Below are 71,356 nucleotides of genomic sequence, written 5' to 3'. Positions count from 1 at the left end.
CCAAGAAAGCAGCGTCGAGAGCGCACTACTTTTACACGGACCCAGCTGGACATTTTGGAAGCCCTGTTCACCAAAACACGTTACCCAGACATATTCATGAGAGAAGAGGTGGCTCTGAAAATCAACCTGCCCGAGTCCAGAGTTCAGGTGAGACTATCTACCTCAAACTGAGACAAACATCTCTCTGACACCTCTTAGACTGCCTGACTTCTTTCTGAACACACCTGACCTAATGCCTGATGATGCAGATAATTGTCTTCAAGTAAAATAAAATACATTTATCCTGGCATCTAACACTCACTTGCTATAATACAAGTAAACCATACATCTGCAGCTAAATCTTTACAGTGTGTGCATCTTGAAGTTGAATCTATTCTAAATTGTTGAGTTTTAAGTGTAGAACATAACTACAAATCTGACAGTCTGTGTTTGTGTGGCCCATTAATGTTGCAGGCTTGAATATCTAGCATGAGATCTGTACAGCATATTAAATAAACAAGCGGAATGAGCCAAACTTTTATTTCCACCTTTAACCTCTTTTTTTCCTCAGGTTTGGTTCAAGAACCGTCGTGCTAAATGCCGCCAACAGCAACAGCAGACCAGCGGTCAGCCAAAGCCCCGTCCCCCTAAAAAGAAGTCCTCTCCACCCTCTGAACTGACCTCTGACCCTGGTGCCAGCTCCTCACTGGTGGCTGCCCCCGCCCCAGCCGTGCCCCCTAATGCCAGCACAGGCACAGCACCAGTTTCTGTGTGGAGTCCCACCTCTCTATCCCCCCTTCCTGACCCGTTGTGTGGCTCCAGCACACCCTGTGTGCAGCGCCCCGCTCCCTATCCTATGAGCTATGGTCAGCCCTCCACCTATGGCCAGGGCTACAGCTCCTCTCCTTACTTCAGTGGATTGGATTGCAGCCCATACCTTTCTCCCATGACCAGTCAGCTGTCTGCAAGCGGGGGCGCCCTCTCTCCCCTCACTGTGCCCTCCATGGGCGGCTCGCTCAGCCAGTCACCCTCCCTCTCCTCCCAAGGATACAGCGCTTCATCGCTGGGTTTCAGTTCCATAGACTGCCTGGACTACAAGGACCAGCAGGCCTGGAAGCTCAACTTCAGCACAGTTGACTGCCTCGACCATAAATTCCAGGTGCTGTAGAAGAGAAAGAGGGCAAGTGAAGAAAAAGGGAGGGAAGACGGGTGAAGAGTAAATGAAACAAAACTGTTGTTTGAAATGCCGGAGACATTTAGATGATGAACAGGACTGAATCAGCAGGATTCACGTGAACACAGAGGTGAAAAGGGGTGCCCATTTTGGAACAGGTGAAGACTGTTCCTCTGTAATCCAGATCTGCTCTGTGATTGGCGGAGAGTGAAGGGACTCCTCAAGTATACTGATGTGTCATCATTATTAACCATTTACCTCACACACACATGCAAACACTCACACACAGACATACATTAGAACATATTTCCCAACACTTGGAAAGGAAATATCACTAAAACCCAGGCACATACATATCACACAAAGACAAGCAAATACGATATATGGAGGGAAACTTCTCAGTTTCTCTGACTATATAATTAGCTCTTTATGGGACAAATTTCTTTCTACTTTTTTCATAAGTTTGGTTTGTCTGTACTGGGAGGCATTAGAAGTTCTTGTGTTGTGCTTTTAGCTCGCTGTTATTTATGTATTGTTAAGTTGTTAACTTATAACAAATAATGTTGTTTTCTGTTAGTTTTAATTAATCGTTACTAATTAAACTTTCTTTAATGGCATTGCATGCATGCTGTTGATATATATTTTCTATTTGGGTGACCTTTGTTTTGAAAATGTTTTGGTGTTTTCAACTGTTGTTATATTGCTTTGAAAGAATACATTCAGATGGGAGCTACATTAAAGTTTTTATTTTCTTTCCCCTAGGTTATCTGCACAATTAAATGTGACTTTGTTTCACAAGATTTGTCTAAAAAGAGCTGTCTAATCGTTGATTATGCAAGATGAAGTACTATCAATAAAAATCAAGATTTAAGGGGGTCTTGGGGGGGGGGGTCCCTTAAAACTGAACTTAAAGTCTGTTAAATTAAGCTACGTCTGTCCCTCATACTGAGCAAGCATGCATGGTTACAAATTTAGAGGTTACTTTACAAAGTTTGAAGTTTAAATATATAATGACTAAATTAATAATAAATAAAAGTACTAAAAATGAAAACACACTATGCATTCATGCATCTAATGGTATCAGAAAGGTAACTGGTAATTCAGGCTGTAATAAGCTTGATCTTAACCAACTAAATTGAAAGCAGATGAACATTTCAGTACTTTGGATCTAGAAATATGAAGTGCAAGATTCATATTCTTTCACCATCTTCTCTTTGAGTCACTGTGACACTCTGGGGTTGGATCACAGGCGGCCCACACAGAGGAGGTATCTGGGGTCCAGAAAGTTGTTGCGATGGTGTTGTCTGGTAATTATGTTGCTGTGATCATGTGGTGTGGCTGGCTCCGCCTATGTAGCCGGTTGTGTGGGTTTATTTTAGCCAATGACCCAGAGAGCACCTCAATCTCCTTATTGTCGACAGAACACTACCCTAAAGCAATTAAACTGGATTACTGAAGCTTCCTCTCTCTCTTTCCCTCCTCCACACCTCTCCGGCATCTCCTCCTGTTGATTCCAGTTCCCTCTCTGTCTGCTATGACTATTCTATGACTATTCCACCATTCTTTCCTCATCTGTATCATATTGGTCCCACACTCAGTTCTAGAGTTGCAGTCATTTTTTTACAATAACATGTCTAAAAATGTATTAATGTCTTAGCTTTAGCTAATACAACAAAATGTCAAATCAAATGCCTTTTAAAACCAGTATAGCACTAAGACACTGGTTAGTTAGGTTTCATGATGTTTTCACATTTTCACAGCAGACACAATTCAAACAAAAATAATTAGGATATTTTCTAGTTGCAAAAATTTAGTGCAAAATACCTATAGTTAATGTGATCAACTATACATATGTGAACTTCCAACATCCACAAAAAATGACTTAAGATGCTTAAAACTAAAGCTGGCTAGTAAAAGTAAAAACAATGTGAGAAACAATATACACTGATGGCCCCATGAACATGTAGCCTATATAATACAGAGGCCCCCAGAAGACCAACGATTTCAGTGTCACTGCATCAGATACAAAACACCAAACAAAGTGGTTTATTTAAAAAGAAATTATACTAAACCTTTTTTCTGTGAGCTCACTCCCTCTTTTTTCTTTATGTACATCACTCATGAGTATACCTGCATGAAGACAGTGAAAGATGTTCAGTAACATCTAAACATACTCGCAGGCCTTTCTCTCTCTCTTCTGTGCCATCTTTCATGCCCTCTCCCACTTGTTCTCTCTCTATCCACCCCTCCACCCGTACTGAGTGCTTCATAATCCCACTCTGACCTGAATAAAACCACATGTACTTTTTCCAGGACAAAGGGAGTGTGTGTGTGTGTACGCGCAAATGTTTATGTATAGGTCACAAGTGAGAATTTTTTTTTCTGAATTTGAAAAATGAATCATGTGACATTGTTTAACTTCATATAAACATTTCTGTATGTGTATAACACGTTTTAATAAACAATAAGTAAAATTGTTACTTTATTGCCCCTTTAACTTTATATCTGTTTATCTATAGCCATGTGTATGCATCTATCTATCTATCTATCTATCTATCTATCTATCTATCTATCTATCTATCTATCTATCTATCTATCTATCTATCTATCTATCTCTCTCTCTGTCTGTCTGTCTGTCTGTCTGTCTGTCTGTCTGTCTGTGTAGCCTTCCTTAGTCAACTCTCTTTTCCTCTCACCCTCCCCATTTCTCCAGATATTAATCTTTCTCTCTGTGACAGATTGTCTGTAGTTCATGCAAGAAGACAAAAGGAGAAGCTGCTGAGCCTTCAAATCTAACAAATCACACACAACACACTTAGGAACACGCACACACACATAACAAACCCTCACGTGGATACATATGATACCAAACAAATGCATTACTTACTCTACAATATAACAGACCCTCTCACACACGAAGACCTCAAACTATGCAACTGTAAATACATTTAATACAGTTTTTTATGTTAATGTAGTAACAGGTTAAATTACGTGCTTTAAAAAAACACCTGGTGATGAGTGACTAGTCAAAGAGAAAGAAAAAACTTAGAAGACAAACAAATAAGCTTAGCTATCGAACAGTAACGTGTTTTTCGACTCCCATCTTTTCGAAGGAGTGTACCTGTTGTTACCATAGACTGTATAAAAACATGGACATAGTGTCCGTGACGTCACCCGTAGACTCCTGAAGTGTGGTGTGCAGAGCGGGCCGTCGCCATCTTGGCAGCGCGTCACCGCGCGACTCTCCCGGACAATCAAAAATGGGCAAAAAGGCGGGAGCTACTTGCTGAAGCCACGCCTCCTAGCGCGACGGCAGTGTCAGCAACGTGTCATTTTAAACCTGTCACTCAAGTGGCCACGCCCTTAATTATGCAGAACTTTAAGTCTTAATATAATTTAAACGGATGAGTTATAAAAAAATTTACCCCCCTTACAGTTGTCATGAAGGGCAAAATTAGCTATTTAGACCAAAATCATTTTTTGCACCAGGCTGTAAACATGTTTTTTTATGCTGTAAAATTGGGCATTTTAACATGGGGAGTCTAGGGGACTGACTCCCTTTTGCAGCCAGCCTCAAGCGACCAGTGGATGAATTGCAGTTCTAGTCACTTCCTTATTGGCCTCAGGAGAGAGAGCGGGAGGTTGGGGCCTTCTTTTACTGTCTATTAGGGGTGTAACGATTCACTCGTTTTCTCGATGCATCGATTACAAACCCTGACGATTCATATGCATCGATCTTGAAACATGATTTTTGAATCGTGAATCACCGATCTTGGACAGTAATCGATTCAAAATGCTAAGAATCGAATGAATCGCGATTTCTATAGCGATTCAATGCTTTCAAAATGTATACACATTAAATTACTACACACACGAATTAATGGAGACCTTGAAGAGTGTTCGTGAATCGTGCCTCTTATCTGTCCTTCACGCGCTCCACTGTTTACCGACTGAGACTGTCACAGGATTGCGTTCGCGCTCCGTTCGTCTCTGACGCAACTGACGTGTGATCTATAGGATTTGTGGCCAGTACTAAAGTGAGGTAGCTTTACTTTTCTGTAGTTTGTCAATGGCTCTCTGCATCTTACCGACGGAGTTACCAGAGCCGTCGACAGCTGTATTTATTGCATGGACGGAGCAGAAATGTAAGTGTCTAAATCATACGCACAGATCCATTGAATGATAAATGTTTTTAAACAATGCGGATGAACCGAATATACGAAGGAAACTTTTAAAATTAACCACAGCATTAACAACGACCTTAAAATAAGAGCTCGAGATTTATCTGATAATCAGATGCATGAAAGTAGCGTTTGTTTAATTACCAAACGTTTTCTCTCAGAATCATTCGCTGATGGAGAGGAAAAGTTAAATAGAGATGAAGACGTTTTCACACTGAAAGAGAAGCGACCTCGCTCTCATAGACGTGCCAGGCTATATCTGCAGCTAAACTGAATAAAAGCAGAATGAACTGATGAAACTAAAAACAATTTATGAATGATGCAGTGCTAATTGACATTTATTACAGTACAGAAACTATAAAGTATATTTTCTACCTTATTCTGTGCAGAAAATTTAAATAATTGCAATAAAATGTAGCCTAGTATATAAAACAATCATAAAATTGCCATTAAGAAAAAATATCGATTACAAATGATTGATTATTGTCCAGCAGTGTATTTGATTTATTACAGCTAATTAAAAGTAATTAAAAAAGAAGATAATTCCTTGTGAAAAAAAAAAAAAAAAAATAATAATAATAATTATTATTATTATTATATAGGCTACATACATAAAATGATTGTATTTGACATTTCTGTCACTTCTGAAATTATGGCTACACCCCTGGTGTGGCAAAATGTTAGCTTATACATAATACTCTTTAAGCTCTTTTTTAAAAACTTGGCTTAAATACATTTTTATGTATGCCATGTCGCATCATTAAACTAGCATTCAACAATGGACAAAAGGTTTTTTGTTTTTTTTTCTAACCTATGGTTCTCTAACCATAAATGCTACTGTAATTTGCCCCCCTGACTAAGCATTTAAATAATTTAGTAGAAGCATTTAAATAATTCCGTGAATGCACTTAAAGAATGCAGAATAGAATCGTTATAATCGAATCGAATTTAATTGTGAATCGAATCGAATTGAATCGTTCTAAATGTGCAAAAATCGTTCTTGAATCGAATCGAAAACCTATGAATCGTAATCGAATCGAATCGCTGCCTTGCCAAAGATTCACAGCCCTACTGTCTATGGTTGGGGCTCGGTTGTTATTCTATGATCGGATGCTATGTCCATCGCTGGAAAGAAACAGCGCCCTCTGCTGATCGTTCTTACGGTGACACGATCACAGAAAACAGCGGAGGGACGTCTTTATCGTTAATGTCAAGTCAAGTCAAGTCACCTTAATTTATATAGCGCTTTAAACAAAATACATTTCATCGAAGCAACTGAACAACATTCATTCTACCCAAAAAATGTAAGTTCACATAGTGGTCTAGCCAATTATTTATACCAGCAGACACCTTATTATATATGGCTCACTATCACTGACATTTTTTTCTGTGTTTTAGTTGCTGTGAAAGTCAAATGTGTACATTTAATATGAGTGAAGATACAGCTGTATGTGCAGGTTGCTTTCTTTCTGGAAGTACATTTCCTTTTTTTTATTGATATAATTTTTTTAACCATATTCATTCTCTGGCATGCCTTCACAGTCAGTTTGATAGCTTAAAAACGTTTGTCTTTATGTGTTACCTTTCTACATCCTATGCTATGATTGAAACTTGGATAAAATGCACAGACTTGCATTGGACTTTTTATTTTTTTTATAACCAGTTTCAGTTCCTTATTCATCAATAACGCATCTGCAATTTCAGCTTGTTAAAAAAAGCAGTTGCTGAATTCACATAACGGTTTGTTCATATTAAAAGCATAGGTCTTAAAAGTATATATCTTGTGTAACAATTACAGGTAAAGCAGGTATGGAACCAAATAATAAAACATCGTTTTAGCATGTATTTCTTTAAATGCTGGAATTTGTTTCTTTAAAATTAGCAGGATTCAACTTTCACCATTTCTACAATCAGTTTTATTGAGCAACATTTAAAAGATACTCTAAACAATAGATCATAGGACTAGGCCATGATGAATTTGGGTGTGCTTATAAATGACACTGAAAAGTAAATTTGTGTAACATCTATTTATTACCACCAGAATATGAGAAATTTTGAAAATACAAAGATCAGCTGATTTAGAAAAATAAAAGAAGCACAAACATGAGGTTACATTGTGTATCACAAATAGAGGGAAGGAGCAAAGTTCTACCCAAAAAAAGTGACAGACTCAGTACTAGAGTGCTAAACGTAAAGAATATTTTTTGCTACACTCTGTGACTCTAATGCCGATCTTTAATGTGACAAAACTGGAATTGGAAGAGTGGAAAACGAGAGAAAGACAAAGAAAGGAAGGGAGAGCGGGATGTTAGTCGAACAGTGACGTTGAATGAGAGGCTGGTTTAGAGCGCCCCCCCGTGGCTGCCTGAAGTTATAACAGGAGGAGCAGGATCGGCTTTCACAACAATATGAAAAAGGACAATTAAAACGAATTCAAAATGATTCTCAGCGGATTAATTTTTTTTTTTTCTAAAGAAAATTTCATTTATGCATTGTAAAAAAAAAAAAAAAAGACACCATATCGACAATAATAGCAATCATCAATATTACAAGTAACAACTTTTTAACCAATAGATGCTGGTTTGCAGTTGAATACGATTCTGCTTTGCTGATCTCATCACCCACAGACACTCACACAGAGGAGAAGTCCGACCCCACACTCACCTCCACTATGAAGGGCCAAGTAAAGATTCAGGCAGGACATGTAAGTACTGGATGGATCGGTGGGGGCAGGAAGGGGAGGGTAAACGAGTTAAGATTAAAAACATATGTGAGTTGGGGGACTGGCGAGGACAGGTTTTTTCAATAAGGTGAACTGAGGCAGTTTTAGTAGCACCCTGCTGTGGAAGTTTCCGCTCCCCTTAAGCAGACTGACCCCAGACACCACCCTTATTTTTTTCTCTGGACAGCGGAGTAAGTGTTAGTGCAAGGCGAGACTTCTTCTCTTTACATGCGTGTTGAATGTGTGTCCCTTAAAGCGGGCAGGACTGGACCTCGTTTACGCTCCAAATGTGAATGTGTGTGTGATCAGCAGCACCTGTTACATGCACATATAGGTACCCTACGCGTCATTTAGACAGCACTACCAGACTGAGACACAGTTACCCCCCATCACTGATACTCTAAACTCTACCAAGAAAAGGAGGAGGAGAACAAGTGGAGAGACAGAAAGAAATAAAGAGGGCAATAGAAAGAAGGGGTGAGTTTAAGCACGCTCTCCGCGGATGCGGCGTGCCAGCTGGATGTCTTTGGGCATGATGGTGACACGCTTGGCATGGATGGCACACAGGTTAGTGTCTTCAAACAGACCGACCAGGTATGCCTCACTGGCTTCCTGCAAGAAAATACAGAAAAATCAGCAAAAACTATGAAATCCAAATCTTCAAACAGGAATGTGTGCAAAAAAGATCAACATTTATGGAATACAAAAACAAGCCAAATATATAATATTTTGAATTACATTTTATTTTTGGTTTTCATTTCAATTTTAAAGTAATAATTTAAGTCTTTTTGTCATTTTTTTGTTTTGTTTAAATGTTTATATAATTTTTGTATTTATAAATTATTATAAATGAATGTTATCAAAACAAAATCAAACTTCAATTAGTGTTGATTTTATTTCCTCAAATGAACATGTATTTTATGGTCTTAGTTAGCTATAATAATGGTTTTAGTTAGCTATAATAACCCCAATACGTACCTGCAGTGCTCCAATGGCGGCGCTCTGGAAACGCAGATCAGTTTTGAAGTCCTGGGCAATCTCTCGAACCAGACGCTGGAATGGCAGCTTACGGATCAGCAGCTCAGTGGACTTCTGATACCGACGAATCTCACGCAAAGCCACTGTACCAGGCCTGCAGACAAGAAAGATGCTTAATGCAGGGGTCCTCGCTACTCTTTCTTTGCTGTGTACAATTACAAGTCTACTGAAGATCACCTGTAGCGGTGAGGTTTCTTGACTCCTCCAGTCGAGGGAGCGCTCTTGCGGGCAGCTTTGGTAGCCAGCTGCTTACGAGGAGCTTTTCCTCCAGTGGACTTACGAGCAGTCTGCTTAGTACGGGCCATTGTTAGTCAATATCACCTGAGAGAAAAGAAAACACTGAGTATTTTAGAACACAGTTAAGTCATTGTCAGATTATGACATACAAGCTAACATATTTAATAGTGCTTTCTCCTAGCTGTGTAATATGAAGCACGTAGTCTTGTGCACAGGCAGACTAAGATATAAAAGTAAGTAAATCTCTACTATAAATAGCGTCTCTAGTTTTACACTTGATTTGGTATTTGACTCCCTGCCCCATTTGTGCCATTTCAGGCCACTTCCTCCAGCTCGTCACATTAAACCCAATAAATAAAAGTAACCAATCAGCGTGGACTAAGACTGCCTTTCAACCAATCACAGGCGACTATAAAACAACAATAAAGCAGCGGCCAGTAGAATTTGAAGAGCGGAATAAACTAGCCAATCACAGGCCGTTCTGGGGGCAGCTCAGCCTGTCTAAGCCCCGCCCTTAACCGCAAGATTATGGCTGCAATTTGAACGGCAACTGGAGAGAGTCCGTGCATTGAGGCACAGGGGAGGACATAAACTTTTAAATAAAATTCAAAATCTAATAAACACAACACAACACCCACAACACAATACTGTAGCAGGCATCCTTGGGTAACTAAATAATCGCTTAGAAGGAAAATCTGCCGCGAATTTACGCCGTTTGACCGAAGTAAACAGAGACATACGAAAGTGGGAAGGATTTCAGTGTGTCCTCCGACACGAAAAGGAGAGCCTGTTTCTCTCGCGTCTCGCCATCGGCTTTCTCATTTTCAGACGATGGGATTTTAACGTTTTAACGCTAAAAATAAACATTATTCTGCAGGAAAGTTTCACAAAGCTGTTGAAAAGTATTTCAGAGAGGAGACAGTGATGCATTGGGGCACTTACCTCAGGTGAACGTGTTTTAATTCGCGCAGTGAAATATGTGCTCGGCTTGTCTAGCAGTGTCAGTATTTACTATCTCACACACAATGGGAGCGGGGTGGCCAGAGCCAAAATGGCCGCGATGTCAATCATTTTCTCCCAGAATGCACCTCAATAAAACTGTAAACACAAAATTGCCGATTTTTACAGTACCAGTTGCGTTCTTGATGTGATTTTCCCACTACGAATTTCTTGGCTTAAAGCCAGATGTAACATACCTGATTATTATTAAGTATTAGGAGTACAGTGTTTCAGATGGGGTTTTGTTTTGTGCAAAATCCCTTTGTTTTTCTGTTTGTTCCATCATGGAGGTCATCAGGTTTAGAGGAGACAGGCTAATGGGTTCATCAACTGATGATTATATAATAATAATGATGATGTTATTTTACTTTATTATTATTAAGGATCTTAAACATTTTTCTTTTAATTTTTTAGCAAAACATAGCTTTAATTTAACGACGAACCCTTCAATTTAAGGTATTATATTTTCATATACTATTATTTTATACAGATACAGAGTTGTTTTGTGGCCCTAATCTATCCTTCAGACATCATCTGGTTTTCATGTATCTGAGTGCTGGCAATAGATGATCCGAGATCAGTCATACAGTGTTTTACTTATTTCAGGCTGACATTCAAAACCACCCTCCAGCCATGTAGGAACTCTGTCTTAACCAAAGACTGAAATTTTCTCCCTCATGCTTACCACTTTAAGGCTTCAGTGACATTTCAGGAAGTATGTGCCATTTTCTGTGCACCAAAATGTATTATATTTTTTATGCCTCGTAGTTGCATGTAGGTAGAAACACTCAGCACACAGTTCTGCATTTAGACTACAAAATTTGGCAGGACTGTAATATGATGTAGAGTGTTGAGTGATTGTCTCAAGAGTCCTGAATGCTTTTAGTTAAGGATTAGGGAGTCTCAGAGCCTAAATGTGCTTTAATGTCTTTAATGTGACACACTTTCTAATTCATGTATAAATTGCATTTAATTGCACCAGATGCATTTAAAGATTAGCAATGTTGCTCAGTAGAAGCAAAGTGGTCTTTTATTTATTTAACTTGTTATACACACACACACACACACACACACACACACATATATATATATATATATATATATATACATACACAGATGCATCTAAAAAAAATTATATACGGTAATAAAAAAAGTTTTTTGTTAACTTATTTAAAAAAGTTAAACATTAATTTATTCTATATTCATTACATGTAAATTGAAACATTTTCAAAGTTTTTTAGTTTTAATTTTGATAATTAAATAGTTTGAGAAATACAGCTCATGAAAGTCAAAAATCCAGAACCTCAAAATATAAGAATTTTTACATTTGAGTTATTAAATGACCATCCCTATTGTATATAAATTCCGGGTATTTCTTGTTATTTGAAACCACAATAATGAGGAAGAATGCTGACTTGGCAGTGGTCCAGAAGACAGTCATTCACACTAAGAGGGTAAGTCACAGAAGCATCAAAGCATATTAAATGCAAAGTTGACTGGAAGGAAGAAATTTGGTAGGAAAAGGTGCACAATCAACAAGGATAAATGCAAGCTTGAGAATACCATCAAACAAAGCTGATTCAAACACTTGGGAGAGCTTCACAAGGAGTGGACTGAAGCTGGAGTCAAGGCATCAAGAGTCACTGTACTCAGATGTCTTCAGGAAAAGGGCTACCAAGCCAGCAGGACTTTAGCACCTGCCCACAGTGCCAAAACCACTTCCAAGTGGTTTGCTGACCATGATATGACTGTGCTTGATTGGCAGCCAACATTCCTGACCTGAACCCCATATGGAATCTGTGGGATATTTTCAAAAGAGAGATGAGAAACGGTCGATCCAACAATACAGAAAAGGTGAAGGCTCAATTGTATCTCAGCAGTCAATGCTCGCTTTAATGCTTCTCCTCACTAAATGCTGTCATTTGTGCTAAAGGAGCCCTGACCGAGTATTGACTGCAAAAATGAACATTCTTTTAAAGAACTTGAACTTTTCTGTTTTGCAAGTTCTTTTTTTTTTATTGATCTTAGGAAAAATTCTAACATTTTAAGGTATGGGATTTTTTTACTTTTATGAGCTGTAAGCTCTAATCATCAAAATTAACAAAAAAAAACTTGCAATGTTTTACTTTATATCAATTAATCTAGAATATATGAAAGTTTCACTTTTTGAAATAGGTTACAAAAAATGAACTTTTTCCATGATGTTCATTTTTTTTTTTTTTAGATGCACCTGTATAAGTATACCCACACTTCATGGCTTTATGTGGTGGGCTGCAAGAAATGCCTTACAAATGTAGGTGATGTGAAAGAATTGAAAGAATGTATTTAGGTGTTGCGGTTTCACAGCAATATACCGTTCATTTATATTCTCCAAAACCTAGTTCACATTATAGAATCATGCATAAACACTATTACTAGTGCAGATGTCCACCTCTTATTGTGAATTAATTACAACATGATATGCCCTTTATGAAGCTTCATGTACAAAGTAAATACAGATAGTAATACTGCTAATTCAGCCATTTTATTGCAGTTTTTTTCCACTTGCTTGTTGTATGCTGCAGTGTCTTTTACAAACAACAGAGAGCACTGTCCTCCTGATCAATTCTAGCAGACCATCTGATTAGGTATAGAGGTGGTGGAGAAACTCTAATGGATCCATTCATTAAAACTGTTAATGCTGTGCTGTTGGAAGAGTCAGCTACAACACTGTTTAATTTCTAAAATGTCTCTCAAAAAGCAGCCTTCATTGTGTCGGATGGACATATTCTTCATATTAGCATGTATTGTATTTTTTCCTCATTTCCTAAACAGATGTTTATGAATTTTAAGAATATTAACACACAACATTTATATGTGTCCTTAAAGTACTGATGTGTTATTTTAGTTATAATGTATGTACATGTTTATACATGACTAAACAAAAAGAACACATAGCCTACATAACTGTAAGTGAAGTTTATTTGTGATGTGAACATGATGTTAAGAGTTTCTGCCCAACTTTTCTCATAAACAGCATTAGAATGATGTACTATTTGTGTATCTAGTTCACAAATAAGGCAAACAACAAACCAGCCTCATCCTCCACCCACATTCATCGCCTGTGTTCTCCGAAAGGTCAGCAAGGTATCACAGCAAGGTGAGACTCAGTGTGAAAACAGTTACTGCCCATATGTCCTCATCTCCACACATAACACTTTTTCCATCCCCACTGTTCTGGACCAGGTTTTTTCCAAATCCTCTGATGTGGCTTTTAAGAGCATTTACCTACAATTTAATATGCTTTGAAGCAAATCCCAACCCAGTCACATTCTAAACTGATAGTGTCTTTGGAAAAGCTTGTTATTAGGCAGCATGATAATGCTGAGTTACTAGCAAATAGGAATTTTGAACTGCTGAAAAGGTTCAACAATGACCATATATGAGTATTGTCAGCAGCTATAGCACATATCTGGGCTCGCAAAACACTATAGTGTGGTAAAAACTGAACAAAACATCACCACTGCTATATAGCCAAAACAATTTCCCAACCCTGACAGCTATTTATTAACATAACTTGAATTCAAAACATATTTTTAATTGGATTAAATGTGGAATTTGCTATAAATTGCACTAATTGCAATGTATAAACTGAATGGCAGTCCATTGTTTATGTATGCATGAATTCAAATCCTTTCTACTTTTAATGATGACAAAATTTGACAGTATTTAGGGAGGTGGTAGCAAAATGATATCCAGGAACACTAAGACAGAGGCTAGAGAGTTGATGGCAAGAGAAGAGCGCTAGCTCTTAGTGCCCTTAAGCCAAACAATTTGCTTTATGTTATCCCAGCGAGGGGACTGTCCCTGCAATTAGTGCACTGTAAGTAGCTTTGGATTAAAAGCATCTGCTAAATGGCAAAGATAAGTAAGAAAACCCCCAGCAGCATTCATGTTGGTTTCTATCTTGCCCGCAGCACTCATATTTTAAAAACACAAAGCTTTGTTCTCATAGTCTCACAGCTAAACCCTGGGGTTGCAGAGGCTCAGTTGTAGATTTTGTCCTTAGTTTGTAGACAGAGTCTGGTATTCTCAAATTACTACTGTGTATAGGCAAATTCGTTTTTTATGATTGCTAATCTATGGTGTGTATAAAGCACAAAGCATTTGACCTGTGTGTGTGCTTCCAAATTTCCATGGGAGTGCTTAAATAACACCTATTGGATTGACTGTGAGCCTTTATTCATTGCTTTACATGAAAATATTTCTTTACTGCAGTTATTAACTAAAACTAAAACCAGAAAAAAATGAAGTAAATTAAACCTTAACAGATAAAATTAAAAAACTAACTAAAACTTAAAAACTATAATAGTATCTTACCGATAAAACTGATGAGTAGCAATTAGCCATTGTCATGTCTCTTTTCAAAGTTAAACTGACGGGATGAAATTAATATCAATTACATTTCAATTATCCTAATATTCTATGGTTACACACACAAGCAAAACAAACAATTAGAGTCATTAAATTTCTTCATGCTTAATTAATTTTGTTAATAGAATTTAGCATTCTAACCCGACAGAATACTTATAATCCTCATGACATTCTCATGAGATTGTCTTTTGTAGGCTTAAATGATCCAAGATTAAACACAAATTATATCCTTAATGCTATATAATCATAAAAATCTCATTCACATGATGTTCTTCCCTTTTTACTCTTCTGCACACAGGCCGACTTCCTTCCAACCCCGTTTCTGCTAATGGCCTGATTTGGTACCCCAGCAGAGTAAACCGGCTCTATATTTGACTTTGCATTATTGTAACCTCCATAGCAGGCTATAGGTGAATCTCATTTGTAGTTACCACTTTAGTAAACATATCGATTAGCACATGCTGACTCAGCATTCAACCCTGTTGATCCTTCTTTTAGACTGTATTCCTGTGACCCTTAGAAAATTCCCAATAAGTCATTTAATTAGTAAAACAGCTATAGGAGAACAAATGCAAATGTCTCATTGCCTTGAGAAATGCCTGTGTTGTAACATTTTAAAATTAAAATTTTCAATTTCAAATATATTAACTTAATCAAACCAATATGCCCATAGTGCATGTACCATTGTTGAGTGTTAATCATAAAGGTACTACTGTTTTTGGAGGGCTCTATGATTATTTGCTGCAACATTTGGAACAGTCCCAGCATAGATTTCGGAGCATCCCTAAAAACTCTCAGCAAATGAGTGGCCTCTATGTACTGTATGTATTTAATGTGACTTAAAAATGAACAGGATGCCGTGAAACTCTGTGATTTTGAGTGTAAAATTTGGATGATATTTTAAAATAGGGTCATGATAAAAGATATTCATAATAATCATATACACAAATTTTCAAAACCCTGGGATCTGTATCTCTAAAGATAGAACAATAGATAGATGGAATGATAGCTAGAAAGACAGAACAATAGAATGATGGAGAAAATGATAAATGACAGAACAACAGAACAATAGATAGATAGATAGATAGATAGATAGATGATAGATAGATAGATAGATAGATAGATAGATAGATAGATAGATAGATAGATAGATAGATAGATAGATAGATAGATAGATAGATAGATAGATAGATAGATAGATAGACCATTTCGAATCCACATTGAATACCCCCATCTGTGAGAGAGAAAAAGAGAAATAGCGGTTCTAGGTCACAGATGACACACCTGTGCCTCTTGCCTTCAAGCTTCACAGCCACCCAAAACCTGAAAGCCCATCATTTCTAAAACTGTGCATTTCCTGAAACAGCAGCCCTGACAGTCTGACCATGAAGAAAACCCTCCCTCCTCCATCTCATCACCGTTAACACCTTGAGTGTTCATGCGTGTGTGCATTATGAGAGTAAAAACACCTGACATAGCCAAAGTCAGCGTGTCCTTACCCATAATGCCCCCTGATAATGACATTGTTACTCTGTGATTAACTATTTTATTTCAGATTCACTCAGGCAGAGAGAGTGCGAGAAAGGTTAATGACTGCTTGTCTATGTGGATAGTGAACTCCTCTCCTCTCTCTGTGCAGTACAAGACTAATGTAATTATACACAATGTTACCATGACACTGATACACACACACACACACTCATGCCTGCACACAGTTGAGCTGTATCAATCATCACACAGCAGTTACAGAGAGCCGTACAAATACATATTCATGTAAGTTACAGTTCAAGTAGGTGCTCTATCAAAATGATTGGACATCAAGCCTTAAATGTCTTTTGAATCATTTCCTTTCCCTTTTCCACATCTTCACAGCCCTAGTCTCTGAGTCACATGGTGGAGGAACGAGAGAACAGGCAAGAGGGAAGGGGGGAGGGAATCGACCCAAAATATTAATCAAATAAATGCAGCACTCAGAGTCATGTGGCTGCAGTGATGGACAGTGAGGGAAATGAGGAAAGAGAGAGAGATGAGAGATATAGGAAAATTAACTGAAGTTCATGACAGGCCAGACTTTTAATATGTAGGTGTAAGCTCTAGAAATTGGATAATAGCTTTATTTAGAAAAAGCTGTTCCCCCGTAATAACATAACATAGTTGCTATGACTTTACACTGTACAAAAGTGATTACCTGCAGTTTTAACTTTCACAAAATATTTCAGCCAGAAATGAAGATCCTGTCATTACTGTCATTACCTTTATTTAAAAAAAATAAAAAAAATCTGTCCATACAATGGTAACCTATAGACACCAAAACTATTTGCTTAACAATGTTCTTCAAAAAATAGTATTTTATGTTTTGCAGAAGAATGACAATCACACAGGTTTGAAACAATATAAGGTATGTTTGTCAGATATTTTCCAATTATTCAGCACTCTCCCTAGCAATGTTGTATATATGAACTTTTATTCTGGGTAACTAAAAAAGTCAATACTTTAACATCTCCCGTGTCAAGTTTTTGTCATACAAACATAACTGGTGCCATTTTTCATCTCTATTTTTGAATTTAGTGAAAATCACCTTAGACACCTTTTGTTAATATTGCTGCAAGTTCATCATTGCAGTGTTCATCATGTTGGTCATCCAGTTGTTTTTTTGTGTATTGTAGGGATATGCATCTCCATAACTGAGGTCAATGTGATAACACATCTTGATGCATAGCCAACGATACAATATACTGAATATACATATGAAGCAGCTAGGTGCAAGGTGATATGATTCACCCTAATTACGATGCAGTGCAATCTGATTTCAAGTTGATTCAAATCAATGTGATTCAATGAAATATGATACAATGGAAAAAATATGATGCTATGCAATTCAGTATGGCATAGATAGTTCACTTTTATTTTGTCATTTGTATTTTCTTTATTTTACAATTTGCAGTAGTTTTATCAAAATTTCCATCTCTCTTATAAAATCCAAAGTGCTTCCGAACACTGGATTTGTAATTAATTGGTGGAAGATGCAGCTCTGCCTCTGCCATGTTAATCTTCTTCATGACTTTCAGGACATGCCTCGGTGATATGCCATATTCACATAGCAGAAGTGATGAGAGAATGTGCTTGGGAAACAGTTAAGAGAAGAGAAATCAATCTATATAAAATATAAAAGTTAATTTTTGTTCACTTTCTAAATAATAAATGTAAAGTGCATTTCCAAAGTTCTGACTTGAAACCTCTAGATGTCAGATGATTGGTTCCTTTTGTATCAGCAGCCAGTGTGCTTGCTACCTTCTCCAGCTCCACCAGTATTGATCTGTTACATAGTGATTCATGTATGCTATATGGGGGTTATTCCATATGATTCATGGGCAGCAGCAGCATTTCTTACATGCTCACAGCAGCATGTTGTGGATGTTTTGGCAGTAGCAAGTCTCAGTACTTGCTCTGCCACAGCAGCAGCAGCAGCAACATATCAGATTTCTTCCATCAAAACCAAAAACATTAATATTGCCATATACATTTCCATGCTAAACCATCCAAGACTTGTCATGACGAGTGAGTGAGTGAGTGAGTGAAGTGACATTCAGCCAAGTATGGTGACCCATACTCAGAATTTGTGCTCTGCATTTAACCCATCTGAAGTGCACACACACAGAGCAGTGAACACACACACACACTGTGAGCACACACCCAGAGCAGTGGGCAGCCATTTATGCTGCGGCGCCCGGGGAGCAGTTGGGGGTTTGATGCCTTGCTCAAGGGCACCTAAGTCGTGGTATTGAAGGTGGAGAGAGAACTGTACATGCACTCCCACCACCTACAATTCCTGCCAGCCCAGGACTCAAACTCACAACCTTTCGATTGGGAGTCCAACTCTCTAACCATTAGGCCACGACTTCCCAAAGTCGTGGCCATAATTAATAGTGACAGAACTACTATTAATTATATAGAAAAATAAATATATTTTTACCAATGCAAATATGTTAAAAACGATGCATTGTGATACAAATGGCAATTTGTATCCAATGCACTTTTTTAAATCAATGCACAGCATCCTTAAATTTTATGTCGATGCACCGATGTGAATCATTGAATCTTACCATCCCTAGTATATTGCAATGTACCATATTTTTTAGTGGAATCTTTAGGATGACATGACTGGTAAAGGTTATAATTAATTTGAACTCCAACCGTTTCTGCAGTAATGTCTATACATTATCACCTACACATTTTTAGCAAATATTCCAAAGAGGTAAGTGGCACACACTGTCTTGGATAGAGGTGATGTAGAGAAAATGCTTTCAGAACAGAAGAGAAGAACTGGTGTGATAATGAGCTGACTACATTGCGAGGAGGCGAGAGATGCTGCAGATTTACCCTTCCCCAACAGCCTTCTTGACACTGGAGTAAAAAGGTGAGATAAGTGCACAAGATTAGAACCTATTTGGCTCCTGCAGCAGGCATATTCTGAACAGCAGCACAAGTAAAACAGTCAGCATAGCAGAGGAGAACGAGAGAAAGAAGAGGGGAGGGGAAAGCAGGTCTAGGATGGAGGAAGGGAGGGAGGGCGGCATGTGATAGAGGGGAAGAGAGAGAGAAGAGGAGGAGGAGCGGAGGGAAAGGTATCATCAGCAGCAACAGCAGTGCAGCACAAAAACGAAAAGAACGGGGAAGGTGTGGAGAGAGAGAGCAAGAGAGAGAGAAAGAAAAGATGAGTTTTGAAGAAGACTGAGCCCTTTGCCGCAGACATGACCACGGGCTCATCAGTCAACCGGACGTAACCTTGACGATCCTCGTCTGCTGCTGCCACACACTGGAGCACAGTCGAGAGTGTGTGTATGTGTCTGTGTGTGTGCGAGGATGTGCTCAGGCGTTGCTATGAGATTCAGAGACCCGCTTCATCATCCGTGTTCTCTTGCATGTGTGCTCCTTTAGTGTTCGGCTCAACTAATGGGAAAAGAGAGCCTGCAGTGACCGTCAAGTAAGTGAGTGTGTGTGAGTTTGGGTTGAGTGTGCATGTGGAGGAAAGGGTAGAAAAGGTCAGATAGGTGTAGAGAGTGTGTATTTGTAGCACAGGGTACGATGCAAGAGCAGGTAGAGCGTTCTACACTCTGAAAGAGAGATAACACAGTGAAGGTGGCCAGTGTGTGTGCATGTGTGAGAGACTGAGAGATGCATTATGGTTGAAGTCTCTCAGCCTCAGCATCATCAGATTTTCTGCTGCAGATGCTACACTAGCTCATCTCCGCACTAGAGCGCTTCCCTGACACACACGCACGCTCAGACGCACACAGCTGTGGCTTCAAGAGGAGCCCCAAGAATCCCGTCAAAGGTAAACTGAGGGACACTGGAAGAGTTGCCGAGGGCAAAGGTCGTGACAGCTGAGGCTGAAGGTTAGAGGAGGAGTGAGAGCCATAAACGCGGCATCATGGGCGAGTGGACTATACTGGAGAGATTGTTGGAGGCTGCGGTGCAGCAGCACTCTACTATGATCGGCAGGTAAGAGCTGTATAGTGCAACACACACACCTAACAAAAGGACTGTACACTTATATATGAAGGTTCAGTTTGATTACAGTAGTAAATGCATTAGGTCAATATAGGTGAATGTTAATTTCTATATGTGCTAATACATTTTTACATGTCTATCTATCTATCTATCTATCTATCTATCTATCTATCTATCTATCTATCTATCTATCTATCTATCTATCTATCTATCTATCTATCTATCTATCTATCTATCTATCTATCTATCTATTATCTATCTTTCTTTTGTTCAGCATGGATGCAATTTGCAATAACATTTATAATATAATATAAAATTGTTATTTAGAATTGAATAATATTTCACAATATTACTGTTTTACTGCATTTTTGAGTAATTAAATTTAGCCTTGGTGTGCATAAGGGGCTTCTTTCAGAAACATTCTAAAATCATTTTTATACAGAAATAAATACAAATATGTTCTTGTTCATTTTAGAACTATATGCATTCCTCTCAGTCTCTTTCTTTAATGCAAAATAAATTGTCAGTAATCAATAGGCTGCATTATGAGCTTTAAAGACTCAGACCCAGAGATTTACTATTAATAAAGAATTGGCTGCTAAAAATAAACAGTTGATATAAAGCATATTGACAAATCAGGGAAGAATATTGCAGTCCCGTTACCACATTAACACACACCCACCCACACTAACCATGTGTGTCATAAAGGCATGTTGAGATTGAGAGCTTAAAGTGTGCACATTTGTGTGTGTGTGTGTCAGACTTGAGTAAGCACTACTCTCTGCTGTGCTCATTAACCTTAACTGCAGGTAGCCCCACATCAAGGGCACGTCCTTCTCCTGTCTATGAGAGGTTGTGGCACAGAGGGCATGTCAGGGAGCGTGTGCAGGACACTTAAGTGTATGTATTTTGTTTGTACGCACACATACTGAAAATTGCATTGGTTCAGAGAAAAAACATGTTTATGTAATCTAGTCAATCACAACACTTTCCTCATACAATGACAATTTATCAGGCATCTCATCGTCAATATCTTTTCACTTCTTTTATTTATTAACTTTACATTTTTTTGGGGTGGGGGGGGGGGGCTTGAGTCAAATTGTTTTCTTATTAAGTATTTTGTCAAACATGCCTCGTAACAGCTGTCTTGAAGGTTTTTTTTTATCTAATTAATCTTCAGCAAGTAAAGGAATACTGATTTCACCTTAGGTGATGTTATAAACTTCCATCAGTCCAGCACTGCTTAAAAAAGCAGTCAATCACTTAACATCAATCGATCACAAAACATCTGACACTAAATGGAAAGCTGACTTGCCATCGTTTAATGAATCCTTTATGTTGGTTTGTCTGAGGTTAGCAAACTGTTTCATACATTATGTAACACTATATATGATGGAAATGCACACACACACATTTGTTATTATATCATGGTTGGAACCTTCTATTGATTTCTGTTGTTTTCACTGAAATAATTATATTTTCTTTCCTCTAACCTTAAACCTAACCCTTATGGACACCTCTCTGCATGTTAAAATGTTCATAAATACATTATTTAATGGGTTTATTAAGTGGTTTCCTAGCTGAGACAACTGACTCTTTTTAAAGAATTTGTATTATACATGTAGGGACATATTATCCACACTATGTATGTAGACAAAACCAGACCTACATGCACACACACACTCACACACACAGATTGATGCAAAGACACACAACTTGTTTTTCAAAAGTTGGAGCTGTTTTGGAATTTGCATGGCAGTGTTGTGTTGAAAACACGTGTCTGCTAATGTATGTGTGAGCGTGTGAGGAAATCAGAGTATTCTTCTCTCTGTTTCTTTGAGGTCTGATCAAGCCCTTGAGGCTGGAATCATATTACAGAATGAATAAATGAATGAACAGATGAAGAAAGCCTCTACTATCATTCATCAGCTGCTGCAATCCCTCCCTCCCTCAGAACACACACTGCAGCGCAGCCACTTTCAGTCTCAGGCTTTATGAGTATTGTCACACACACTCACACTCACTGAGTGGTCACAACAGTGTAATCTATACCGTTCTCCATTTACTGTTTGGTCTGGACACCATATGGGTCAGCAGAACACACACACACACACACACACTTCATTACTATAACAAGTCCCTATGTTTTGTGGCTATAGTCACGTTAAAATTGACTAATACTCATTCTTTCACAGATTAAAAACAGACAGAATCATCACTCTCTTTCTATCTTTCATAATCTCTTGCCACACATGCACATGCACACACCTCCTGTAGAAACGCAGATGAATAAGCGGCACCTGTGAGATGGAAGCAGAGGGAGTAATGTGCTCATATATCACTCAATCTTTATTACAGCACTAGAGAGGGGAGTGAAATAAACAAGCCCCATATTCAGTTCAATGAGAGTATAGGCATTAAAAGTAAAAACTATCACAGCTCTTCATTCTTTCTTATCATATCAAACACACACACATAGAGACATTGTGAGTGTGTAGCTCAGCAAGCTTTGATAAAGTCTGTGTACAAATTGTTTTTCTGAAGTCATGGTGCATGCATACAACTAACATTACATCTCATTTTCTCATCCTTTCATCTACTTAAATTAATTTTTTTCTTCACTTGTCTTCTTTCATTTTTTTTTCATTTAGGATGTAGGGCATCACTAGCTGTATCTTGTTTGAAGTAGGAAGTCTTTATTGACACAGGAGACAGAAAAGGAGAAAAAGAGAGAGTGAGTAAGTGGAAGAGATAGAGAGCATGTGAGGTAAATCTCTAGAGTGATAGTCATTTACAAACACATATCTGTCCCGGTGTCCTCGTTTTCCATGTTTGAATAAGTGTGTGTGTGTGTTGTGGTTTATTTAGCTATCCTTTGGAGACAAGTCTGTCTACTGCAGTTATTTAAATATGATAAAGCATCCCTTTGAGGACATTTGAGGATGTTCTCATTTGGAGAATCAGTTTATAATATTTGTTTAATCCTAAAAAAAAAGGAAAAAAAAAGAAAAACAACAACAAGTAAAGTTGGAGTTAAAGACATTACAATTAGCTTTTTAAATAAGGATCAACTGTGATGCCTTCATTTTTATGGCTCAGTACACATCCATGCATAAATGAGAAAAAGCACAGGTTCTTCATATTAGGTGCTTCCGTGGAGAGGCAGAGGGGCACTGGGACACAGGTCAGGTCAGCTGTATAAAATCAGATGAGATGGTCAGCCATGAATACATGGCTAGAAGATGCTTTCCTACCAAGGACATTGTTTATATGAAGAACGAGTGTGTTTTGATGTGGAGAAAGAGAGAAGATGGAGAGAGAGAGACAGAGAAAGTGAGCTGAAAATCTCAGAAAAGCTCTCAAAGTTCATGAATAATTGATGTGAGAAGATGCTGTTAGTTCTAGTAAACTTTTCTTGTTTTTTTTCTGGTATGTAAAAATGAATACAAAACGTTTGGAGCATTATTTCACCCAAATGGAACTGTGTGTTGTTGGTTTGGTGTAAGTATTCTTGGGAAATAATAAATGTATATACTATTCTTGTTTTGCATGTACTCTGAAAAAAAAGTATTTTTGTCTTGTTTTCCAGTATAAATATCTAAACATTTTTAAATCAAGAAACATTAATTTGAGGAAAAAACTAATTTATTTATCTTTCCTTAATGACATATTAATTATATACAGTATATATATATCTTTTTTTTTCTTTTTTTTTCTTTTTTTTCTGCTTTTAAACTTAAACTCATTTATTTTGGGATTTATTTATTGGAATTTATTTTTCTTAGTAAAAAAAAAAAAAACAAGACAAAAAATTAGTAAGAAAATATTGTTTTTTGTTTTTGAAAAGTCTAATGTGGGCACACATATAAAGAAATAATGTGTTTAAAGGTCTGTGTGACTTTAAAAACAACAAAAGCACAGAAAGCTTGACAGTCTTATGTCCAAACATGGAGATAGTCAGTGTACCGTACACATTTCCAGCTGATTGCTCCCACACACACACACAAAGCTCCACCATCACACATGCTCCATTCACTGTAAATTACACTGCCGCAAACTGACACACTATACACAATATGTGTGTTACTGCACACACACCAGGTGCTTTAAAAGGAGACCTTCAGTAAGTTTTATTTCCTGAGTATGCTGTTTCTCGGTTCTTGCTCCCAGTCGTCTCTCTCCATCTGTCTCTCCGTATCTGTCTGTTTGTTTCATTGCTCCTCAAGTCTGCCTCTGCCCATCTGTCTGTCTCCTCTTGCCTCCTTCCTTTTCTCGTCATATTCAAGTTCTTTCTTTCTCTCTCTTGAGTTCACATTGGAAAGGCTCTCTATCTCATTTCCTGTGTTTTTCATCATCCCCCATTTCCACACTTTTACTATGTAGGTTTATTCCTTCCTGTGCCCTTGGTACACCTACTTGCTCTCGTTCTCTCTCATTCCAGGCTCTACTCTTTCCTCTCTTTCCCAATATTCCATCAATCATCCTCTCTCCCTCCCTTTCTCCCTCCCTCCTTATCGCTCTCTCTCTCTCTCTCTCTCTGGTACAGTGCAGAGTGCTGAGTGGTTCACTATGTGGTTGCTATAGTAACGACAGCAGGGAGTGGGGGATGTGCTGCTAATTTAAAGACCCACCAGGGCCTCTGGTCATTGATACAGCACTGAAGAGCTAACGTTAGTTTTTTTTTCGTATCCTATGGTAATTATTATTAAGTGTTATATAAAGGTTTCACCATCTGCCGTTTGAACCGAGAAACATCTCTTGCTGTTATACTACAGTAAATTGCCATTGAGTTTGATCAAGAGTCATAACTGTCCTACTTAGCGCAGTGCAAATGTTCACCATATGTCCATTAAAACCAGTGCTAACCGTCCTAGACAGCTTCTAGCTAACATTAGTCTGTCTGATTCAGAGCAAAAATTATTTCCCATTATTCTTTTCACATTAGTTTGCTCTGTAATGATTTAAAAATAGTCTTTCTATAATGAAGAATTCTACGCCATGAACCAAATCAGCCAGCTCTGGCATTAATCACAACATTGTGAATCTTGATTTGAAGACAAAGAAATAGAAGAGAAAAATGTACAGGTGTGTGTATTCAAATTCCTGTTTAAGGCAATAAACTATGCATCCCTTGAAGAATAGAGAATAATGCCATTAAATTACTCACTTTTCATCAAAAGTTTTTTTATGGAATGCCTATAATATTGTATAAACAACTGTCCTTATGAAAGTGATGATTAATTAAGTCTGGAAGGAGGAAATTCCACTTAAAACTCTCCACCATTGATAGAAAGCAAAACCAATTTGTCTTCATTACTCTCTATCCAGTAAAATACACTACTGTTCAATGGTTACTTTTATTCAGCAAGAGTTTATTAAAATGATCAAAGGGGCAGTGAAGATATTTATTTTTCAAATAAATGCTGTTCTTGTAAAATGTTGAATCATTGAAGAATCTTGAAAAACACACTATTGCATTTTCCACAAAAAATAAAAAGCAGTATAACTGTAACAGCTGCTGAAAATTCAGCTTTGCCTCAAAGGAAAATTACATTTAAAATATATGTGAAAAACATATGAAAATATTTGTAAAAGTTATTTCTAAAAAGTTATTTTTCATTTGTAATAATATTTCACAATATTAATGTTTTACTTTCTTCCTCAAACAAATGAACCTTGGTGAGAGCATAAAAAACAGAGTTAACAATTATTTTATTATTTATCGCCACACAACCAGTGCTGGTGCTCAATGTCTCTACAAATATACGGTATGCAAGTTTACTGTAGAATGGCACTATGTTCAGTTACAAGGACAGTCTCCGTAGAGAAACCTGGGGTTAAGTGCTGTGCTCACGGGCACATATTTCAAACATTGCCCGATGCAACCTTTTCGTGTCCAACCCAGATCTTCCTCTACTAAACTACACATTGTTGCAGAGTTAGTAGCTTAACACAGTGGACAGGACCTAAATGAAGTACCGTATTTTTCGGACTATAAGTCACACCTGAGTATAAGTCGCATCAGTCAAAAAATACATCATGACAAGGAAAAAAACATATATAAGTCGCACTGGACTATAAGTCGCATTTATTTAGAACCAAGAACCAAGAGAAAACATTACCGTCTACAGCCGCGAGAGGGTGCTCTATGTTTTCAGTGTAGACTACAGGAGCAATGAGCAGCATAGAGCGCCCTCTCGCGGCTGGAGACGGTAATGTTTTCTCTTGGTTCATGTCTCTTAGTTAATTTCTCTTGGTTCATGTCAAATTAATTTTGATAAATAAGTCGCACCTGACTATAAGTCGCAGGACCAGCCAAACTATGAAAAAAAGTGCGACTTATAGTCCGGAAAATACGGTACTTTATGATTATAAGTGTCAATACTAAATGCAAAATACTGTATTATATAGCTCACACTATATGTGTGCGTGTGTGATTCTGAGCGAGAGAGAGAGAGAGAGAGAAAATGTATGTGCTCATGCACCAAGACCAGCCTGCAATGAAATAATGTCATGGCTGGTACTAGAGCAAGGTTATTGTGAGTGAAGGACGGTCTATGCACAAGAGTCTGTGTGGATCTCTCTGTGTGTGTAGGTGTGTGTGAGGAAAAGAGCTAGACAGACTGAGGAAGATTTGTGTACTCAGGCTGCATCTGTTGAGAGACATCGTGTGTGTGAGGCAAAAGGGTGGAGATGTTTAGTCTCTAAAAGGCATACTCACATGAGGTGTTGTACTTCTCCTCAGGACACTCACATCGTGTGTTGTATGTCACATTAGTATCCTGCATGTTTCATTGTGAGATCACACATCTCCTCTGTCTCTATGATCAGATGTGTCTGAGTCTGTGCTTGTGTGTTGATTTATGTGTGTGTTTCTTCATTAATTTTTTCACTGAGTTCTAATTTAAGCTTGCAAAGAGCTGATAAGAGAGCAGAGATGGGGACAGTCGTCCCAACACAAACTCTGATGGCCTTGATACAGTATGCCCCAGTTATCATAAGCAGGGAACATATGCCTGCACACACGTGAATGAATGTTAAAACATAAAAGGTGTTCTTGAATGGTCTACACAGATATTTTCGATATTTCAGCACATCAATAAACATGAAGTGTGTTATTTCTGTGCCACAAGTCCAGAGCCCTGCACATCACTTGCAGAAAATTGAAAGAAAAAAAATTATTTATCCCCTCATTTTAGTTAAATTGTGGTAACGTTGTCTAACGTTGTCATTCCCACAGTATATTAATTCTTGAATTATTGCCACAATTTACCCAAATTAATACAAAGGAGCAGAATAGTACAATGTGTCCATGATTTGACAAAAGCAAAGGAATGAATGAATGAAGTTGTGTGAACTAAATCTTAATTTGTGGCCACACTATCTTTTATTTATCCCCAGCTTGTCATATCCAGGTCTCTGTGCATTAGCCAAACTATTAGATGTTTTTGACTTCAGCTGTGGCTGACCTTACAGATTGGCTAGATTTGTCACATTGAGTTAAAAAAAGGAGCTGCCAAATCAGATACTTTCTGCTTTCTGTAGTGACCCCGACATGATGTTTGCTTTCTTTAGCACAGATGAAATGGAAGAGATGCAATATTTGTCAAATAGGCTACTGTTAGGGCTACTGATTTAACATATGAATTTGGAATATATATATATATATATATATATATATATATATATATATATATATATATATATATATATATATATATATATATATATATAATAACTAGGGCTGGTAATTTAACGCGTTAATTAGATTATGGAGAAAAAACGCATAAAAATTATTAAATGCGTTAAATGCATTGGCTTTGAAGTGTCGCTGCACCAACTGATCGGTTTATGACATCAAAGTACCGCGAGAGCGATTCAAAAGCACAAGTAGCCGTTTGCTCTCTAAAGCTCTTAAGGTTCTTTGATGTCACACACCGATCGGTCTGATGGTGATGATCCGCTTCAAGTCGAACAAGCCTAATGATTCAATGAACCATTCATAAAGAACCATTTACTTCACTCCTGAATGAATCAGCCATTTGAACGAATCAAATGAATGCATAAATGACTCCATGACTTAATCATTAAGACATTTACCATCACCTACTGGCAGTTTTAGTTTATTATTTAGAGTATAATTTCATTAAATAAATAATTTATATTTAATTTATTTCATATTTTTATAGTAATAATAATAAAATTAAGAAAATAAATTATTAAAGTTATAGTTCACACAACCAATTCTGTCATTATTTACTCACATTGTCCAAAAGAGTATATGTAATAAATTGTATTAAACAAAATATTTCTTGCTGAACATACTTAATGTAATGCCTGCTAGATGCTTTACATAACAATGTCTTAAAATTATATTTTGGGAGTAATTTCTCCAAATATGATGTGCGATTAATTAGATTAATCACCACATCATGTAATTAATTAGATTAAAAATTTTTATTGCTTACCAGCCCTAATTATAACACATTAAAATTAAGGTATTTAACACACCCAGCCCAGACCTGTACATTCTTCACTTTTCAGCTCTTCACAGCTTCATTAGTGCCTAGTCTTCTTGAAATGCCAATAATGTGGGATCTATATTTTTGATTAATTTTAATATACAATATAGCATTTTTCATTTTCATAATTTTTACTTTTCTGGTCTGTGCAGCATTACATTACCTATTTACATTTACATTACATTTTTTTCAATTTCAATTTTAAATTTAAGCTTAAAATCAGTAGCAGGTGATTTAGAAATGCTAAATGCCTGCATTACCTCTGCTTTTTAAAGTAATTACTCACTATTTGTCATGTGTTTTGTGCATTTGTGAGATAGAGGCGGTTAGAAAAGCAGTTTAAAGCTGTGCCATTGAATGAAAAAATGAACTCTAATCCTTTTTCTTCTTGCTTTTTCTTCCTTCCCCTCTTCAATCCTCTACCACTGCTTTCCTCTGTTTCTCTTCCTTTCTCTCCCCCAAAGGATCCTGCTGACAGTGGTGGTGATATTCCGGATCCTGATCGTGGGTATAGTGGGAGAGAAGGTGTACGAGGACGAACAGATTATGTTTATCTGTAACACACTGCAACCAGGCTGCAACCAGGCCTGCTACGATAAAGCCTTCCCCATCTCCCATATCCGTTACTGGGTTTTCCAGATCATCTTGGTGTGTACACCCAGCCTCTGTTTTATCACTTACTCAGTGCACCAGTCGGCCAAGCACAAAGATCGCAGTTACACCCTCCTGCATGGCCCGTACATCGACCACGGGCACGGGACGAGCCGCAAGCTCCGCAACATCAACGGTATCCTGGTGCACCCGGAAAGCAAAGACAACCGTGAATGTCTGGATTTGAAAGACATTCCCAACATTCCGCCAGGGGCCACATACTCCAAAAGTGCCAAGATTCGTCAGCAGGAGGGCATCTCCCGTTTTTATGTCATACAAGTGGTGTTCCGGAACGTTCTGGAAATCGGCTTTCTCGCTGGCCAGTACTTCCTTTATGGATTCAACGTTCCCGCCATGTTTGAGTGTGACCGCTACCCTTGCGTGAAGGAGGTCGAATGCTACGTGTCACGTCCCACTGAGAAGACAGTTTTCCTGGTGTTCATGTTCGCAGTTAGCGGGATCTGCGTGGTGCTAAATTTGGCTGAGCTCAACCATCTGGGCTGGCGGAAGATTAAGACGGCCATTCGTGGTGCCCAGGCTCGCAGGAAGTCCATTTGTGAGATCCGGAAAAAGGATGTGTCCCACCTTTCCTCTGTGCCCAACCTGGGCCGCACCCAGTCTAGCGAATCAGCCTATGTCTGACAGCGAATAGGGGAGGGGCTTAGACGAGGTTGGGAGTGGCTGACGAGGCAACGGCCACGCCCGGTGCTGCAGACTTGACATTGCAAATTTTATGCATAGTTTGGACAGGGTGAAGGAGGGTGAAAACAAAAAAATAGCAAAATGACTGGAGTAAATCAGATTTGGCATTCTAAACTTTATGGAGAATAAAACTGCTTTTTCGGACTTTAATGATGACCGCTGGGGAACAGAGTGGGACTCATACTTAGCAGACATACACAGTAACACAACACACACTCACACACATACTGATTTCCCTGAGCCCTGCTTAACCACAAAGTCTTCCAAAAGAAAAAGAGAAATTTAAGAAACAAAACTGATTCGAGTTGCTTGATGTCAAAAGAGATGGAAAGATGGAGGGATGAAGCTAGAGGGCAGCTCAGCATTGTAAAGTTTCAAAATGTTTTCCATGGTCAATGCTGAGACATCCTCTTATAGTCTGAACAACTGGAAAGAGAAAAAAAGGAGGACAAACAAAAGAGTATAAAACCGTATACCTCAGCACAGACTCCTCTACGCCTCTCCCCCACTTGCTTTCTTTCATTTTCTGTATCTTTCTGCAGAGTTTTATAGATATAGCTATTAAGTATACAAGGCAAGAAGAGAAAACGAACATTTATCTACTGATGAGCCACCCCCACGTTTGCTGGAGGGCCATAAGAGATTCCATCCTCATGTAAAAATCAACATTGACACACCACAGTCCCCAGTCCAAATCCTAGAATCCCTCTGTTTTCCCAACCCCTCCATTCATTACTGTACATATCTCAGAATATCGATATTGCAGCATCCATGTATTTCACACATTGAAGTGTAGCTTTTGCCATTATTTAAAAAGAATTACACATTGATTGCCAAAAACAAAAAAGAAAGAGAGAGAAAAAAAAACGAAATTGTGTTGTTTATCTGCATTTGTTCTGTAATGGACAGGAAAAATTGTGATTTTATACTGTGGGCATTTCCAGACAAAGGCATGTTATGATGCATCATTAGAATGGCTAGATAGTGTTACGAGCTGTGTATAGAAACAGACTGTTTCTTTTTTTTGCACCCGATATTTTTGAGGTGTATTCTGAAGCATGCGAGAGGAGATCTATAGCTCTATGGGAATGGCAGAGAGAGTCTATACTGAGTAAGGCTCCAATGCAGCAATAATATAAAAAGATATACATAAATTATAAATAAATATATGTCATAAAAATAAACAAATAAACTATTAAAGAAATAAATGGAATATAATGGCATAACAATTTCTTTGTCATTTGATTCTGGGCATGCTATGCTGGAGGTTTTTTTTTTCCAGGATGCAATCAATGGGATGAAGGTGGTGAAAGCATAAATCACAAACCAATACACAACACTAGATCACTTGCATAGATGTTCTCTGAATGACATAATGTGTGTGTGTTGTTTTACCTTGGCCAAGTTGGAAAAGCAATCACAGAGTAAATAGGTTTACACTACCTGGGTTTCCATCCAAATGTTTCACAAAGAGAATGTGCAACATTATATGTGTTTTGTTATCAACTATGCAGCCTCTCACTGGACATCTTTGTTGCGAGTAAGAGCAGAAAAACATGCTTAAATAGTCTAAATGCCATAATAGTTTTTTTTCCCCATCAAATTAATGTGATTGTTGACATGAGAAAAACTGCACAATTTGTTTATGCACATATCACGCTTTTATATTCAGGATTTCTAAATTCAGAATTTCCATAAAAATTGTTGGATAGAAACTTAGTGAGTGTGAGCCACGAATAGCCAAATTATTCACATGAGCTTGCCTAACACATTAGCAGTAAAGAGAGAAGCTGCTAAATTAAGACATTAGAAATGAAATGAAAATGAGTGTAAATAAGACAATGTAATGGTTGCTAACTAAAGTGGAATGAGTCCAAGCTCTTACACAAGCTATGTACAGCTCCTTTCTTTTTTCATAGAGAATACAAATGATTTTGCACTGCAACTAGGCCTATGTTTTATTCAGGACAAGTACCATCTTCAGAATCTTTAAATCATTAATACAGTTAAAATATTTGGAAATAGGTCTTCTATCAAATACATAGTGGTTACTTATAGATGACCGCAAGCCAATATCAGAATTCTAATGAAAATGTAAGTTTGAAAGACAAATATAGCTCTTCAGATTAACTAACACACATACACACACACACACACACACACACACAAAATAAACATGACAGTACATATGTTTTTTCTCTTTTCTCATATGTCATCTAGCACACCTGATCATTTGCGACTTCTACAAAAAGCTAAGGGCTTTGGTCACATTATGGCTCTTGTTTCTTTTTATTATATAGTGACTTTCCAATGACTTCTATTGTTGTTATATTGAGTCAAACATGTTTTCTTTCCACTCCCCTTAAATCTAACCATTACATGAACCTTTCTGCATTTTATGACTTTCATTTAGACATTATTTATTGTGTTATTGAGCTGTTTTCCTCACAAACACACACTTATTCTAACAAAACTCTTATTTGAAAAGCTGCTTGTTGCTGTTAAACACATCTAAATGGATCCCACTTGTAAACACTGCAACGTGTGTTTTCAGTGAAGAAAACATTTTATAGAACTAGTTGTTGAATTCATTTCAAACTGTTTTTTTAGTATAAAATCTGCCAACAATGTTCTTTGCATCAACACTGAGAGTTGTTTTTTTGGTGACTCATGTCCTTACTAAGAAATGCATGCTGCTTTGAGCACCAAGTTGTGCAGAGGAACACTTAGAGTTTCAATAATAACAGAAACATTTATTATTTACACTACAACAGTGATACTGCAATCACACCCTCCTGTACACACCAAATGACTTAGCATTAAAAATTAACTCCTACTGAGTGAAAGAGTGAAAAAGAAAGGCAACGGCAGAATGTATACTGCTGTAAATGAAATAGAGAGTAGAGCTGCATGTGTATTTGGCTGCTAAACAAGTGAAAATTAAAGATGCACAGTATAACATGAACCTCTCTGACCTTTGATCTTGCTGACCTTTGACAGTGAAACAAAATCTATTTTGGGTTTGTAACTGCAAGGCTTTAAAACAACAGTAAGCAGAAGGAGCATTTGAGATATGATCATCAATATCTATTTATTTTGCTATTTTCTGATGTTTTTCTTACATGAATTCTCTTTAATTAAAAATAAAGATAACATATTGTGAACCAGTGCATAAAATGCATGAATATTAAATATTAAATAAATTATAAGAGAGAGCTGGGTAAACATCAGTGGGAAAGCGGGAATATTTCTAAATTGATTTCTCCTGTAATATTTCATTGTTATATTATTATAATCCTAATCCTCAAATCATGTTATCTAAGTGAGGATGACATTATAAGAGACAGTTCATGGATTTGGAGGGCAAACAGAGAGAGGGACAAAGGGAAGAGAGACAGAAAGAGAGATGGTGAGAGCATTAAAGGAGATTAAAACACAAAGGAGGAAATGAATTGAGAATAACAGGAAAACAGTGGCACCTGTTGTGATACTGGTTAGCCATTGGTGGAGGAGAGCAGCAAATAAAGTCACGTGACCAAAAAGAGAATAATCACTGCTGGTTTTTGTTTAATGAACATCATTAATAAAATGAACAGGATACAAATTAATTAAACACTGTTCTTTAATTATTTAATTATAATTAATTTAGTTACAATGCCTAAACTGTTAAATCTGGGAAAGAGTTTCACTTGTGTGTGATTATGATGAAAATTCTAAAGTTCAGCTTTAACTGTAATGGAATTGACCTGAAAATCCATTGATGAATACATCAATGCAATGAGAACCACATTAGAAAGAAAAATCAATATATTGATATCAATAAATCAGCATATGTATACTCGCATAGACACACACACACACACACACACACACACACACACACACACACACACACACAAACACCCATTTAGATACAGAATAGCTTTGAAAGAACAAATGTTAAAGATCAAAAATAATTTCTTTTTTAAGTGATCTAAAGAGAGGAGATTCACCATAGTGAAAGAGCGAGAGTGAGTGAGAGAGAGAGAGAGAGAGAGAGAGAGAGAGAGGGAGAAAAAAGAAGAAAAGGGAATCAGAAAGAATCACATCAGAGGAGGAAAGCAGACCTAAGTGCTCACAGCTAATCTGCTGTGCTCCAACTCCCAGACAAAACCGCACAGCCATGTATACACACACGAGCTCTTAACACACTGTCTCTTCAGCTTCACATGTTCAGTGCTTTGAGTATTCTAGACCTCTCATGAATTTCCCTGTGTCTGCCAGAGCACTCTTGAGATCTGAATCTGTGTGTGAAGTATGACACCATACCTTTCCACAAAACAGTGCTTTCCTCAGAATGAAAACACCGGAAAGATTTATTCTCTGGAACAAGAACCACAGTGTGATGAAAGTGTGTTCAGACAGGCATATTACAGCAAACAACATCAAATATTTACCAGTAGAAGGAAAGTTACAGTCTAATCCCAGCTGTACTTGAGCAGCAGAACCAGACATTATGGACATGACTCATGTGAATGATAAAGAGAGAGCGGAGAGAGATCAACTTAAAGAGAGATGATAGATAGAGACAGTAAAGATGTTCTGACATTCAGAAAAGGATCTTGAGGCGAACACTACCACATACACCCATCAACAACACTCACACACACACACACACACACACACACACACACACACACACACACACACACACACACACACACACACACACACACACACACACACAAACACAAAAGACCACATGTATAAAACCTCCATAAAAATAAATTGATCTATATCATCAAAAAGTTAGATTATGTACTGTGAGCCTGACTGCTATTAAAAATGAGCCTTTTGATAATGCCCACCCAAACTTCATGTCAACACAGGACAGAAAGCTTAATTTTTGGCATTTTGTGTGTGTGTGTCCATTAACATACAGTACAGTGATTCTTACTTTACTGTTTTTTTTCTTTTAATCCACAAATTCTCCCTAAATTCTTCTGATTCTCACTGATATTTAAAACTTTAATATACAACTTACTATTCAAGCTCTTTTGCTACAAATGTGAGGCAGTGGCCTATACCCACTTTATTTTTTCATTATTAAAGTAAGCTATTTCTTATGAATGTGTGAGACTGTGTTTGAGCAAGTCTGCTCTTAGGTTAAAAATAAGGTGGAAAGAGTGGCTTAGCTGTTCAGTGCTACATTGATTTAATAAATAGTGCAGAATAACCTGCACTTGGACAGCCATCAAGATGCCCTTTTGGCAGGTTAACTGCAAACAAACATAAACAGAGATCGACTTACAAGGTAACAATGGGGAGAGTTGTTAACATGAGTTCTGTGACCACTGAGGTGTGTTACTCATTATCATTCTTAGGTCACCTCTGCACTCAAAGAACCTTCCTTATAATCAACGGGTCACAGAGAGTTACTTGTTTATTTTTGATTACTCTTTTCTTTTTGACAATATCAGACACCCTTAGGCACAGAAAATATTAGTAGAAGTCAATGGAAAGTCCCTGTCAAAAAACAAAAACAAAAACATATGTGAGTGTGCCAGCTGTATTAAAAAGCTAAGCAAAGGTGAAACTGAGGGGGAGAGCATAAGATTGCGGCGTCTCTGTGAATTTGAGGATTGGAGCAGTCAGGAATAACAGCTGGAACAGTGTTACATAACGCAAAAACAACTCACCTTATCTCAGATAAGTATGAGCTTCATCATCAATATCAGCTTCTAAAAAAACCACTACGTTTAAATGTGCAACTAACTGAGGATACACAGACTTTATAGAGACTGGCTAATGCTGCTTTCATACAAATTAATATTCTACTAGGAGGCAACATACATTATGAGTATTGGATTATTCATACACCTAGATGACAAAACGATGATTGCTGTTATCGTGAACAAAGAGTGTTAATCATACTGGACTCCTCGAGTCTGGTTCACAGTCCTCTGCAGGGCTGAGATGCGTGGACTCTGACTGTGTGGGCTGAGCTAGTTTTCCTCTACTAAACATTTACAAGCTAGCACACCGTTTCAAGTCCAGAGGCTTTTTATGCTGTAAACAAACCAAGCAGTTTAAAATATTCTTTATAAACACTATAAAACTGCACTCCAAGCAAGGGGTCCTTTTGTGCAGTCTAGATACAATTCCCCAGTTACAGGGCTGGGATGTATTTTACAAATATTGTTCTTTTGTGTGGGACCGTTGATTGTATATAGCGCAGTGCAGCCCTCTGCAGTACTGATTCAGAGTTAATACATTACTGAGAGTGTTACAGAGATTAGGACCCTCTTATAGTCTGTGTGTAAAGCGATGTGTATGTGTGTGTGTGTGTGCTTCTTGAGGAATGACCAGAGGAAAGTGCAGTGGCAGCAGATCTGGACTGCAGCTCAGCACTCACCATCACCTCCCCGTCAAAGCTCAACTCCACCCCTAGAAAAGGATTCTCCTACAGCTCCTCGCTTCCATTTAAATAATCTGCATGCTTATCCTTGGCAAATTTGAACAGTACAGGATAATGCTGAACCACCCCATCTCTCTTTCACTCTTACATTAACAAACAAATAATATGTTGCCATACACATTATTGAATGGCCAATGCAGGCAGGCTATTCAAATGTGTGACATTCACACAGATATTTCATACTTAATACCCATCCAGTATGCATTTGCACAAAGAAAATACATGTATATTTAATTGCAATAAAAAATGGTCTTGACCGGTAAGACGTTCTGCTGCCGTATTTAAAATTTTATGAAAAAACTTAACCAAAGCATAAGTAAACTATTATGTGCTTGGTGTGTGTAAAAATCACCAACACTGTGCTGATTCCATTATTGAAGAGTTCCAAACTTTCACTAGCAAGAATATTAGCACAAAAACTGTGCAGTTGAAGCCAAGTACAATGCCAAGCGCCAGATGGAGTGGTGTAAAGCAAACTGCCACTGGACTCTGGAGCAGTGGAAACGTGTTCTGTAATGAATCATGATTCTCTCTGTTTGGCAGTCTAATGGGTTTCCCTGGGTTTGGCGAATGCTAGGAGAACATTACCTGCACATGACTGCATTGTGCCAACTGTAAGAGAGATAATGGTATGGGGCTGTTTTTCAGTTTGGTTAGGCCACCTAGTTCCAGTAAATAAAATTGTCTTCATGCTTCAGCATACCAAGAAATTTCAGACAATTTTATGCTTCCAACTTTGTAGGAACAGTTTGTAGATTTTGGTGCTTTTTTGTTCCAGCACGTCTTGCCCCAGTGCACAAAGCAAGGTCCATAAAAACATGATTGGATGAGTTGGGCATGGAAGAACCTGACTGGCCCACACAGAACCCTGACCTCAACCGCATCAGACACCTTTGGAATGGGCTGGAACAAAGACCTTCTTATCCAACATCAGTATCTGACCCAAGTGTCTCACAAATACTTAATGAAGGGGCAAAATTCCCAAAAGAAACACTCCAAAATCTTGTGGAATGCCTTCCCAGTAGAATGGAAGCTTTTATAGCTGCAAAGGGTACTTAATGTCCATGTATTTAGGAGAGAAGAATAATTTGTAGAAATATAATATCAGTTAAATATTTTCTTCCATAATAATTACATCCAATTATTATATCATTAAAAAGACATTTTCTTAAAGAGCATATTGCACATAGCCCCATGCTGAGATCAATAAGTGGTCTCTGTAAGGCTGCATAAATTAAGTGCAGGGGTAATCTTATTTCCTAATTGGTCTTGACAGTGGCTGTGAACATCCATCTTAGTACAGACCACAGCACAAAAGATGTCACAGTAAACAGAGCAGAGCACAGCTCACGGTACAGTACAAAGAGAGGAAACAGTCCAGACAATGAATGATTGACAGAGCAGTGGAGCACAGAGAGGCACAGGGGCATCTGAATATGGGTAGGAGATCAAGTTATAAGTCAGAGACAAAACATGCCTATCGTGCCTCTCTGTCAATCATTTTTGTATCTCACACTCCCTCTCTTTTAGAAGGAGATTTTATGTGTATGAGAGTGGGTTTCTTATCAGAGGTATAAGGAGTCTGTCTGAAAGCAAGACAGAAAGAGGGAAAGGCAAACTTAAACTCTGTCAGTAATCCCCTCAAATTCCAGTAATGCTACATTCAGCTCAGCACCTTTTAGGATTCTTACATGCCCATGCACATACACATTTCTGCCTTTCTATTATGTTGGGGAGTTTTTAATACTGAGCTAATGATATCATCTAACCCCAATCCTGGCTTTAAACATTTCTACTTTAAAATAAAAAATAAATAAATAAATAAATAAAGCATTTTCATTAAACATTATTTAGTGTGTTTATTACATTATTTTTATTGCAGAGACCACTGGCTTTTAGGTTTTATATTCCTTTTCCTGTGGGGACTTTTTTTCTCACAGTGTAAACAAAAATTAACCACACACACAGTCACCTTCAAAAACACCTTTTCTTTCCATCATATCCAGTGACTCTTTCTTTCATCACTATCTTTCTCCTTTTAGTTTCATAGTCACTCTGAATCATCTTTCCCTCAATCTACAGTGGCACTTATGATTAAGACATGTTAATGCAGGGCAAAAAAAAAAAGTGTCCTTGCCTTTAACCATTTTTAGTGCAGTTTCTGGTGAACCTACACACTTTCTGAGAGTCACCATTTTACAAAGGCTATTAAACATTATTCCTGCTTTTTGATAAATAAAAAATATAAATGTCAATAAAATGTTTAAGTACTAATTTAGTATGTGATAGATTTTTTTTTATTATTATAGATTTTTCCTTAATTAATACAAAATAGATTACAAAAAGACATGAACGATGACATCATCCCGCCACTGGTGAAGATTAATTCTTTTGTTTACCAGATCGAGCGACACAAATATGAAATTAGCATATACACTGCCACCTGGTGTCGAATATGATTAAAATACCCTCCACTGTCCTTTCTAAATTTCCTGCCCTGTAAGATTTTATTTCATGACTTTGATGAAAAGGGCCAGTAAAGAGAACTGACAATGGTAAATACAGATAGAGGAGACCTGAGGAGTGTTGTAATACGGGGTGATTCGTAGCCCCATTAGAAACGAGCTGCATTCGTGAAAATCATCATGACCATCCTCCTTAGATGACAGGAGAAGGTGCAACTCCATATTTTATTTACTACATTAATTTATATCTGGGGCCGGTTGCATAAACTGCTTAGACTAGTTTTAAAAAGTTAGTCATCTAATTTGTTTTCTTCAAGACTGGTCATTATCAAAAAACAAAAAACAGTTACAAAAAGTTAGATTGGTCCAGTTTGAGTCAGAAAAGTAAAGCTGATTACCTCTTGGCTAACTGCTAGTTGGTTAAACTATTTCCTAAGGCAAAGTATTAACATAGTTGCTATGTGTTTATGCAACTGGCCCCTGGAAATAGTTTGATTGTCTGCATGAGCGACATGTACAAAACCAGAAATATCAGAGCTATGCAGGGTGAGGTTGTTAACACTTGTATTTCTGTAACATTCTCATACGGACTATTCATGTTATATCTTATCATGTATTATTGAATGTAATTATTATTGCTTAGTTTTAATTGCTGTTTTGATTTACATTGTTTCCTATATGCTGTTTAGATTTTTGTATTAAAATATTTTTTATTGGCCTAATATATATATATATATATATATATATATATATATATATATATATATATATAAATTGTTAAATGCAATCCTGGACCACAAGTCATAAGTAGCACAGGTATATTTGTTTAGCATGGGTCAAAATTATCGATTTTACTTTTATGCCAACAATCATTAGTAAAGATCATGTTCCATTAAGATATTTTGTACTTTTTTTGCACCCCCAGATTCCAGATTTTCAAACAGTTGTATATCTGCCAAATATTGTCCTATCCTAACAAACCATACATCAATGGAAGGCTTATATATTTCAGAAAACTTTGTGGTCCAGGGTCACATATATCTGTTTTCTATAGCCTAGTGTTACAACTAATCCTGGTAGTGCAGTGGCTTGTAACAACAACACTCTTTATACTTGACACTAATTTCTAGTTTATAGATAGTTTGTACATTTTAACTACTGTAATTGTAGCAGGCAAAAAATAAAACTTCCAAAAACAAAACTCTGGTATTATTAATTTAACTCACCCAAGCTGCATAAGATGTGATACAAAATAAACAATTAAAATACCATTCAAATGACTACGCCGTGTTTTTTTAATTTGTCATTTTTTATTCCATCTCAAATTAATAGCTACTTGGAATTCCTCCAACAAACGCAACGCTTTGGAATTCCCGATTAAACTAATGTAACAGACAATTAATTATGACTGCAACGCAAGCGCACTCTGAGCCATACGCATGCGCACAGTCTCGCACGGTGTCTTGTTACGAGAGGGGTTTGGGAATTCCCCAGGAAAACACCTACGCATCCATAAGGCCTTTTCTGGACAAACTGGCCAACAGCAAGCCGCTCACAAGGTGAGCAATTTGTAGTTTTATAATGCTCCGGAAATGGAGGGAATCAGCGCTTGCCGCTGATGTTTGGGAATTTGTCCAGAAAGAGATCATCTTGTTCCCCTAAAAACATCAACAACCGTCAGACGGAATCCATCTGGCTAGAAGCGAAAACGGCGCTTTAGATAGTTGTCTGGACAAAAAGATAGTTGTTTGTCAGGAAAGGCAGTTTCTCTTATTACAGCTGACATCATTTAAACGGCGCATTCATTTATAAATGGAGTGGACGCAAGATAATCACGGTGAATCCCGGAGACAGAATGTACGGCCTACGCCGAGCTACGCTGTGGAGAAAAGGGGCGCCGTGGACTCTGTCCCGGAGGACTGGTGTGACAGTGGGCTAGACTCCTTAAGCGGGGTCGGACTCGGTTTTGAGGTTCCCTACAGTACGTACACCGAGGCCGAACAGATGTGGACACCTGGTCGCTCTGACGTCCCTCCGCCGGACGAGTCCGACAACAGAAGCACCGTGGATTGTGTGTCGATTGGCGGCGGAGAGAGACTCGACTCTGCCATAGGGGACTCGATTAATGAGGACGCGGTGGTGGGGTGCATCTCCGACGGGATCGGCACCATGATGCTGGGCGAGCCTGCAGGTACAGACAGACTGGCGGTTTCAAACACTGAGGAGGGTCGGCAGCGAAGGGAAGAGCTCTTCAACACGCTCAACTTTCTGTCAGAGGACGGTGACACGTAAGTCTATGTAGTCTATGTAAGTCTATGTAAGTCACGTAAGTCTATGTAGCTTTCTATTACCTGCACGTTTGCACAGTTTGGCAGGCTATTAGATTTAGGCTGTAAACATTTCCTCTTGTTTTCCAGGGTACTCCATTTGGCGCTAATTCATGAGCAGTGGGGTGTTGTTCAGTGCCTGCTTGAAGAAATTGTGGTGGACAACACCTGGATTCCTTACCTGAACATCCAAAATGACCTGGGTCAGGTAAATGTTCAACAGTGTTGCCAACAAACAAACAAACCTGCTCTAACAAGCCAAATTCTGTGGCTCAAGAAGAATTGCTTTACTTCCATTGATTTATGTTAGCATAAAACATTACATATTAAACGAACCAATACATTTCATTGTGCTGTTGAAGTCACCATAAAAGCAAAATTTACAATACTTTTTTAATGGAATGTTGCAGTGTTTACCTGCAGTGTTTTTTTTTTTTTTTTATAATTAAAATTACTTCATGTTCAACTCAAATTTTCTCATTCATATACACCTATAGGGAAACAGAAATCAAGACCTAGCAAGCCCAAATACACCATTGTACTCTGCAAATAATGCAAACAGTAACTGACCAAACAAACAACACATCTCTTACTTTTTCCACCCTCCCTCCTTCTTTGCTCAGACCGCTTTACATTTAGCAGTCATTGTAGACCGGAGTGAGTGTGTTCGGGCACTGCTGTGGAGTGGAGCAAGTGCGGAGATCCAAGAGCGGGGCGGAAACACACCTTTACACCTGGCTGTCCGAGAGCTTCGCACAGAGTGTGTGAGAGAGCTGACCAGCTGCTCAAGGACCCCACCAGTGCACTTGAACAACACCAATTATGCAGGTAAAAACTCATGCAAATGTATTTCACTTTAAATAATGCCATTATTTGTTTTTATTTATAATTAATTTTCATTATTTTGATCTATTTTTTGCGTCCTGTCCCTTTCTTTGTCCGCCTGTTTCTTTAAGGTGTGAGTGCACTGCACCTGGCTGTACATAGGGGCAATTGTGAGATCATCAAAATGCTGTTGGAGGCAGGAGCAGATGTAAATCAACGGGTGAGAAGTTACCTTTTGATTTAAATAATTTAGTGTTCAAAATTTTGTACTGATTTTATTTTAAATCATTAATTCTTTGGTTTTGTAGGATTTGGGGTCAGGTCGGTCTCCATTGCACTGGGCGATAGAAAGTCAGAGGTCAGAGGTAGTGGAGTTATTATTGAGCGCTGGTGCATTGGTGAATCAGTGCTCATATGCAGGCCACACCCCATTCTACTGTGCCCTTTACCGACCCAACAAAGAGGTGCAAGCCCTACTTCGTGCCCATGGGGCCACATACACACAGGACGATGAAGAAGAGGAGGAGTATCGAGAGAGTGAGGAGGTTAGAGCCAAATCCACACACACTGGCTAACAGAATGCTTAATGGCCTGCTTTTGTATTTATCATTTCTCTATCTGTCGCAGGAGGAGTTTGATGATGTCATCATAAATGGACAGCGAGTGCTGTAGCAGCAAAACATGGACACTACTCTGCCATTAGACCCTTTGAACTCAAGCTGAACGACTGTGGTGTCTGATTGTATTTGGTCGAGGCTGTTGTGTGTGTCTGCTTGTGTATTTTGTTTTAAGGTACAGTATGCTGGATTTGGTTCAGGCTGATGGGAGTGCTTAGCTAGATTCTGTTATTCATGGAGAATCAGAGTTATTTAAGCCTGACATCACGCAAAGCCTTTTAAAGCTATAACAATGGAGGCAGCTTTTCATTTAGTGAAACCTCTCATTGGCTCATCTCATTTATGTTATAAAATAGGGATAGTTCACTTACGGATGAATATGCTGTCTTACCCTAATGGTGGTTCGAGGCTGTATGACTTTTTCTTCTGAGGAATAAGAAGAAAATGTCTTAAAAATTGTGAAAAAAGTGTTTTATGTGCACACATTAAAAATTAGTGGAGCTTAATGTTGATTAGGCAGCATATCCTATATCATACCTTAAAATGTCTTCCACAGAAAAAACAAAGTCATTTAATTTTTGAATGACATAAGGGTGAGAAAATTATTTAAATTTTGGGTGACTTATCTCTTTAAGAACCAAATTCCCTAGAAGATACCAAACAATGTACATTGTCATTTCCACTAGTGAGTAGATTAATTATTTCCACAATAGTGGCTTTCTTTCTATGTTAAAATAAATTATTAGCCTAATTTTGCTGAAGAGAAGTTGAATGGTTTTTAATAAATTTGTTGACATACAATTACTGCTACACAGCAATTATTGGCTGTTTATTGAGTGGAGTATCACCGGTCTCAGGGTGACCGCAGGTTTTTTTTTTTTTTTTCTTTTACTGTAATGTTGGGTCTTGGGGTAAATATGATAGACAGTCTGTCAGACAGAGATAAAATGTGTTTAGAGCGCTGACTCAAAAAAAATGGATGGAATTACAGACAGCACAGAATACTACAATACAAATGGCAACTTAAACCTTTGAATTGGATGCAAAGAAATACAATTAGAGGTCAATTTTTGATTTAGGCACATTAATACTTAAGATTCAACGAACCGTTTACGGTCACACCAGCATATTATTTGAACTGTGAAGCATCTAACAAACATTCCAAATTATACTAAACATTTTTTTGAATTATGAAAGTGGAGATTGATCTCTATTCGCTCATGTGGGGGCATTATGGTCGTGGACATTTACAATCACTTATATATAGGCCCATTTCAAATTTCCTGTTTGTTGGGGTGAAGGAGAATTTTTTTTGTTGATGATGATGATTGGTTCCCTCTGTTGTAATATAATGACTCGTTTGGAAGTCAGGGCTCCTGATCTACTTGTACTTGTCCTCTGTGAGTTGACTGTGTATTGTTGAGCAGAGTAAGATTGTCCTGTTTTAAATGACAAGGTTAATGGTTCATCCATTGACAATATATCTTTGGTTTGACCTTATGCTTAGGGAAATGAAGCCACAGTAACAGCTTGAGGTAGATGTTAAGACAAGAAAGAGAGGAAGGAGTAACATTTAGGGATTAATGAAACAAGTGTAGCCATGTCTTAAAAGTTAAGAGCTACAGGTATTTGTAGGGGAAACTGGATTTGCATTTAAGTGATTCTAATTCATGTAAAAAGAAACAGAGTGACAGATCGTTTCTCTCATCTACATATTTCTGTTTACTTGGTGATGAGTGAAATGACTGAAATGCTCTTAGAAACCATTCAAATTGACAATAAACAATAATGACTAGGCGGCTTGTTTTATTTACATGCTCATAATCACTCAAATACACACTTTTCTCATGATGTAGCTGCAATCTTATCTAAAGTCTAAACCCTAAAATTGCAGAATCTGTATTGGGTTTGACTGGCTGCAGGTTTCTTCATGACACGTCATAAAAAAAAAGATGATTCAAAGTGATTATCTTGCCTGGATTAGCCTGCTTAGTTATTTTTAAACACATATTTCCTGCCACTTTTTGCCACCCATTTCCATTCTATTTAAATGATGATTATTTTTTTTAGCACTATATTTAATGGTTGATATTAAATTAAATCAAGGCTGTGATGATTGGAAGCACAGTGTCTTCATTATTTTAATTACTAATTCATTTTAAAAGGCAGTATCAGCATTTGTCATGTAAGAATAAGATAATTTTGGGGGTAACATGATGCAAATCCTGCAAAAAATACTAATAGTCACAACAATGCGAAGAATCCTAATAATAAAAATAATAATAATTCTTTCTTATATGGCAAAATGTGACCTTGAAATGTCTTTGCATCTTCAATGCAGTATGATTCTTCAAATTTTGCCTTTTTGACTGTTATCGTTCCAAGATTCTGTCTGAAAGAGCTCAGGGTCAAAGCTCAGCTCAGAACCTATTTGTGGTATGTTCCGTAGTTCTTCTCCAGCAAGCACAGAGTTAAAGATGATCCAACGCCAAACCCAGCATACAGTGATTCTGAGAACTTGGCTTTAAATCTGTGGATGAGCTCCATTGTCTCAGACACAGAGTAAAAGGACACAGATCCTCCGGCGTAATCCAGGTACACACCGATCCGTGAAGCACGAACTGCACCCAGCAGATCTTTATCCATCTTATTGTGCCAGGCAGAGTATCCTGAGTCTGAGCATAGGAGGTTCCAAGATTTATCATTGTATCCCAGAAGGCTGTTGGAGTTCTTACCTTTGCGGCTAATGCTCTTGTATGCAACTCCAATGGAAAATTCACCATTCCACTCCACCTCCCAGTAATGCCGCATGCCACTGAGTGGCTCCTTGCACAGGATCTGGCAAAACCCATCAAACCGCTCCGGGTGATCTGGGTAGAACTGGGTTGTTCTTTTCCGGATCACCCGGCGATTCCCGTCTGAGAGGACCAGCTCTTTATAGGCAGTGTTAAGATCAAAAGTAAGTTTACAAGAATCTGTTGAATGAAATTGTGGAGAAAAGCATTCAGCATTTAGAAGAAACAATAAAGCAATGTGAATTAAATTAATTAATTAATGGTGTGGAATTGTCTATACACTCACATTTCAGGAAATCCAGTCTTGTTTTAGGCTCTGGCAAGTCAGTTCTTAACGGAGCTGAAAATATGGTGGTACATAAATAACCAGATTTGTTCTGTAACCTACTTCATTCTACATAAAGTGAAACAAAGTGTAAATGAAACCTCAAGAAGTTCTCTCACCATTCAAACGTCCTCCAGATCTTGGAATCAGGACATAGACTGAGGTGTCACTCACTAAGATGAAACCATTACGAATATCATGCAAATGTATAAATGAATATAAAATATAGCTTTATATGCTCTACTGTTCAAAAGATTGGGGTCAGCAGGATTTGTTTAAAATTAGTTTTTTTTTTTCAGAATGGATGCATTAAATTGATCACTATATTGTTTAACACACAAATTATTCAACTGTCGAAACGACTTTAAAAAAATACAAATTCAAACTGACAAAAACTCCATAAAACAGTTGTGAAAATAACATGATTTAGGACCTTTATACAGTGCATGTCATTGTAAAAACTGTAAATGTATCCCTTATATGGCATCTAACCTGATTAAGGTCTATACACTAAAGAAAAAAGGTATCCGTTTCCACAAAAATATTAAGCAACACAACTTTATTCAACATTGACTAAGAAATGTTTTGTGAGCTTACATATTAAAATGTTTTCTGAAGGATCATGTGACACTTAAAACTAGAGTAATGGCTGCTGAAAAGCTTATTAAAATTGCAATGAATTTGCACAATATTACTGTTTGTATTGTTTTTGTGATCAAACAGCTCTGGTAAGCAAAAGATACATCTTTCAAAAACATTGTAAAAATTTTACCGACCCAAACCTCAGAAAGGTAGCATATGACCCTCTCTGCATCTGCATTTACATCCATAATTTAGGGGTGCAGAGCTGCAGGTAACATCTCTGCTTAAAATCTACATTATTTTGACCATTTTAGACATAGATATAATAAAGCCAAAACAGAGGTAAATCTCATGTCGGTTCCTCTGTCTCGCAGTGGTTAAATGTTATAGTCTTCATGATTACCTCGTTTGGAGATGTTTCCCAGCTCTTTTGTGCAGATGTCATCCAGGTGTTCTTTCATGTCAGAGACGGTCTTGGAGATTTCACTAAAAGAAAACTCTTGGTTTATAAGCACTTTGGGCACCATGGGCTCTGGTGCAACAGATAGTGTGGGAAAATTCTGCACAAGTAATGAAGGCAATTAACAAAATCAGTTCTGAAAAGTGGCTTCCCTGAATATTCCTGAAATATCCAGTCAGGCAAGTCCACTTTCTGATTCTGAATAACCGAAATCCAGTTAAATGTGAGTGACTGTTTGACTTTATTTACCTGTAGGAAGTGAATGTTGTCCTCTGTATCAAGTATTTGACGTAGTTCAGCATCTCTCTTCTGAAGCTCCATGATCTCTTGTTCAAGTCTCTCTACATAACCCTGTGCCTGTCAGTACATCAAAGCTATCACAATCAGAGGGCAGGGACCAGCAACTGTAGTCAGGACTTTTCTTCATTTCAACACTTGCATAAAGCTTCATCAAATGTATGAGCTGTAGAATTATACAGTTTCATTTAGACTAACAAACGTTATGTTAAAAATTAGCAAAAGGTTTTCTCACCATAGTTCCCCAGTAAGGGGCAGGGGATTTTAATCAGCACTTCCTCTCCATGGAAATCAAACCCATGATGTTGGCGTTACAGTGCCACGCTCTACAATTAAAGTTGCAGGGAGCAATCTAACCACTCTGAATCTAATGTGCATGTACCTGAGCCATGGAAGCCTGTAGGTTAGCCTGTATGAGTTGTCTTGTCTCAGCATGCCAGCGCTCTACCGCCTATAACATCTCACTGAAGATTTTATCACTCTCAGTCTGAGCCCGCTGTGCATTTCCCTGCAGAGAAGGTGCAACAGTCAGCAACAGCATACATCCAGACAGCCAGGGGGCAGCACAGAGCACTGCATTAAAGTCACATGCCTTTGAGAGAATGGGATTACTAGGACATTTTTAAATTGTACTAAGTACATGCTAGTAAACAACACATTATAGTGTTTCTGGCTTTGATAGATAGTATCTTAGATGTTTGATTACTTGTACTTTCTTTCTTTCTTTCATTTCATGGTTAAAAAATGACCAGTAATAACATATCTCATATCTCAAAGTATCTCTTTGAACTGGTAGGGTTTAAGTTCTGATTTGTTCTGAAAATGAAGACATAGGCTATAGAGTCATAATGACACTTAAATTGCATAAAAGTGAGAAATGATTTGTCCCAATGCTTCTTTAGTACTCTCCTGATTGGACTAACCTTGAGAACATCCACATTGTGTCTGAGTTCTTGAAGTTCTTTCATCCGATCCTGGATAATGTGCTGAACCTCTGTCTGAGTTGTCGACAAGACTTTCTATAATCGCATACACAGTACATGAAAAAAAAAAAAACTATCAGTCAGTTAAATATATATATATATCATTGCTTTCTTTTGGCAATGTGTGATGTTCATGTATCCATACACACCACCATTCAGGTTTCGGATGATAAAAAAAAAGAAGAAAATAATACTCTTATTTAACTTAAATTACATTTTAAAATATATTCAAATAGAAAACCATTATTTAAAAATGTATTATTTCACAATATTATTTACTGTATTTGTGATAAAAAAAACTACCATTTAAATATGAATTTATTATTTAGATAAAGTTTTTTAATATTTAAATACAACTTCATAACATTTAAACCAGTTGTGACAACTTTTTCTGACTTAAAGTTTATAAAAATATAATTATTTTGAGAACAGTTCTACCTTCAATCTTCCTTAAAAGACCGCAAAATTATGATTTTGAAATCACAAACATTATTCTAATTTTTATTATCCTAGTTTCTGAAGTAGATCTTTGAAACCACAATCAAAAACCACTGGTAGAAAAAAACACATTTCCGTACTTGGACTAACAGTTTCTCAGATATGACCCCTGTGACAGCTTGCTCTGATCTATTCACAACAATTCTAATCTTATTTCTCACCTGTTTCTCTGTGTGTTCATCTTCTGCGCTGACTATGTTGTGGCTGCGATGTTCTCTAACTGTACACAGCACACAGATGCACATCTGGTCTGAGTGGCAGAAAAGCTCTAAGCCTTTTTTGTGCTGTGGGCAGATCTTCCGATCCAGGTGTCCCATCTCTTCCACCAGTTTGTGTCGTTTAAATGTGGCCGATTCATAATGTGGCTTGATGTGAGTCTCACAGTAATAAGCCAGACACATCAGACATGACTTCACCGCTTTGTTCCGCTGACCCGTACAGAAATCACACAGCGCCTCACGCTTGAGATAAGGAAACGGGTTGAGCTCACGAGGGGGCGGCCGAGGCTCCGGGTTCCCTACGTGGGGCACGTTACGTCTGAGTATGGGCCGAGGAGTGAAGGTCGTCTGGCACTGCGGACAACTGTACACACCGAGGTGGTCAGAATGGTCCCAGTAGATCTTAATGCACTCCAGGCAGAAAGTGTCTCCACACGGGATGGTGACAGGGTCTCGCTGGGAGTATGTGCAAAGGGGGCAGGTGTAGTCGAGGTAGTCAGATTCTGCCATTTTCTAAAACAAAGATGTGAGAAAGAAAGGTGAATTGAAAGAGCAACTGAAGCAGGAACAAACCCGTATTTATAGATCGGAAAGAAGGGTGGAGGCAGGGACCACAGTAGTTTACATAGATGATGGATTGTAAGGCACATGTAACTTGCATTTCTATTCCAGAAAAAAATCATTCAGAACACAATTTCAGCATTATAGCAACTGTTAAAGCAAGTTTAAAGGGATTGATGTTCTCTTTTAATTCCAAACTGGTTTGAGTGATGTTGTAAACAACATTGGACCCCACTGACTTTCATGGACAATACATTTGTCCAAAGTATCTTCTTTTATCCTTCATACAGGTAAAACAAACTTTTTACTTTTTACAAGTGACTCTTTTTCATATTTGGATCAACTTTTCCTTTACTAACAATTCTAACAAATGAAAGTGCATAGCCAAGGCACTCTCTCTATTTCTGCATATGAACTGCAGTGAAATTTGAAACTGTTCTGTCTGTAAATATAGAATTAATTTGTCTAGTCAGCGCTTGCATTCTGTGAGTAAACTACAGTGACTTAACAGCTCAGTTTGTACTGTAAACACTCAGCATAGCATTATGCAGGTAAAGCATAAACACAAATAAATGCTGAATATGAAGAATGTCAAGGTCAAACTGATTGGTGACATAAAGGGAAACTCACTACAGCATGCTTTGGATCATATATGTATTTCTTCCATAACCTGACCATTTTATCTGGCACCCAATGAATCTGTTTACACAGATGGTACTAAAATGATTCTTGTTATTTGATTTTGGGTAGTTTTCCACTGTTTTTGTCACATTTTATGTGTTTTTTAAATGTATTATTCTTGTTTAGTTTGAGAAATGTTATCATCATAGTTTTAGTATACACCTTATTTTTCAATATAGAAGCTATTTCCTGTGAATGTGCAATTCATTGGTCACTATTTATAGGTAAAGAGAACATTTTAAAATACTGGTTGGTTTGCAAACATCAGACAGCATAATGGCCTTACTCTTACATTAAGTTAAAAATACAATAAATATTCAATATTGAATATGAATATTCCCAATGGTGTCTTTGCAGGCCAAAGGAGGGAATGGTAAAGGATGCTGAGCTGCCATCTAGATGAGCTGCCAGATCTTCACTTCAGAGAAAAGACACACATTCTTTGCACACATTGCAACACCCTCTTAACACAATTTGAACATTGTTTATAAGCCACAGCCGTGATCATGTGATCTTCTTGAATATGCAGCAGCTACATACCTAATACTTTTGTATTCACATGGACCATAAACTTTGCAAAATGTTTCCAGCATCTTGTTAAATCCATGTCACAAAGAATTCAGGCTGTTCTGGGGTCAACAGAGGTCCAAAACAGTTTTATGAAGGTGACTTAATAAAGTTGAAATTACATGTATGTATATATATATATCATTTGTTAGTGAGTGGATGCATTTAGTTTCAATACAGAATGAAAAGTAACATTTATGAGTGCTCTTATATTCATGTCTTCAATGTTAAATTTTCTAACTTCTTCCACCGGTCTCAAAACATTTACGTGCACAAATGTCTCCAAACATGTTGGTACTTTTTCCAATTGTCATTATCTATGACTATAAGGCTCAAGTGTTGCAGACAGTTATAATGCTTTTTACAGCTTGTAATCGATATCTTCAGCAAGTAATAACCTAATGGATCTCTTTAATCAGTGCTTGTAACCTTCAGGATTCATCTGTCTTCATGTTGTTTTGTAGCCATTGAATGTAATGTGCAACCATTTTTTCCAGCATACTGAAGAGGGAGCTCTTGTAGTTCATATAAAGCAAGTTATGCTATGCTTATTCAAAGTCTTTTTCCAGTACTGTTTTATTGTTGCACTGCTGAATAAATATTTTTATTAAAAATAACTAGTTTGACTGAGGAAATACTGGAGATGCATAATCTCAGCTCAGCCCAAAAAGTATTGCAAAATGTAGCCCATCAAGTCACCTGGAACGCCCTTACCAAAAAGTAGTATACGCCAAGTTAATTTTATTAAGTATACTCAAGTAAAGTTCAGGTATATTTTTAAGATACTTTATGTAACAAGTATACAAATATCAGTGTTCTAGTAGTATACTTGTAAGTGTACTGTTTCAATACTTCTTGGGACTAAATTGGCCTACTTTCTAGTATATAAAAGTATACTTTTAAGTATACTTTAAGTATAACAGTAGCAGACTCTGAGTACACTAGTTTACCTCTATGTTTGTAATTTGTACTGCAATTATATTAAAAGTGAACTTATAGGTATACTGATAGTTTACTAATTAAATACTTTGTACACTTTGAAGTATATTCTCAGTAAACTAGTTTATTAGTTTTATACTGCAAGTATACTCATAAGTTTTCTTTAAGTGAACTTTACATCATAGTTTAAGTATACTACTATGTCCCTATTTAGGTTTTAATTTGTATATATTTTGTTTTATGAATATCTGAACATACAAAACATCCAAAGAAAAAACAGGGTTTCTGCTTGTAAACAAAAACATTTTATTCTAGGTTCATGCATTGTTTTTGTTAAACACTTTAATGTGGGTAATCTTCACAAAAAAAAAGAAACATTTTTAAACAAAAAACTGAAAAAAGACTATGAATTGGATTCAGAATGATAATCAAAACGATCAAAACACCCCAAAAGCTTGACTCTTCATCGGTTGACATTTTATTCCATAACATTACAGTTTTAATGCTGTTTCATGTCAGATGATCGTGTTAGATAACGTGTTAGTATCTGTTGTTTCTTTTTTCTTCTTCACTTGTGTTTTTTTGGAAATTCTCTGCAGAAGATGTGTACTAGCGTCCTCTACCGTATAATAATGAAAACACGGATTTTAGAAGTATAGCTCAAATATATTTAGACTTTTTGTAAGTATAAGTCAAGTATACTTAAATGTCATTTTAAGTATATTTATGAAAAGCACATAAAGCCCAAGTACATAAAAGTAAACAAAAAGCATACTTTCATATTTTTAGTTCACAAAATATATACTAATAGCACACTTGAATAAACTTCAAAGGGGTAGTTTCAAAATTATGCAAGAGTAATAACATTTTAAGTTCCCCAAAGAATCTTTCTGTAAAAAAAGTCTTCAAATAACACACACACACACACACACACACACACACACACACACACACACACACACACACACACACACACACACACACACACACACACAGATATATAAGAATAAACCTGGTTAAACTATAAAGTACATTTTGTGTATTGGACAGGTTCTGTGAATGTTAAAGTTTCTCCATGGAACCATCAATGCCAATAAATAACCTTTATATTTAAAAGTGTAACAGTCATTGCTCCTTTAGTTGTGTCGTCAGCAATGGTGATCTGCTGTGAATTGGTCTTCATCTATATGTGGTTGTGGTTTGAGTAAGTGGTGAGTTGCTAAGACACATTAGACAGAGGTGCCCTGAAGCCATTAGAGAAAATAACATTTAGTGCATCACAGTCCAACTACGTGTGTGCTTGCATGTGTGGCTTCACTATGTAACATCTGAATGCTGCTCTGCAGAGACTGATGGAAAAGGGTGTGGCAGCATGGTCGCCGTGATTTTGCCAAGTAAGACATGTTCCTGAATCAACATCTTTTGTTGATCCTGGATCAACATTACTGTCCAAAAATATACACCTAACCTAATCCCTACTCCTAAACCTAACCCTACCCACAATTTATTCATAAAATCAATGTGAAATTATAGCTGATTAACAAGGGTGTCGAAGCATCTAACCCTGATCATGAGCCTGAAACAGATATTTCCTGAAAAGTTATCCCTCAATTCTGATTGGTTAATTGGAATGTTGTTCCAGGATCATCAAGGATATTGATCCAGGAACATGTTGTACTTGGTGAAATCATGGTCACCATGGCAGCAAACAAAGACAGAAATGGGAGAGCAGGAGCAGGAGGGAGAAAGGGTTGAAAGTGAAGGACTACTATATCTAGTCAGCAAAGTAGAAAAGAGGACAAATAAAAGGACCAAATAGACAAAGAAAATCAAAAAGCAGAAAGACAAGAGGGCCTGTGGCAGAAAAAGGGAGAGAGTGATGTCATCATTTGTGCTGGGCTGTGCTCTCTCCTCCCCTCTGTCTTGCGTCATTGTACACACACACCGGAGCAGAGATGAACACACACCCACATTCAGCATCCTTTCAGTAGTAGCTCAGCATCAGAATCCAGGATTGTCAAACTCACTGTCAGGTAGGCTGGATCTCCCTCTCAATAACACACACCTATCCGGAAGCATCTGCTGTACCTACAAGAACAAACAGGGCTTTATGCATGAGATATAGTTAGGATGTTTTCACAGTACTGTTTTTTGGTGATACCGTACACATGTAGATGCATTATTTGACTATGTACAATAAGTGACAACGGAATTAAGGAACATAAGCACTATTATTATTAGTCCTTTAATTTGTAATAAAGTAAGAGTTTTCGAGTAATTTTGATTTAATCTACTCGTATTCTATTATTCTGCCTATAAAGATATGAAGAGAGCGAGAGAAAGAGAGAGATAGAGAGAGAGAGAGAGAGAGAGAGAGGGAGGAAAAAAGTAAAGTGTACTTCATTATTAAGGCTTTTTTTTAGAAAGAGTAATATACATTGAGTGTGTGTGTGTGTGTGTGTGTGTGTGTGTGTGTGTGTGTGTGTGTGTGTGTGTGGTAAATGAGTATGAGCATGACTTGTGGATTACTCTTTTGCCTTTGCCCTGGATGTGTTTGTTTGCTGGTGTTTGACCCTGCCTGTTCTGACTATGCTCAATGGAATAAAGCCTGCACGTGGATCCCCACTTTGTTGCCACGCCTCCCTTTGTTACAGTAATAAAAATCTGAATTTGTTATGGCTGTACATGAACAGGTGAACATATATGTTACCATGTCAAAGATTAACAGCTGGAACTATTAAAATAATTTAAAAATGTAAAACATAAACCTGAAATGAAATATAAATATTACACGAAAAACTACTACGACTAGAAGTGAAATAAAAATAAAGCAAAAAAAAAAAAAAAAAAAAAAAAATATATATATATATATATATATATATATATATATATATAAAAGACAAAAATTACTCAAATTAAAAGGCATGAAAATCTAACAATAAATGCTAATTTAATAATTAGAACTCTATAATAGTAGATTAATAATACTAAAATAACTGGATCAATCATGAGGCCAGGAGTGTAAAGATCAGTGTTTTAATAATGCAATAAAACATAACATTTCATAAGCAAAACTTTAAAACATCTGTCTTTCTTTTTCTGTCTTTTTTTTCTCTCATAATTGATCTGATAGCATGGCTGAAGGTTCGGGTGAAGTATCACTGGCAGATGTTGAGACAGCATTTCGTAAATTTGCAGTTCATGGAGACAACAAAGCGTTGGGGAAGGAAATGAATGGAAAAAACTTTATTAAACTGTGTAAGGATTGCAAGGTCATCGATGGCAAAACTGTCACCAGCACAGATGTGGACATCATCTTTAGCAAAGTCAAGTATGATTATCCTCACAATGACTGACATCAAACAGTTTTTCATTGAATGCTGTGCTTCATAACAGACGCATGCATGACTGGACCTAAGGCTGTGCTGTTTTGTATCTGCTTATGTGTTCTAGGGCTAAATCAGCACGTGTCATCACATTTGAGCAGTTCACTCAAGCCATGGCTGAGTTGGCCACAAAACGATTTAAAGGGAAGAGCCAGGAAGAGGCAGTACAGCTTCTCTACGGTCTCATTGCTGGCAAAGAACCCGCCAATGTTGGTGTCACTGTGAGTACCAGCCAGTCTGTTTTTATAGATTAAGCAACAAACATGCACAATAACCACTGACAATCTTTTTCTCTCCATAGAAAGTGGCAAAAGTCTCTGCTGTAGACAGATTAACAGACACCAGCAAGTACACTGGTTCTCACAAGGAACGCTTTAATGAGTCGGGAAAAGGAAAAGGCCGTTCAGGGAGGGAAGACATCCCTGATACCAGCGGATATGTTTCAGCATACAAAGGCCAAGGCTCCTATGATAGCAAAGTAAAAGAGGATGAATGAAAGGAAAAGATGAACGCTGAAGAATGCTTTATGCATGACATATTGAGCGTATGTCTGAAGTCTTCCTGGTTTTATTTTCAGCAGCTGTGTCATGGCTTGTTTGCAAAAACAAACCCCTGGCTAAAACCTTGCACGAAAACCAGTGACTTTATTACATGTACACTTGCAAGCACTTCACAGTTAATGATCTACTGCCATTAGAAATCATAAACACTCTTTGGTGATAATTGTTTTTTTTTTACACTGGTTCTTATCACCATGTAACCTGCCTGTCAGTCCATACCTGCTAGCTACCTGAAAAACATCCATTTGAATCCCAGGGCACACACATGCTGATAAGATGCATATCTTGAATGCAAGCCATTTCAGACCGAAGCATCTGCCAAATGTTTAAATTAATGAGAATTTCAACATACAAAACGATACTCCTTTAAAAATATGTGACAGCTTAAAGTTGACAGATGTGGGGTTATACAGTCTGTCATCAAGTTGGATTTTTTATGTTATAACAAGCTAATTTTTATGTTTCATAAAATTAAAATATTATTACTATTTAAGACTAAATAAAAACTTATAACAACCCAAAAATGAAAACTGTCAGTCTTTACTCATGCCCATGTCATTCCAAACCATTCCAAAATGATTTTCTTTGTGTGTGTGTGTGTGTGTGTAACATAAAACAAGACTTTTGAGAAAATGTCCTAGTTCCAATGGTAACCAAACATTTGAATTACCAACATTCTTCAAAATATCTTCTCGAATCTGTAATGTACAGAAGTAATTTTTACTGATCTGAAACAACATGAATGTGAGTAAACAACAGGATTTTGCTTTTTGTGTGAACTATCCCTTTTAAGTGCTTCCTACTCTCTGCTGGGGTTAATATTTTGCTGCCTAAATGAGCTTTATTGTATGCTGTTTGATCTTCTTGGCTTTGTTGCACTGAGCTTTCTATCAGACTGTAATCACTGAACTGACCTGACACAAATAAAGTCGAATAAAGAAATGCCATGTGAGAATACTTTACTTAAATTACAGCACACATTATTGTGACTTTTGGCATGTATTGTATTGTAGACAGAGGTGTGGTGTGTTTCTTTGAATAGCTGTTCTGGGACTTCAGTCAATAAGAAACAGAGATCCTTTGCTGGGAAAGTGCATGTCTGATTTCTCAGAAAAGATAGCAGCTTTAAATTATTGCGTTCAGTTTCTTCACATTTCATGGCATTGATGGATGTCATTGTGTGGCGGTAAAGTGTATAAAGCTCAGTGGAGTTTTGTATTTCAGTGCATCTGAGGGAAGTCACAGGAGCTGATTTCCCTTTGTCATTACCTATTTTCCTAGTTGTAGGTTTTTTATTATTATTTTATTAATATTGCTGATGTACATCTCCTTTTCACAAACAGAAATCTGATTCTCCCTCCTTAAAAATAGGAGGAGTGCTGCCAGGATATAAAGCTGAATGTAACACAGACTCCATTTTTCACTCACTTACACTGAGACTCAAAAGGCAGAAACAGACACAGCCGTGAAACATGAAAGGTGAGAAAATAATCACTGCTTCTGTAAAGAAATATTTATTATGATAGCAAAAGTCTAACAGACAAACTTGACAGATCATTGCACCTGTTAAAAGACATTGCTTTGTAATTATTCAAGTTTTGAATAACATTTATTTTAGTTATATTTTATTTTATATAAAATATTATTTATTTTTGTTTGTTTATATAAATTTTATTTATTGCAATTCATTTATTGACAGTGTAGTCTATTTGAAACTTACACATGATTCAGAATGAGCTGATTATTAATAATAATTAAAATAAAATTAACAAAAGCTCCAAGAGGGCTTTTCCAAGTTTTTTGTACAGATTTTAAACAACAATAAAATGTAATAAATAATCAATTGTTTTTTTTATATATATATATATTAAGAATATTTAACATCTTATATTATTGTGTGTGTGTATATATAGTAGTCAACATTTGAAGTGGATCAAAAAAGATGATCAAAGTTGTCCTAAGACAAGAAGGCATTTTGGTTTTAGGTTTTAAGACAACTTTGATGAAAGGTTTTGATCCACTTCAAATGTTGACCGTATATTAAATTATGTTAGATATTAGCTCGCCCTGATGAAATTTGCTAAATCTTTTCAGATTTTGTTGGAAAAACTGAATTCTACAGATTTAAATTGAATTCTATCTATTTAAACCTAGCAAAATGTGTTTAACAGAGCTAAGATTACTGCAAACTTATTGGTAGCAAAAATTAAATTAAATTAGCAAAAATAAACAAAGGGGGAATCTGCAGACAGATTCGCTGTTGGCCTAGTTATAAATGACAGATTTCTATACATTTGGTCACATTTTTCACGTTTTCATGAGCCATAAAGCGTAGCCTAAACCAAACTCAGACTAAGTGCTGTACGGACTATATAACGGTATCAAGAAAGTTATGACAGAATATGATTACCCACTGTAAACAATTTAATCAGGATACAGTGTTGTGCTGTTTTGTGTGTTGCCGCTGGTGCTGGGCCAGGAAAGGACATTCAGCTGGGACGGACCAGGAAACACCGTTGCTCCAGATCCCATCAACTGTAAGTCAACCTGTAAGAAATTTACAGCAATATGAAATAAAACAAAATGTAAAGCTAGATGTGTGACTAATACCTTTATTGCTCTCTCACTAGCGTGCCTGACTGACCAGAGCTCATGTGGTTGTTGTCTGATGCAGAAGAAAAAATGGGAGTTAGAGCAATATTTAAACTCTAGTATGAATTTACTGGATGATTTGCTGGCCAGAGCACAAAACACAATGAGAAACATCAGAGGTAGGCTAAACACATTAGGGATGTAATGATGCACCCCTACTGGTTGAAAATCGATACAAATATATAACGATTCAAAACGGTTGAGATGTTAAACAAATCGCAATACAGTTGAGGGCAGGAGTTTATATGAATGCATGGCTGAGGGGAGGTGACTGAAAATTTAGACGGGTATTTTCTTTCTTTCTTTCAACCAAGGAAATGTGAAAAAGATAAACCCAGTAACTTTGTTTTGATAAGACTTTTTCTGCAAGCGTCTGAAAAAACCAGCACAGATGATTTCGCTCCCCTTGTGATGTGGCAAAGGGATCTCATTATAATATTACCGCCCCTTAATCTGTAGGTTTCCACCCACACCATCAGTTTGATTACGCAAGCGACAACTGTATACCAGCTCTAATGCCATGGAGAAAGTTTGAGCAAAACATGCTAACTGTTCCATATTCCAAAGTTTAAACTAATATGGTTTAAAAAGCATGATTTCAGTGCGATAAACGTGATAATCAGAACCAAAACATATATTTTATAGCAGGTACATACATACAGTCGGCATCTAGTCATAGTTGGGGGCGGAGTCGGCGTGGGGGAAAACACAGTGAACATTGTGTGTATTTGAATGACAAAAATGCACATATTGAGCACTCATTCCCAGAGACGCATAGAACAGTTGTAGTCTCTTTTAACTTTAATATTCACATACAGTACACTAGTCCATATCGATATTTGATTCATTGTATAACTCTACTGTAGATGTATTCATTCAAAAATAGCCACATTCCTTGACGTTCTGCTTTATACAGCGAGTTCCATTTGTGACTGGATTTCGCGATTCTATCCGTGTCGCTTCGCAAACACAGACGGGGTGAATTTATGAATGAAAGTGTAAAAGTTCGGACACAAAACTAAGTTGTTACGTATCCTCACGCTTTTTTAAGTGGGTATACGGAAATCCTTGGCCTTTTCCAGTGGGAATACGGCGTATCACGTAGACTTCACCTCTTAGTAGATGCGTTTTCATGTGAGTTTAGGTTCGGCTAACGTTACATAGTTTTGCTTAAGGTAGAATGATAAGGCTAATTATATATGCATGCCACTTTCTGAAACAACCTTACACAGTTTTGATAACGTTAATAATGTACACAATGTTAACGTAGCATGCCTATGATGTAATGGCGACTGCACACATACACAAGCTTAGTCTTGGGATTCCATAACTTCCCTTGATCATCCTCACAACTTATTGCTTGTAGCCATTTTGTCATCCTTTCCGGTTCTGTATGTTTATTAGATAGGACGTAGAACTTCAATACATAATTTGTTAGTTCATTGGAGGTACAGAAAACGACACAGCAACTCTTCGGCATGATTGTTCCGTGTATTTCAATTGGCGCCGAGGCAATGTTTTCCCCCACGGGCTAAATTCACATCGCGTGACGGGGCGTTCCCGTGGGGCGTTCCCAGACCAACCGTCTGTATGTATGCTGCAGCTCTATTCTGGAAAAGGGGACGGGGAGTAGCAGCTAATCTGCATTTAAAGAGACTTCTGCTTCCACTCCAAATAAGCATTTTTAAAAAGATATAATAAATGATCTGTGGGGTATTTTGAGCTGAAAATTCAGACACATTCTGGGGACACAGAGGATTATATTACATATTGTAAAAAGGTGCATGATATGTCTCCTTTAAATGAAATGCTGTATTAAAAACTATAAAGAAAAACACATTTTGTTGGCTAGAAATAACTGCATCTAATCTGTTGGCCTTATTTTCACATATACATTTAACATATTCTTTACTCTTTAGACAGTCGAGTGGCATTTTCTGTGGGTTTAACTGACAAGAGACGTTGCATTGGTCCATTGAGGGCAGCGACAAATGTGGTCTATCAAAGCATCTTCATCAACATTGGAGAGGCCTATAACTCATCCACTGGTGTGTTCACGGTTCCACGGTCAGGCGTGTATAACCTGGCATTTACTGTGTTCAGCGATGCAGGCTCACCAGGTGCATCGCTGGCTGTCTGTGCCTGCATCAGGAGGAATGGTGTGGCTCTAGCTGCACTTAGGGAGATTTATGATCAAGACCAGGAGGATCAGGCCACTGCCGTCCTGCTTGTGCAGCTCAGCACAGGGGACCGCATTACCATCAGTCTCCAGGCTGGCTGCTGGATCTGTGATGATCAGAATCACTATAACACATTTAGTGGTTTTCTACTGTATGCTACAGAGTGAAGCACACACACACATTAGTGAGGAGCTCTTAAAGATGCAGTGGGTTTCACTCAAAGATTATGAATTCTAAACCTAAATGTCACACAAACCTGTCAACTTGCCTAGATCTGAAGCAAAACTGGATTTGATAAATGTATATGAATTTTAATTAGTGAAGACCTATTAAAATTTTGAAGCATATACTTTGTTTTTAAATATTTGACACTGAAACATATAAACAAACCTACACACACACACACACACACACACACACACACACACACACATACAGGTTGTATGATAATAGAATGTTCCAAAAGGCACAGATATCGATCTAACATTGATAAAATGTTGACATAAAAAACAAAATTGCGTGGAATTTTAACTTCTCTTTTAGAATTTCTTCTCTATTATATTATTATACAAACCCGATTCCAAAAAAGTTGGGACACTACAAATTGTGAATAAAAACAGAATGCAATGATGTGGAAGTTTCAAATTTCAATATTTTATTCAGAATATAACATAGATGACATATCAAATGTTTAAACTGAGAAAATGTATAATTTTAAGGGGAAAAGAAGTTCAATTTTCATGGCATCAACACATCTCAAAAAAGTTGGGTCAAGGGTATGTTTACCACTGTGTTGCATTCCCTCTTCTTTTTATAACAGTCTGCAAACGTCTGGGGACTGAGGAGACAAGTTGCTCAATTTAGGAATAGGAATGTTGTCCCATTCTTGTCTAATACAAGCTTCAAGTTGCTCAACTGTCACAATCAATCTGTGTGTGACTTATTCAGGTATCTTCTCGGCTCCTTGTGCGGGCATCTTCTCCTTCAGCCTTACTGTGAACTCAAACAAGGGATCTAAAGGACAGCGTTTTGTACCAGTGGGTGGCACTAGTGAGACAGGGCCATTCTGAGGTCGCTATGTGGGAGGACAACAGGGAGGACACAGAAGACAGTGTCGTGTTCAGTCTCAGAGTTGCAGAGCAGGTTTACGCACAGCTCATGTCTGGCAGAGAAATCTGTGGGGACATATGGGACCTATAGCGGTTATTTTATTTATTTTATGCATTTAGCAGACGCTTTTATCCAAAGTGACTTACATTGCATTCAGGCTTACAATTTTCTCCTATCATGTGTTCCCCTGGACTCGAACCCCCAACCTTGCACTTGTTAACGCAATGCTCTACCACTTGAGCTACAGGAGCACTTTAACAGCGGTTACTTACTATATCCTACTGAGAGCTAAAACAGCTCAACGGAGCTGCATACACATTCAAACATTTCGACAGTGACAACACACAAACACTTAGACAGTGATGTCAATAGAATAAACTACAATTAGTGGAGACAAAGTCATTGCTATGGCCTCTGTTTAAGACATGCAGACCTCTCTTCACTCATAGAGATACTTTTACAAACATACACACACTTGTTTTAGTGACGTGACATTCAGCCAAGTATGGTGACCCATACTCAGAATTTGTGCTCTGCATTTAACCCATCCAAAGTGCACACACACTGTGAACACACACCCGGAGCAGTGGGCAGCCATTTATGCTGCGGTGCTGTAGGAGTCAAACTCTCTAACCACTAGGCCACGACTTCCACTTGTAACAGTTGTATCAGTTTTTCACATAGCTGTAGGCTTATGTTAAGACATTAACCACTTTTTTGTCAATCCAATGCATCCATGCTAAAAAATTATTGACCACAAACTTTTGAACAGTAATGTAGTAAAACCATAATTTGTGCGTGAATGTGTAAGTGAGAGAGTGGGGAACTCCACCCAAAGCCACTGTTATCTTGTCTCACATCAGATCAGTGAATGACACACACCCCTGTAAGGCCTCAGCCACGGAACGATCTCAACAAAACAAGTTCAGCTTAGACCTCACTTCATAGTCAGTGTTACATCATTTCCAACATCAGACACTTAATATGTTTATTTTTATTAATCTTATTAATCTATAATATTAATCTGAAAACATATTATCATAGGCCACATACACACTGTAAAGTTTCAAGTGTGACAACCACATGCATTTAAAAACATTAAAAAAACAATCTAAAAACATTTAGTATACAGTCACACGCTATAGCTTAATCATAAAAAAACTACTGTAATTATATTGGATTACTCCTTTAATACATTTGATACAGTAGCTGTTTACAATAATAATATTATATAATTCCATATGAATATTCAATATTTCTACCACAATACCATAGTGTAATTAGTGTTACACTAGTAAATCCATGGTAACTTTAAATCACACATTGTAAAAAATAAATAAATAAATAAAAAGAAGAGATTCTTATGCTTATAGTCCAAAACACTGATTGCAAAATCAGTTATTAACTCTGGGTAAACTATGAGGGGTGTGAAACATGAAGCAAGAAAACACAAGATTCTGTTTACCTGGAAGTTAGAATGACCTAGCGTTAACTACAGTACATCAAGTGTAAAAAGCCCTTTCAAATACATATGATATATTATACTCAGAACACAGTAGGCCTACACTAAACTTGAGAAATATTTTTGCATAGGAAACAGATAAATCTAATGTATAACACACTATAAAAAGGACAAGGCTATCTATACATACAGTGAAAGCAAACGGAAGTGACTCGGAAATGAGACAGATCATGACATCAGTACAGCTCACTTTGTTCAGTGATGTCATGGCATGTCAGGAATGGTATGCATGTCTGTCAGATATTCTCTCTTTTTCTGACTTTTCCCACATTTACTGTCCCAGATTCCTTGGCATTTTTCATTTGGGTGTCGTGTCTTCTCTGTGACTTCCTGTTTCACCAAAGCTTCTAATCAGCAGCCCCATAGAAAATGCCAAGATATTCTCTCATTCATGCCCATGTCATTCCTCTCACCCTCTTCCTGCTTTTCTGGGCAGAGAGGAGGAGAAGGCATGTGAACAAATTCCTCGCTCTGTCCAGACCGCTTCTTTTCCCTCTCCCAAATAAGGAGGCACACTGCAATACAGAAAATTGAGAGAGGAAGGGAGGGGCAGAAAACTATGGAGAAAAAGAGATTCTGAAAAAAAGTCATGACCTTTTATGGATGTGGTTACCTCCTCTTTTGCCTGTCCTCCACTCCCTCTTTCTCATGCTTGGTCTCACTCTTGGTGAAGTCATTTCCATGAGGGTGGCACTCCCTGAGCTTGGACACTGAACTCTGTCACAAAGAGGAAGAGACTCTCTTCAACATAGACACACAAGAGTTGAGTGCATCACAGAATACGCATTTTCATATCAAGACTTCTGAGCAGGGTTTCTACACATAAACTGGTAAGTACTGTGCATATACAATTATGTATTGCCAAGTTTAAATTATTTTGTACATAGATATGTAATGCGCACCAAGACCAAAAGAGGACAGTAACAAAGAATGACAGAATGAGAAAAAGCATTTAGAGATGTGATTTAGTGGTACAAACTGACTAGGCTACAGCAGCGAATGACATCTGATCTGAACAAAAAAGAAATCTTATAATTGTAGTTCATTCTTCAGAACACCGTTGAATGCCTCTGCCCATTTTTACGTGTCCTGTCTATAAAGGGTTTTTATTGGCAATAGCTAATGATGTGGCAAGTTCATTCTTCTCCATTCTAAAATGGCATACTCCAAAAACAAATAATAATCTAGCTGAATGACGCACATATTTTTCCCCTTCAAATGAGGGTTGTTCTTTATACTCTCTCTCTCTCTCTCTCTCTCTCTCTCTCTCTCTCTCTCTCTCTCTCTCTCTCACGTGAGATTAAAGTGAGAGTATCAGATCTCTGTAAAAATGTTTTTGGTTCTTAACTGAAACCAGCTCCTCTGAAAGCTCTTGGTTTCCTGTTTGAGGACTGAGTGTTAGTGTTTAAAGCTCAGTTGACAATATGATTTTTGGGTTTGACAAACCGTAACAAATTTGAATATCACAAAGTCATTCTTAAATATTTGTCTCTCCATTTAACATATCTAAAGTGTTTGCTTACATACCACATTTCAGTCTTATAAGATATTACTAAGAGCTGAGGAGTGTAGCATGATATTGAACCTGGAGCCAAATAGCAGATAAAATGAACATTGTTATAAAATTTGAGATATGAGGACATTTTTCAGAGAGTTTTGTAACTCAGTACGATTGCATCAGAGACTCCAGGTGCGCTCATATGTTTGTGTGTGAATTTATATATGGACCCAAAGGTGGAGATTTACTGGGAGTTATGTACATCAGGACAAATAAACACACACACCTCACCTCCTCTACAAACATGGGCAGGGCAGGATGTCACTTGTCTTTTTGCATATATCAGCTTTAGTGATGGTGTGAGAGTTTAGTGATTTACATGGACATGGATGTGTACATGTACATGTGTATGAAAGGTTTCATAGCTGTGGAATCTGAATGCACTAAACTGGACACAAGAAGAAACAGCAAGAAAATGGGAAGAAAGTGTGCATGTTTTAAGTGTTTGGAGTCACAAACAGGCCACAGTTTTCTTTAGATGACTTTGGGGTTGGACTTTGACAAATTTATCTTTAGGTTTTACCTTTTCTCTTAGATTCTATCTCTATTAGTTTGCCTATACTGTTGTGTTTGCATTTTAGTTCTCAATGTGGTGGCTGAAACCGCAATTAATTCAAATGAAGGCCTGATAAATCCATCATGGTCTAACAGCAGTTTGAAAGGTGATAAGAACATGTTGACACAAAAGCCGGTTCAGCATTTCTGGCACTCAGTGGAAATCAGTTTCTGATTATGATGATCTGAGACGTCTGTGTGTCTTTGCCGGTTCCAAGGTTGTGTTGTGTTGTAAGAGATTAAGGCTGCTCAGTTAAAGACCACACTACAGTAAATTACCAGAATGCATCCATTATTTGCATTGAAATTTTGCATTACTGTAGAGAAAGGGATTTGCATGGCAGTCATCACAGTCAGATACTCCTTACTTAGCCAAATCCTCTGACTACACAGATCCAGGCTTTTTAACAGTAAAACAAAACCTGCCTGAACAGATCATGTAAAATAGCATGGCAGCTTAAATACACAAAAAGCACATCTGGCACATTGGTCCAGTGATGCATAACAGAACTGGAAAAACTGAAATTAAATTCAAATCCTAATATATATATATATATATATATATATATATATATATATATATATATATATATATATATATATATATATGAAGAGTTCAGATGCAAAAGCCTCTAAATGCCATCTGAAATTGTCATCTAAAATTAGGATTTTTAATAAGCTCCTAGGCTTAGGTTGAGTCATTTTACTTTAATGGCAATGTGCAGGTCCAGGTCCAGGCTATTAAAGTGAAATAACTGAACATAAATGTTGGAGCCTGATAAAAATCACATCATATGATCCCTTTAATATGACCTGAAAAATTACAACTGGATTAAAAAAGGAGCGGCCCGAGTGGGTGGTATTGTATTATTATAGGGTGGTTGTGTACACACTGCCAATACACATTTATGTTTAAACAACATGTAAAAGTGAATTTTGCATAATAGGTGCCCTTTAAAATGATTTTCATTGTGTATGTTTTCTCAGGCAAAATGGCAAATAAAGGTCCAGCCTACGGTCTGAGTCGTGAGGTGCAGAGTAAGATTGACAAGAAGTATGATCCAGAGCTGGAGGATCGGCTGGTTCAGTGGATCATCGCTCAGTGTGGGGATTCTGTGGGAAAACCTCAACCTGGAAAACAAGGCTTCCAGCAGTGGCTTAAGGACGGATGTGTAAGTCTACACTTCCATCTTTGTAAAATCATCACAATCCTTTCAACTGTTTATTCATCTCTTTTTCTGTTCTTTCTTTATAGGTTTTATGTGAGCTGATTAACAGTCTCGCTAAGGATTCAAAGCCTGTGAAAAAGATCCAAAGTTCTCCAATGGCTTTTAAACAGATGGAGCAGATCTCTCAGTTTCTTGGTGCTGCCGAACGCTACGGGGTCACCAAGTCTGACATATTTCAAACAGTTGACCTGTGGGAGGGTGAGCGCCTGTTTCCACCTCATGTGATCTCCTGCGTATTAACATGGTTCATGGAAAATTATTAACTCTCTTGCCTTGATTTGATCTTATGCCATGGAAAAAGAACTGGCATATAACAGTTATTTTAGCAATTTGATATACTATTACAGAATTTAATAGTATTTTGAATCAGTTTTTATTTTTTTATATGTTTGTGTGTGTGTGTGTGTGTGTGTGTGTGTGTGTGTGTGTGTGTGTGTGTGTGTGTGTGTGTAGGTAAGGACCTTGCCGCTGTGCAAATGACACTGCTGGCTTTAGGGAGTCTTGCTGTTACTAAGGATGATGGCTGTTACCGCGGAGACCCCAGTTGGTTCCACAAGTGAGTCTTGTAGTTCCCTCATCCTGTTTGCAAAACGAACCCGGCTGCCATAGCGACCAAAAAACATAAACAAACCACTGTAAAGGCTGATTTGCAGTTGTGGCTTATTGTCATGGCAACATGATTACAAACACTTTTTGGTCAGACATTTTAAATGTGTCCAGCATGGAACCAGCAAACACAGATAAGTGTGAGTCTCAGAAATATGTTATTATAATTACAAAATAAGAGAGAGACTGTTATAAACATATATATATATATATATATATATATATATATATATATATATATATATATATCCTTTGGTGGCAAGTGAAAGTTGCTTGTACACTGCTGTTCAAAAGTTTGTGGTCTGTAAGATTTTTAAAGAAGTTGCTTCTCACCAAGGCTGTGTTCATTTGATCATATATACAGTAAAAACAGTAATATTTTGAAATATAAAAAAAAACTTATTTATTATAATATTATAAACTGAAGTTTATTCTTGTAATGATAGAGCTGAATCATTACTCGCATTACTGCATGATTCTTCAGAAATCATTCTAATATGCTGATTTGCTGCTCAAGAAACATTTCTTACTATCATCATTGTTGGAAACAGTTACATTTTTTTTTTGGAAACTGTGTTACATTTTATTTCTCATGACTCTTTGATGAATAAAAAGTACAAAAGAACAGCAATTTTTTTAAATGGAAATCTTTAGTAAAATTTTTAATGTCTGCACTTTTGAACAACTGCATGCATTTTGTTGACTAAATGTTACAATTTCTTAATTACTATCCCCACACATTTAATCAATAGAATATGTTTACTGAGTGATTTATTCTCATCTCGATATCAGGAAATCGCATGAGAACAAGAGGGAGTTCTCTGACGAGCAGCTGAAAGAAGGTCAGAGTGTAATCGGCCTGCAGATGGGCACTAACAAAGGGGCATCGCAGGCGGGCATGACTGGTTACGGTCGACCTAGGCAGATCTTGAACAACCAATAAAGTCCTGACGATCTGTGATCTGTCCTTCTTGGCCCATCAGCAGAGCAGACCAGACGTAGAGACTCAATTAAACCCCCAGCAAACCCCAGCTGGACAATAACATGAACAGAACACACACTGCTTAAACCAAAGTTTACAAATTCATTGTATCATTTCAAAATAAAGCTGATCTAGGCCTTTTCTTCAGAAACCAACTATTCCCTACACGTGAGGTGATATCCTATACATTCCATTATAATTTCATTAGTCTGCAGTAAATTCTATTAGGGTGCAGACGGACATACATTCCATTATTCTATTATATACGTTCCAGAGAAACACATTCTGCTGCACTCCATGGAAACAAAATGCCTATAAGGTAAATTTGGCCTTGCATGCTTCATTTCCTGGTCTAAAATCAATATGAATCTAGGTCTTTACATTAATATGTTAATACATTGTACATGAGTGACTAATAATTGATTTTGCTAATAAAATTCAGTAAAATCTTTAAATCTCAGTTGTGCTCAATCCTTTGCTTAGTTTCTTTGCCAACGAGAGTTATGAAACAATGCTGGCAGTGACAGATGCCAGATAATGACTTTTCTCTCACCCTTCTGACTCTAACATATTTCTCACATCATCTCTTTATCCAGTGTGTGCTTTCTGCTTTTGATGACAAAGATTAGGTTTTACTTGTTAAATGAAGAAAACAGATCTGAGAAGAAGAAAAAGAGGGAGTGAGAGAGGGGCAGATCTGAGAAGAAGAAAAAGAGGGAGTGAGAGAGGGGCAGATCTTGTATGTGAGCAATGTCGAGGAATGCCACAGCAATTGCAAAATGCATGGGGAAAAGGCGGCGCTTGAGGGTGGGGTTTAGCTTTTTTCCTACCATCATTATTTTTCTTTCACTCAATCCAGAGGCCAGTAATACCATAGAAACAATCTATGTGCAAAATAAATTAAGGCATGGACATGGATTGTACATTTTTATCTCATCCTGGCTAACACAGTACCAGTAAAATGTTTAGACACACAGACTTGAAATCAACTTTAACTTTTTTTTCTATATTTACAAAAAATATATATTCATGTAACTATATAAAAATATATAATAATAATTTAAAAAAAAATAATTTTCCTTAAATTGAAGTTTTAGTTTTAAAATAAATTCTTATGTAGGCACAAGTTTGTCTCCATACCATCAGACCAAAGGTTTTTTTATTATTATTTATTTATTTTTATTATTCATTATGACCAAGTATTCAGTTAAGTGTCTCCAAAACATTTGACTGGAATGGTATATTTGCACACTCAAATGCAGTTCGCTCACTGGCATGCCTCCTAAAACAAAGACAGAACATACTCATAAAGCACAACAATCTCTAAATTGTTGGTATTGCTTCCGGCTTCGCTACCGTTCTGACATTTTTACTTACTGCTCTACGCTTCGCTTCTTATTTCTGTACTTTTCTCGGATTTTTCTAAGATTTTTATTTCAGCAGATCAGCACAGTGCTCAAACAACAGATTTTTGGCACAAACGCTAAAACTAAAAACTCTTTGGAATAATACTACAAAAAGAAGACTTTGCCTCCGACTGCCAGCAGCTTACATTCCAGAGACGGGAAAACAACTGCCTACTTTTAAACAGAAAAGAGAGAAAGTGGCTCCTGTTGAATATACTTGTTGCATGAACTGCTGCAAAATTCTACAAAGGATTGTGGTTCTTGAAACAAAGTTACTTGCTGGGTTTCCAAAACAGGCGGAACTCTCAGCAGACCATCATCATGGACCCTCTCAGCATACAGCTGGTGACTCCCATGAATCTAGTGAATCTCAACAGTTTAAACCAATTGTAGATGAACAAGCTGAAACTGATCATCACACTAATCAATGGCACAAACAGACCCAAAGGCACACGAGACATCAGATTGTCACAAGTTTCTCGTATTGCTGCCGTAGCATCCTCTACCCCAGATTCAGCAATGACAAGGCTTGTGAATACTTGTATTCTACCACCCACTATACATCTTGAGAACAGATTTGAAGTATTAATGAATGCGGGTGATAAATCCCCAAATGTGATTAAACATGGATCGGATCAGCCAGCTCTTAACATGGTCGAGCAGACAATGGCATTCAGCTCAGAGCGCAGCCGAGCCCATTATCAGAAAAATTTGTAGTAGAAATACAACAATATGCTGCTTTCATCAAGCAACGGTCTCTGATGTGAACAAGGAACTTCAGAACATTCTGATGAAGCACAAGACTGCAAATCGAATCATCATCCATGTGGGGAAGAAGGATATTTAGAAAGAGCAGTCAGAACTCCTTAAGAAGGACTTCACTGACTCTTTGAAACACCTCAAAAAAATCTAAGTTCAGTTGTTCATCAGGAGACCAAATATGTTTTCACGGTTGCCTGGGCTCAACACATGGCTACAAAGATCCTGCAATATAAAAGGAGTGAATTTCATCAACAACATTCTTTTCTACAGCCATAGACAAATGTGTAAACCGGATGGCCTCCACCCAAACAAACTTAGTGCTAGAATGCTTAAGGACAATATCTACTTCTCCCTCCGTCATCCTTCAGCAGAGTGTGTCAATCCATTTGGCACACACACACCTGGTCTGAGTCGGCATGTGGTTGACACATCCCACAAGGACACTGATAACACCACGCAGCCACAACAAGCACTGCTCATGGACACTATACCGTTTGATCCCTGCCCATAAAGCTCATCACAGACAGACTGTGACGTATCAAAACAGCTCCAAGACTCAGCACCCAAGGACGACTTTCTGGAAAACAGCCAGGGCAGCCCGGGCAACACATCCCAGCCACCGGAAACACCATACACAGAGCACCTCACCAGATACATTATCCCTCTATCTAGCATCTCCAACATCTCCACTCCTATGCTTCTCACAGAAATGGAGGAACTGGTGTATGCTGGCACCAAAATCTCCCACTCTTTTGCTGCAAGTCCCCAGATATCAACTAAAAAACAGTGGGCCCCCCAACCACCAAAGCCTGATCCTGTGAGAGCTCTCTGACCACTGTCACAATGCCAGGGCCCAAACCCTCCATCTGCTGTAGGTGAACCAAAAACAACTCATAGCAGCCCACAGTGATATGTGTCGGGTTCCCGCTATGTTTTACACTGGAACCCAGTGTATTTTCAAGCCGAAGGGCTAACTCATCTAATCTGCAGCCAAACTAAGATTGCTGTAAAGACACTAAGCACTGCAATCAAGTTAGTATTTTTAAACATTCACTCACTAAAAATAAATATTTTCTAATCAATGACTTAATAACCACAAACAATCTGGATTTTATGTTTCTA

At 37.5% G+C, this 71,356-nt stretch overlaps 7 protein-coding genes and 1 pseudogene across 8 annotated transcripts in view; 6 read left to right on the top strand and 2 right to left on the bottom strand.

Moving 5' to 3' along the window:
- Nucleotides 1–1,775, top strand: part of LOC132141182 (homeobox protein otx5-like) — a 3,144-nt gene extending 1,369 nt beyond the window's left edge. The window contains exons 2-3 of the mRNA XM_059550488.1: nt 1–147; nt 551–1,775. The exon at nt 1–147 is cut by the window's left edge and continues 5 nt beyond it. Coding sequence (XP_059406471.1) covers nt 1–147; nt 551–1,147 — 744 coding nt within the window. The 3' untranslated portion in view covers nt 1,148–1,775. The remainder of the gene's footprint in view (nt 148–550) is intronic.
- A 5,571-nt stretch (nt 1,776–7,346) lies between these two features.
- Nucleotides 7,347–10,424, bottom strand: LOC132141181 (histone H3.3A). The gene is made up of 4 exons (XM_059550487.1): nt 10,274–10,424; nt 9,272–9,415; nt 9,035–9,188; nt 7,347–8,668 (listed from the first exon to the last, which is right to left on the bottom strand). The coding sequence occupies exons 2-4, from the start codon at nt 9,397–9,399 to the stop codon at nt 8,540–8,542; spliced, it is 411 nt and encodes a 136-aa protein (XP_059406470.1). The 5' UTR covers nt 9,400–9,415; nt 10,274–10,424; the 3' UTR covers nt 7,347–8,539.
- An 8,926-nt stretch (nt 10,425–19,350) lies between these two features.
- Nucleotides 19,351–31,350, top strand: LOC132141177 (gap junction delta-2 protein-like). Of its 2 annotated transcripts, XM_059550483.1 has the most exons (3): nt 19,351–19,727; nt 19,973–20,245; nt 29,241–31,350. In XM_059550483.1, exons 2-3 carry the CDS (start codon nt 20,175–20,177, stop codon nt 30,067–30,069), a joined length of 900 nt encoding a protein of 299 aa, XP_059406466.1. In that variant the 5' UTR covers nt 19,351–19,727; nt 19,973–20,174; the 3' UTR covers nt 30,070–31,350. The 2 variants fall into 2 exon arrangements, with proteins under 2 accessions (XP_059406466.1, XP_059406465.1); XM_059550482.1 differs by having other exon boundaries at nt 19,351–20,245.
- Nucleotides 31,351–40,498: 9,148 nt separating this feature from the next.
- Nucleotides 40,499–43,619, top strand: LOC132141176 (NF-kappa-B inhibitor alpha-like). Its single transcript, XM_059550481.1, has 6 exons — nt 40,499–41,339; nt 41,469–41,586; nt 42,002–42,206; nt 42,335–42,423; nt 42,512–42,748; nt 42,831–43,619. Exons 1-6 carry the CDS (start codon nt 40,864–40,866, stop codon nt 42,873–42,875), a joined length of 1,170 nt encoding a protein of 389 aa, XP_059406464.1. The 5' UTR covers nt 40,499–40,863; the 3' UTR covers nt 42,876–43,619.
- A 1,541-nt stretch (nt 43,620–45,160) lies between these two features.
- Nucleotides 45,161–49,503, bottom strand: LOC132141175 (tripartite motif-containing protein 16-like; annotated as a pseudogene).
- A 4,158-nt stretch (nt 49,504–53,661) lies between these two features.
- LOC132141180 (tubulin polymerization-promoting protein family member 3-like) lies at nt 53,662–56,614 on the top strand. The gene is made up of 4 exons (XM_059550486.1): nt 53,662–53,759; nt 54,860–55,057; nt 55,180–55,333; nt 55,414–56,614. The coding sequence occupies exons 2-4, from the start codon at nt 54,861–54,863 to the stop codon at nt 55,606–55,608; spliced, it is 546 nt and encodes a 181-aa protein (XP_059406469.1). The 5' UTR covers nt 53,662–53,759; nt 54,860; the 3' UTR covers nt 55,609–56,614.
- A 404-nt stretch (nt 56,615–57,018) lies between these two features.
- On the top strand, nt 57,019–60,870 carry LOC132141178 (complement C1q-like protein 4). Its single transcript, XM_059550484.1, has 4 exons — nt 57,019–57,151; nt 58,105–58,209; nt 58,303–58,443; nt 60,244–60,870. Exons 1-4 carry the CDS (start codon nt 57,145–57,147, stop codon nt 60,669–60,671), a joined length of 681 nt encoding a protein of 226 aa, XP_059406467.1. The 5' UTR covers nt 57,019–57,144; the 3' UTR covers nt 60,672–60,870.
- Nucleotides 60,871–63,792: 2,922 nt separating this feature from the next.
- LOC132141179 (transgelin-3-like) lies at nt 63,793–68,521 on the top strand. Its single transcript, XM_059550485.1, has 5 exons — nt 63,793–63,966; nt 66,237–66,421; nt 66,505–66,676; nt 66,932–67,034; nt 67,877–68,521. Exons 2-5 carry the CDS (start codon nt 66,242–66,244, stop codon nt 68,025–68,027), a joined length of 606 nt encoding a protein of 201 aa, XP_059406468.1. The 5' UTR covers nt 63,793–63,966; nt 66,237–66,241; the 3' UTR covers nt 68,028–68,521.
- Nucleotides 68,522–71,356: the final 2,835 nt, after the last annotated feature.

Source organism: Carassius carassius, chromosome 5, assembly GCF_963082965.1.
Source record: "Carassius carassius chromosome 5, fCarCar2.1, whole genome shotgun sequence".
Lineage (NCBI taxonomy): Eukaryota > Metazoa > Chordata > Actinopteri > Cypriniformes > Cyprinidae > Carassius > Carassius carassius.
This window is presented reverse-complemented; position numbering and strand designations above follow the sequence as displayed.

What these genes read in the sequence shown, in the direction of transcription:
- LOC132141181 (XM_059550487.1), bottom strand. Translation starts at nt 9,399, where the DNA reads ATGGCCCGTACTAAGCAGACTGCTCGTAAGTCCACTGGAGGAAAAGCT. An exon ending in AAGAAACCTCACCGCTACAG is followed by an intron (nt 9,189 to 9,271) that starts GTGATCTTCAGT and finishes TCTTGTCTGCAG; the next exon opens with GCCTGGTACAGTGGCTTTGC. An exon ending in CCGCCATTGGAGCACTGCAG is followed by an intron (nt 8,669 to 9,034) that starts GTACGTATTGGG and finishes ATTTTCTTGCAG; the next exon opens with GAAGCCAGTGAGGCATACCT.
- LOC132141177 (XM_059550483.1), top strand. Translation starts at nt 20,175, where the DNA reads ATGGGCGAGTGGACTATACTGGAGAGATTGTTGGAGGCTGCGGTGCAG. An exon ending in CACTCTACTATGATCGGCAG is followed by an intron (nt 20,246 to 29,240) that starts GTAAGAGCTGTA and finishes TCTCCCCCAAAG; the next exon opens with GATCCTGCTGACAGTGGTGG.
- LOC132141176 (XM_059550481.1), top strand. Translation starts at nt 40,864, where the DNA reads ATGGAGTGGACGCAAGATAATCACGGTGAATCCCGGAGACAGAATGTA. An exon ending in GAGCAGATGTAAATCAACGG is followed by an intron (nt 42,424 to 42,511) that starts GTGAGAAGTTAC and finishes TTGGTTTTGTAG; the next exon opens with GATTTGGGGTCAGGTCGGTC. An exon ending in AGTATCGAGAGAGTGAGGAG is followed by an intron (nt 42,749 to 42,830) that starts GTTAGAGCCAAA and finishes TATCTGTCGCAG; the next exon opens with GAGGAGTTTGATGATGTCAT.
- LOC132141180 (XM_059550486.1), top strand. Translation starts at nt 54,861, where the DNA reads ATGGCTGAAGGTTCGGGTGAAGTATCACTGGCAGATGTTGAGACAGCA. An exon ending in ATCATCTTTAGCAAAGTCAA is followed by an intron (nt 55,058 to 55,179) that starts GTATGATTATCC and finishes TATGTGTTCTAG; the next exon opens with GGCTAAATCAGCACGTGTCA. An exon ending in CCGCCAATGTTGGTGTCACT is followed by an intron (nt 55,334 to 55,413) that starts GTGAGTACCAGC and finishes TTCTCTCCATAG; the next exon opens with AAAGTGGCAAAAGTCTCTGC.
- LOC132141178 (XM_059550484.1), top strand. An exon ending in TGCTCCAGATCCCATCAACT is followed by an intron (nt 58,210 to 58,302) that starts GTAAGTCAACCT and finishes CTCTCTCACTAG; the next exon opens with CGTGCCTGACTGACCAGAGC. An exon ending in CACAATGAGAAACATCAGAG is followed by an intron (nt 58,444 to 60,243) that starts GTAGGCTAAACA and finishes TTTACTCTTTAG; the next exon opens with ACAGTCGAGTGGCATTTTCT.
- LOC132141179 (XM_059550485.1), top strand. Translation starts at nt 66,242, where the DNA reads ATGGCAAATAAAGGTCCAGCCTACGGTCTGAGTCGTGAGGTGCAGAGT. An exon ending in AGTGGCTTAAGGACGGATGT is followed by an intron (nt 66,422 to 66,504) that starts GTAAGTCTACAC and finishes CTTTCTTTATAG; the next exon opens with GTTTTATGTGAGCTGATTAA. An exon ending in AACAGTTGACCTGTGGGAGG is followed by an intron (nt 66,677 to 66,931) that starts GTGAGCGCCTGT and finishes GTGTGTGTGTAG; the next exon opens with GTAAGGACCTTGCCGCTGTG.